Genomic DNA, 72089 nt, shown 5'->3' with positions numbered 1-72089 from the left:
CTGTACAATGTCATGAACCTCTGTCCATAGTTCATCAGGCACTCTGTCTATCAGATCTAGTCCCTTAAATCTATTTCTCACTTCCACTCTATAATCATAAGGGATTTGATTTAGGTCATACCTGAATGGTCTAGTGGTTTTCCCCACTTTCTTCCATTTAAGTCTGAATTTGGCAATAAGGAGTTCATGATCTGAGCCACAGTCAGCTCCTGGTCTTGTTTTTGCTGACTGTATAGAGCTTCTCCATCTTTGGCTGCAAAGAATATAATCAATCTGATTTCGGTGTTGACCATCTGGTGATGTCCATGTGTAGAGTCTTCTCTTGTGTTGTTGGAAGAGGATGTTTGCTATGACCAGTGTGTTCTCTTGGCAAAACTCTATTAGCCTTTGCCCTGCTTCATTCCGTACTCCAAGGCCAAATTTGCCTGTTACTCCAGGTGTTTCTTGACTTCCTACTTTGGCATTCCAGTCCCATATAATGAAAAGGACATCTTTTATTGGTGTTAGTTCTTGAAGGTCTTGTAGGTCTTCGTAGAACCGTTCAACTTCAGCTTCTTCAGTGTTACTGTTTGGGGCATAGGCTTGGATTACTGTGATATTGAATAGTTTGCCTTGGAAACAGAGATCATCCTGTCGTTTTTGAGACTGCATCCAAGTAGTGCATTTCAGACTCTTTTGTTGACCATGATGGCTACTCCATTTCTTCTAAGGGATTCCTGCCCACAGTAGTAGACATAATGGTCATCTGAGTTAAATTCACCCATTCCAGTCCATTTTAGTTCACTGATTCCTAGAATGTTGATGTTCACTCTTGCCATCTCCTGTTTGACCACTTCCAATTTGCCTTGATTCATGGACCTGACATTCCAGGTTCCTATGCAATATTGCTCTTTACAGCATAGGACCTTGATTCCATCACCAGTCACATCCACAACCGGGTATTGTTTTTGCTTTGGCTCCATCCCTTCATTCTTTCTGGAGTTATTTCTCCACTGATTTCCAGTAGCATATTGGGAACCTACCGAATTGGGGAGTTCCTCTTTCAGTCCATGGTAGCTGAGTCTAAATCATTATCAAAAGCATCCTCTGAGATGCCTGTCACCTAAAACTGGAAGACTCAAACAGCTTAGGCAAAGAACAGATCAGACATCTCTGTGCCTATGTGGTCTTTCCAGCATGGTGGCTTCAGGTCAGCCATGCTTCTTACATGGTTGCTGAGGGTTCCAAAGGTATGAGCCCAGAGAAAACATGCCAGGTTGAAACGGTACTTCCTTTCTGGTTTTTCCAACCTAGCCTCGATAGTCTTGTAGTATTACTGTGTTCATTATTTGTAGTACTACTTGTGTAGTATAGCTTGTAGTATTACTGTTTCTACTGCCACCATATCATATTATCACAAATTTAGTGACTTAAAGAAGACAAAGTTATTATTTCACAGTTTTCTAGGTCAGATGTCCAGGTATGCATGGCTGGTTCCTCTGTTCCTGGTTCCACCAGCAATGCATGAGAGTTCCAGTTTCTCCAAATCCTCACCAGCACATGTATTTTCTGTTATTTATTATTATTATTTTATTGATGTATAGTTGATTTATAATACTGTTAGTTTCAAGTATACAGCAAAGTGTTTTATATATGTGTGTGTGTGTGTGTGTGTGTGTGTATATATATATATTCTTTTTCAGACTCTCTTCCATTATTATTACTATTATTATCTATCATTATTATTGCTCTCCTAATGTGTGTGAGTTGGCATCCCATTGTAGTCTTGATTTTCAGTTCCATTCATGGGGTGGCAAGGAGTTGGACATGACTGAGCAACCGAACTGAACTGAACTGAACTGAATGATCAATTAGGCTTCCCTGATGACTCAGACAGTAAAGAATCTGCCTGCAATGTGGGAGACCTGGGTTCAATCTCTGGGTTGGGAAGATCCCCTGGAGAAGGTAAAGACTACTCCCTCCAGTATTCTTACCTGGAGAATTCCATGGACAGAGGAGTCTAGAAGGCTACAGTCCGTGGGGTTGCATAGAGTCAGACATGACTGAGCAACTATCACTTCACACTTCAATGATTTGATTTGCCATCTGTGTATCTTCTTTAGAAAAATGTGTATTCAAGTCCTCTGCCATTTTTAATTGGGTTATCTTTTTTATTTTCAGTTATAAGAGTTCTTTTTGTATTCTGGGTTCTAAACACTTAACAGATAAATAACTTGCAAATATTTCTCTCACTGTATGGGTTGTCTTTTCACTTTATTTTTCTAAGTTAATTGAAATCTATTTGACAGAGAACATTATGTGAGTTTATAGTATAAAATGTGATGATTTGACATCCATATATACTGTGAAATTAATAACACAAAAAGGTTAGTTAACATACCTATCACTTCACATAATTAGTTGCCATTTCTCTGTGTGTGGTAAGAATTTTAAGATATACTCTTAACAACCTTCAAGTATACCATACAGTAGTGTTAATTAACATCATTCGGTAGATTAGATCCCCAGAACTCATTCATTTTATAACTGGAAGTTTGGGCTATTGGACCACCTTCACCATTTCCTTTACCTATTCGCCTGTTGATGGACATTCAGGTTATTTTCGTGTCTTGGCTAGTAAATAAGACTGCAGTGAACATACTGACATAGGAACATGGTGATTCTGTTTCCTTCTGATGTACACCTAGAAGTTAAATTGCTGTATAATATGGGAGTTCTATTTTTAATTCTTTGAAGAATCTCCATACTATCTTCCATAGTGGCATACCTATTTACACTCACACCAGCAGTGCACAAGTTCTCTTTTCTCACATACCTGTCAGCATTTGTTATCGTTGGTCTTTTTGATAGGTACCATTATAACAGGTGTGAGGTGATAGCTCGTTGTAGTTTTGATTTGTATTCTCCTGATCGTGATGTTGAGCACTTCTTTGTGGAGCTGTTGGCCATTTAATCATTTATTTGGAAAAACACCTATCCAGGTCCTTGGCATATTTTAATTAGATTATTTGTATTTCTCCTACTGAACTGTATGAGTTATATATTTAGATATTAACTCCTTATCAGGAAGATGGTTTACAAGTCGTTTTCTCCCACTTTGTAGGTTGCCTTTTCATCCTATTGGAGGTTTCTTTTAATGTGCAGAAGCTTTTTAGTTTGATGTAGTAGTCTCACTTGTTTTTCCTTTTGTTGCCTGTGCTTTAGGTGTCATATCCAGAAGATTGTTGTCAAGATCCATGTGAAGGAAGTTTTCTCCTGTGTTTTCTTCTAGGAGGTGTATGGTTTCAGGCCTTATACTTAAGCCTTTAATCCACTTCTAGCTAATTTTTGTGCGTGGTGTAATACAGGGCATCCAGTTTCATTCTTTTGCGTGTGGGTATACAGTTTTCCTGGTGCCATTTATTGAAGAGACTATCTTTTTGCCATTGAGTATTCTTGGTTCCCTTGTCAGATATTAGTTGGCCATATACACGTGGGTTTATTTATGGGCTCTCAATGCTGTTTCATTGGTCTTTGTGTCTGGTTTATACCAGTACCATACTGTTGTGATTACTATAGATTTGTAGTATGATTTGAAATCAGGAAATAGGATGATGCCTCCAGCTTTGTTCTTCTTTCTAAGGATCACTTTGGTCATTCATGGTCTTTTGTGGTTCCACATAAAATTTAGGGGTTTTTTTTTTCAGTTGTACTTTTTCTATTTCTATAAAATATGCCACTGTAATTTTGATAGAGATTGAATTGAATCTATAGATGGTTTAGGTAATATGGAAATTTTAGTACTAACTTTATGATCCATTAACACAGGATATCTTAACATTTATTTGTGTCTTCAATTTATTTAATCAATGTCTTATAGTTTTCAGTGTACATATCTTTTGCCTCCTTGATTCAGTTTATTCCCAAGTATTGTATTATTTTTGATGCTATTGGTCTCTTCATTTTTGATGCTTTCCTTTAAAACAGGAAAGTTTTTAATTTTATTAAAATCCAATTTGTCTATTTTTCCTTTGGTTCCTTGGGTTTTGATGTCATATATAAGAAATGGCTGCCTAATCCAAGGTTATAAAGATTGTTTTCTTCCAAAATGTTTCATGGTTTAGCACTTACATTTAAGTCTTTGATCTATTTGAGTTCATTTTTATACGTGATATGAAGTACAGAATCCAAACTCATTCTTTTGTCTGTGGATATTCAGTTATTCTATAAAAGATATTGATATTCTATACTGATTATATTTTATTAATGAAAAGACTATTCTTTTCCCCATAGAATGGTCTTGGTGCCCTTGGCAAAAATCAATTGACCATAGATGTGTGGGTTTATTTCTGGATTTTACTGATCTATGTCTGTCTTTATGCCAGAACTACCATTGTCTTTTTTTTAATGAGAAAAAGAAGTTTATTAACACAAGAACTTCAAAAACATGAGCTTATATGGCATCTTTACAAAAGAACAAAACATTTTTAGAGAAGGGACAAGAGAAAAGAGAAGCACTTTGAGCTTCTAGAGTGGCAAACCGTAGGAAGGTGAATATATGGGGAAACTAGTGGACATAAGGGCTAGTTTGGAAAGTTTGTTATGTAGTGCCTTCTGGTCCCATCTCCAGGGTGACAAGGGTCTTGAGCTGTCTCCTGTGATTAACTTCTGTCCTTCCTCATAGAGGGGATGGGGGACACCTTACAAATTTATGTCTGGCTTTTAGGCAAAGGGTGGATGACAGAAAGCTTTTCCTCATATACACCTCTTCTCAATGATATTCAGGACAAAATTAATCTTATGCCAGAGTGGCATATTTTCTGGTAGCATTCTGCTACTCTTATTAGTGCTGCTGCTGCTGCTAAGTCACTTCAGTCGTGTCCAACTCTGTGCAACCCCATAGATGGCAGCCCACCAGGCTCCTCTGCCCATGGGATTTTCCAGGCAAGAGTACTGGAGTGGGTTGCCATTGCTTTCTCCCTTATTAGCTCTAATTCAAGGGTAATAGGCTAGTTTTAGTAACTGTACTGTGATGATGATCTCCTTGGTTTTAGGAAACAAACATTGATCTCTTTTAGTGTGACTTACATGACTTACGCTCAAAATTCTCCAAGCCAGGCTTCAACAGTACATGAACCATGAACTTCCAGATGTTCAAGCTGGATTTAGAAAAGGCGGAGGAACCAGAGATAAATTGCCAACATCCATTGGATCATCAAAAAAGCAAGAGAGTTCTAGAAAAGCATCTACTTCTGCTTTATTGACTACGCCAAAGCCTTTGACTGTGTGGATCACAACAAACTGTAGAAAATTCTTAAAGAGATGGGAATACTAGACCACCTGACCTTCCTCCTGAGATATCTGTATGCAGGTCAAGAAGCAACAGTTAGAACTGGACATGGAACAACAGACTGGTTCCAAATCAGGAAAGGAGTACGTCAAGGTGGTATAGAGTCACCCTGCTTATTTAACTTACATGCAGAGTACATCATGAGAAATGCTGGACTGGATGAATCACAAGCTGGAATCAAGATTGCCAGGAGAAATATCAATAACCTCAAATATGCAGATGATACCACCCTTATGGCAGAAAGTGAAGAGGAACTAAAAAGCCTCTTGATGAAAGTGAAAGAGGAGAGTGAAAAAGTTGGCTTAAAACTCATCATTCAGAAAACTAAGATCATGGCATCTGGTCCCATCACTTCATGGGAAATAGATGGGGAAATAGTGACAGACTTTATTTTGGGGGGCTCCAAAATCACTGCAGATAGTCACTGCAGCCATGAAATTAAAAGATGCTTGCTCCTTGGAAGAAAAGCTATGACCAACCTAGACATCATATTAAAAAGCAGAGATATTACTTTCCCAACAAAGGTCCATCTAGTCAAAGCTATGGTTTTTCCAGTAGTCATGTATGGATGTGAGAGTTGGACTGCAAAGAAAGCTGAGCACCAAAGAATTGATGCTTTTGAACTGTGGTGTTGAAGAAGACTCTTGAGAGTCCCTTGGACAGCAAGGAGATCCAACCAGTCCATCCTAAAGGAAATCAATCCTGAATATTCATTGGAAGGACTGATGCTGAAGCTGAAACTCCAATACTTTGGCCACCTGATGCGAAGAACTGACTCATTTGAAAAGACCCTGATGCTAGGGAAGATTGAGGGCAGGAGGAGAAGGGGATGATAGAGGATGAGATGGTTGGATGGCATCACTGACTCAATGGACATGAGTTTGAGTAAACTCTGGGAGTTAGTGATGGACAGGGAGGCCTGGAATGCTGCAGTCCATGGGGTCGCAAAGAGTCAGACATGACTGAGTGACTGAACTGAACTGAATTGAACATGACTTATTTTCAAACAGTACAGAAAATAATTATAGATTGGGATCTGGATGGAGGTTATGGGAATTATTTTAAAATTGATCACAGTGTTATTGATATAATTGTGATAAAACACTGAGTTTAAAGTGTATAACATATTGATTTTATATATTTCTGTATAACAAATTGACTACCACCATAACATTATATGACAACTCCATCATATCACATGATTACTGTTTAATTTTTTGTGTGGTGAGAGCATTATTTATACTCTTCAGCAAGTTCAATAATGTGATACTGTATTATTAGCTATAATCACCACACTATATGTTAGGTCTCCCAATGTGTTAATCTTCTAACTGGAAGTTTGTATCCTTGGACCATGATCTCCCATTTCTCCCACTCCCCAGTAATCACAACTCTACTGTTTCTCTGTGGTCAGCTTTTTTAGTTTCCACATATAAGTGATGTCATAGACTATTTCTCTCTCTGACTTATTTCACTTAGTATAGTGCCCTCAAAGTCAACCTAAGTTGTTGCAAACAGGAGGCCTTCTTTATCATTTTTGAATGATAATCTATCATGTGTGTGTGCATGCCATATCTTATTTAATACCCATTTATTCATTGATTGACACGAAGATCTTTTTCCATATCTTAGGTATATCTGAATAATGCTTTGGTGAGCATGGATGTATGTGCAGATATCTTTTTAAGATCCTGATTTCAATCCCTTTGCATATATATCCAAAGATACGATTGCTAGATCATGTGGTAGTTCTATTTTTAATCAACGGAGAAACTGTCATACTATTTTCTATAGTGTCTGTGCCAATTTACATTCACACCTACAGTCACTATCCAGACTTTTGCCAACAATTTGTTGTTTCTCATTTGTTGTTGTTGTTGAGTCACTCAGTCTTATCTGACTCTTCTTGACCCCATGGACTGCAGCACACAAGGCTTCCCTGTCCTTCACTATCTCTCAGAGTTTGCTGAAACTCATGTCCATGGAGTCGATGATGCCATCCAACCATCTCATTCTCTGTTGCCTCTTTCTCCTCCTGCCTACAATCTTTCCCAGCATCAGGGTCTTTTCTAAGGAGTCAGCTCTGTGCATCAGGTGGCCAAAGTATTGGAGCTTCAGCATCAGTCCTTCTAGTGAATATTCAGGATTGATTTCCTTTAGGATTGACTGGTTTGATCTCTTTGCTGTCCTAGGGACTCTCAAGAGTCTTCTCCACCATCACAGTTCGAAAGCATCAATTCTTTGTTGCTAGGCCTTCTTGACAGTCCAACTCTCACATCTGTACATGACTACTGGACAAACCATAGCTTTGACTAATTGGACCTCTGTCAGCAAAGTGACATCTCTTCTTTTTAATATGCTGTCTAGATTTGTTATAGCTTTTCTTCCAAGGAGCAAGCGTCTTTTAATTTCATGGTTGCACTCACCATCCAAAGTGATTTTTGAGCCAAAGAAAATAAGTCTGTCACAGTTTTTCCCCATCTATTTGTCATGAAGATATGGGAGTTATGCCATGATTTTAGTTTTTTGAATGTTGAGTTTTAAGCCAGCGTTTTTACTCTCCTCTTTAACCCTCATCAAGAGGCTCTTTAGTTCCTCTTCACTTTCTGCCATTAGTGTGCTATCATCTGCATGTCTGTGGTTATTTATATTTCTCCTGGCAACCTAGATTCCAGTTTGTGAGTAATCCAGCCTGGTATTTTGCATGATGTACTCTCCATAGAAGTTAAATAAGTAGGTTGATAATATACAGCCTTGATGTACTCCTTTTGCAGTTTTGAACTAGTCTGTTGTTCCATCTCCAATTCTAACTGTTGCTTCTTGACCTGCATACAGATTTCTCAGGAGGCAGGTAAGATGGTCTGGTATTCCCATCTCTTTAAGAATTTTCCACAGTTCCTTGTGATCAACACAAAGGCTTTAACACAAAGTCAGTGAAGCAGAAGTAGATGTCTTCCTGGAATTCTCTTGTTTTTTCTATGATCCAACGGATGTTGGCAATTTGATCTCTGGTTCCTCTGCCTTTTCTAAAACCAGCTTGAACATCTGGAAGTTCATGGTTCACATACTGTTGAAGCCTGGCTTGGAGAATTTTAAGCATTACTTTACTAGCATGTGAGATGAGTGCAATTGTGTGGTAGTTTGAGCATTCTTTGGCATTGCCCTTCTTTAGGATTGGAATGCAAACTGACCTTTTCCAGTCCTGCGGCCACTGTAGATTTTTCCAAATTTCCTGGCATATTGAGTGCAGCACTTTCACAGCATCATCTTTTAGGATTTGAAATAGCTCAGCTGGAATTCTATCACCTCCACTAGCTTTGTTTCTGGTAATGCTTCCCAAGGCCCACTTGACTTTGCACTCCAAGCTATCTGGCTCCAGGTGAGTGACACAATATTGGGGTTATCTGAGTCATGAAGATCTTTTTAGTATAGTTCTTCTGTGTATTCTTGCCACCTCTTCTTAATAATCTTATTTCTGTTAGGTCCATACTCTTTCTGTCCTTTATTGTGCCCATCTTTGCATGAAATGTTCCCTTGATATCTCCAATTTTCTTGGAGCGATCTCTAGCCTTTCCCATTCTATTGTCCTCCTGAATTTTTTTTTTTCCATTTTTCACTTAAGAAGGCTTTCTTATCTTTCCCTGCTATTCTCTGGAACTCTGCATTCAGTTGGGTATATCTTTCCTTTTCTCCTTTGCCTTTCACTTCTCTTCTTTTGTCAGGTATTTGTAAGGCCTCCTCAGACAACCACTTTGCCTTCTTGCATTTCTTCTTGTTGCAGATAGTTTTGGTCACCGCCTCCTGTACAATGTTATGAACCTCTGTCCATAGTTCTTCAGGCACTGTGTCTAACAGAACTAATCCCCTGAATCTATTTTTCACTTCTACTGTATAATCAGAAAGGATTTGATTTAGGTCATATCTGAATGAGCTAGTGGTTTTCCCTACTTTCTTCAATTTAAGTCTGAATTTTGCAATAAGAAGCTGATGTCTGAGCCACAGTCGGTGCCAAGTCTTGTTTTTGCTGACTGCTTAGAGTTTCTCCATCTTTGGCTGCAAAGAACATAATCAATCTGATTTTGGTATTGACTATGTGATGATGTCCATGTGTAGAGTCTTCTCTTGTGTTGTTGGAAGAGGGTGTTTGCTATGACCAGTGTGTTCTCATGGCAAAACTCTGTTAGCCTTTGTCCTGCTTCATTTTGTACTCCAAGGCCAAACTTGCCTGTTACTCCAGGTATCTCTTTGACCTCCTACTTTTGTATTCCAATCCCCTATTATGAAAAGGATATGTTTTTTGGTGTTAGTTCTCCAAGGTCTTGTAGGTCTTCATAGAACTGTTTGACTTCATCTTCTTCAGCATCAGTGGTTGGGACACAGACTTGGATTACTGTGATGTTGAATGGTTTGCTTTGGAAACAAACCAAGATCATTCTTTTGTTAATGAAATTGCACCCTGGTGGCTCAGAGGTTAAAGTGTCTGCCTAGAATGCAGGAGACCCGGGTTTGATCCCTGGGTTGGGAAGATCCCCTGGAGAAGGAAAATGGCAACCCACTCCAGTACTCTTGCCTGGAGAATCCCATGGAGGGAGGAGCCTGGTAGGCTGCAGTCCATGGGGTCGCAAAAAGTCGGACATGCCTGAGCAACTTCACTTTCTTTATTGTGTTTTTAACTCTTTTGTGGATTAAGAGAGCTACTGCATTTCTTCTAAGGGATTCTTGCCCACAGTAGTAGATATAATGGTCATCTGAATTAAATTCACCCATTCCCATCCATTTTAGTTCACTGATTCCTAGAATGTCGACGTTCACTCTTGCCATCTCCTGTTTGACCACTTTCAATTTACCTTGACTCATGGACCTAACATGCCAGGCTCCTATGCAATATCGTTCTTTATAACATTGGATTTTACTTTCACACCAGACACATCCATCACTGGGTGTTGTTTCTGCTTTGACTCAGCCTCTTCATTGTTTCTGGAGCTATTTCTGGGCTCTTCCCTAGTAGCATATTGGACACCTACCAACCTGGGGGGTCTCATCTTCTGGTGTCATGTCTTTTTGCCTTTTCATACTGTTCATGGGCTTTTCAAGGCAAGAATACTGAAGTTGTTTGTCACTCCCTTCTTCAGTGGACCACATTTTATTGGAACTATCCACTGTGATCCATCTGTTTTGGGTGACCCTGAATCCTGCATGGCTCATAACTTCATTGAGTTACACAAGGTCAAGTAGAAGGACGTGCACTCATCTTCTCCTGTGAATGTTTGGGAGTCACTGGCAGAGCTGTGGGTCAACAGTGGCCTGCTACAGTGCCAGGGGCACTGGCAGCAGCAGTCCTGGGAGGAACGGTGTGTTGGCATAAGTCTTCTTGGAGAAGGTCACCCTTGACATAGAGACTGCAGACTCCAGGACTGGGCCACCCTAGGCCAAATCTCTGAAGTGCTGGGCCCTGGGTGGTGCAGTCCAGGACCAAGGCTCTGGGTCGGGCATTGGGTCAGGCTGTCCTTGAAGCTCAAGGGGGTACACCGGGGCCCTCAGAAACCAAGGTGATGTCCTTGCATCCCACCACTCACCCCTGTGTCCCTCCTCAGAGAGCTCAATATGGAAGCGGTCCTGGACATCATAGTGACTGGGATTGGGAGCCACTTGGCAAATCACAATGTCAGTGCAGGACTAAGGTTTCACGTATCCTTCCATGTCAAACACTGTATTTTGGCAGGTGCTGTGTGTAGCCCTCAGAAGTGAAGCACTGCCCCCATAGGGTTATAGAGGGTCAACAGCTACCAGGGTCCACTCCATTGGCCCACCCTGAATACTAGATGAGGAGGAATAAGTATTTTTAATGATAGCCATTTTAACAGATGTGAGGTGATATCTCACTATAGGTTAATTTGCATTTTCCTAATTAGTGATGTTGAGCACCATTCTATAGAAACCTCTCTATTCAGTTCCTGTGCCCAATTTTGAATTTTTTATTTTTAGCTATTGGGTGAGTTCTTTATATATTTTGGATATTAAGCCTAATCAGATATATGAAAATACAGGTATTTTCTCCCATTCTTTAGGTTACTATTTCATTTTGAGGATAGTTTCTTTTACTGTGCAGAAGCTTTTTAGATTGATACAATCCCACTGAGTATTTCTGCTCCTGTTGCCTATTTTGTGTGTGTGTGTGTGTGTGTGTGTGTGTGTGTGTGTGTGTGTCATATCCAGGAAATTGCTGCGAAGATCAGTGTCAAGGAGCTTTTCTCTTATGTTTTCTCCTAGGAGTTTTTCATGGCTTCCATTTAAATCTTTATCCAAAAAACAGACTCACAATAAAGGTCCAGTTTCATTCTTCTATATTTACTTAGTTTTGTCAACATCATTTATTGTAGAGACCATCATTTCCTTACCAAATATTCTTGGCTCCTTTGTCAAGTATTAGTTGACCACATACGCAAGGGTTTATTTGTGACCTATCATTCTGTTCCATTGGTCTATGTGTGCATTTTAATGCCAGTACCATACTGTTTCCATTACTAGAGCTCTGTATAGTAGTATAGTTTGAAATCAGGAAGTGGGATGCCTGTAGCTTTCTTCTTCCTCAGTATTATTTTGGCTATTAATGGTCTTGTGGAAATTGCTATTGAAATTTTGATAAGGGTTTGATAAGAATTCAATGCAGAATTCTATAGATGGCTTTGGGTAATATAGACAGTTAAATAATATTCTTCCAATCTATAAACAGGGGACCTTTTTCCTTTTGTGTCTTCAGTTTATTTCATCAGTCTTATAATTTTCATTTTGCAGGTCTTTCACCTCCTTTGTTAGATTTATTCATACAAAGTATATATATGGGCTTCCCAGTACCTCTGCTGGTAAAGAATCTGCCTGTAATGCAGGAGACCCCAGTTTGATTCCTGGGTTGAGAAGTTCCCCTGGAGAAGGAATAAGCTACCCACTCCGGGATTCTTGGGCTTCCCTAGTGGCTCAGATGGTAAATAATCCACCTGCAGTGTGGGAGACCTGGGCTCGATCCCTGGGTTGGGAAGATCCCCTGGAGAAGGGCATGGCAACTAACTCTAGTATTCATGCCTGGAGAATTCCATGGACAGAGGAGCAAGCTACAGTCTACAGAGTTGCAAAAAGTTGGACATGACTGAGCGAAACATATATATATTTTATAAATATAAATATATTTTACAAATGTAATAGAAAATATTTTATAAATATAATATATATATTTTTTAATTCCCTGTGCCCCATGAATTGTATTTTAATGCTACTATAAATGAGCTGTTTATTTCTCCTTCATATGTTTTCTTGTTAGTGTATAGAAACAAAACTCCTTTCCGTATATTGATTGTGTATCCTGCAACTTTCCTGAATTCATTGATTAGTTCTAGTAGAGTCTTTTGTTGTTGTCGTTGTTCAATTGCCATATAGTGTCTGACTCTGTGACCCCATGGATTGCGCACGCCAGGCTTCCCTGTCCTTCACCATCTCCCAGAGTTTGCTCAAACTCATGTCCATTGGGTTAGTGATGCCATCCAACCAGCTCATCCTCTGTCACCCCCTTTTCTTCCTGCCCTCAATCATGTTATCTAGAAACAAAGATAGCTTTATTTATTTCTTTCTTGTTTTAATGATTTTTATTTCTTCTTTCTGACAGATTTTTCTGGCTAGTAATTCCAGTACCATGTTGAAAAGTGGCAAGAGTGAACATCCCTGTCTTGTTCCTGGTCTTAGAAGAAAAGTTTGAAACTTTCATCATTGAGTATGATGTTGGTGTGGATTTGCCACATATGGCCTTTATTTTGTAGAGGTATGTTGCTTCTAAACCCAATTTGTTAAGTGTTTTAATAATGAGTCAATACTGAATATCAATAATGAGTCAATACTGAATATCATCTAATACTTCTTCTGCATCTACTCATAATGATCATGTAATTTTTAAACTTTCATTCTCTTAATACATGTCTCTTGGTTTGTATATGTTGAACTCTTTTTGTATCCCAGGGATAAATCCTAGTTAATCATGGTATAGAATCAATTTAATGTGCTGTTCACTTTGGTTTGTTAATATTTGGTGAGAAATTTTGAGATATAGAGAATATATCTCTTATATTCATCAGGCATATTGGCCTGTAATTTTATTTTCTTGTGTCTTTGTCTGGCTTTGGTATAAGGGTAATGCTGACCTTATAAAATGAGTTGGAGAATGTTCCCTGCTCTTCATTTTTTTTTTTTTTTTTTGAAGGGTTAGGGAAGGATTGGTATTAATTCTTTCAATGTTTGGTAGAGCTCACAAGAGAAGCAATCTGATCCTAGCTTTTGTTTTTTGGGAAGTTGTTGACTGCTGATTCAATCTCCTTACTTGTCATTGATATGTTTGGATTTTCTGTTTTGCTTCAGTCTTGGTAGGTTGTATGGTTTTAGGAATTTATACATTTCTTAAAGACACTGGCCTGTTCTTATGTCATATTGAAAAACTGAACGATAAGAAAGGTGTATGTTGCTAAAAATTATGAAATGTATTCACAAATTTGCCAATCTAAAGAAGCCTGTTGTAACAGTCGGAATTGTTTACTTCTTAGTTCTCACAAGAAGTTAAGATCTCTAAGAATTCTAATTTGTAATGAAAACTTCTAGAAATAATAGGGGAAACAGTTTTCTATACAAGGAAAATAGAGTTGTTTTGGGCTAACAAAAAGTACAAGGTATGAAAATGTATTTTTGTTAAGGGAAATGAAAGTAAATTTGTTTTCAAGTAAAGCTGGTTGTTTCAGAATGGGAAAGAGGAGAATAAAGGAGCAACTAAATGGATGTGGGCACTCGTGAGGAAAGAATTTTACCTTGTGTAATCAAGATGGATAAAATTGAATTGTAAGGCTTTCTAAAATAAGTTTTAATATCGATAGTATACTTACATAAAACTAAAACTTAATTTTCTTTCATCTACTAAATGGAAAAAGTTTTCTTAGACTTTTGGTCTGCTCTTGGTAAAGAGATTATGAGGATCTGCTCTGCTTAGAAAGCAAAGATTTTGTGTCTTACCAAAATTATTTCCTGTGCTTCATGTTGTTTTAATTAGGTCTTTGATAATATAAGAAAACTGAAACTTCTTAATATTAAATGAGCTAAGTTTTGCCTACAACTATGTAACCTATATTTGCCTTTAAAATATTTTGTCACTTTATTTTTGCATAATGATCTGTGATCCTGTTAGTCAAGTGTCCAGAACTTTTGGAACATTTGACAGACTTTCAAAAGTAAAATCTAAATTAAATCTTTTTGAGCTGGAAGTAACCTTGGGACTCTCCAGAGGGCCTTTGGAATATCTCAAAAGATTTGTTCTCTCTTGTTATGAAAGAGAGATAATAAACTAATTAGTCTTAACTGAGGTGTTAAATTACATGGGATGCATTGTCAAATAATAAGTGATACTAAGCCTTCTTTATGTTTGTATAGGTACACATTATAAGTGGTCCAGAATTTGTATGATAGTCTTGAAGTCTGAGTAAATAACTAGAATTACAAGAAATATGTATTGCTTAATTACAATTAAAATGTCATGGAAGTAACCAGATTTCCTTGTCAATGACAATCTCTCATTATATCTTTAAATTAACCATGGCCATTTAAAAATCTTTTGTCATTTACAGAAAGCTATTGTTTTACTCTGATGCTTTTGCAAAAGTGTTTCATCTTCAAGAGATCCATGGAAATGACTGACAAGTCAAGAATTAATTACATGGAACTGAATGAACTGATGAGGAAGATATATAATTTAATGTCTTTTTCTTTAGAACATTGTTTATATTCTCTTGAAGGTAAATGTTGGTTTTTATTTGTGGGGACTATTTTGCATGGTACAGGTATGACTATGTTTAAGTAAAACATTTTTATTTTTAATGTTTTTTTTTTTTCCCCAGATTAAAGGAAGTCTTTTCTCTTAAGCCATCTATGACTTACAGCAATTTGGTAAAGTATACTTTTGTGAACAAAGATGAAACCATTGCATTTTCTCCCTACCTGATCCCTTCAGAATTTAGAAATTGTTAATGAATATTTTTATTTTCATGGCAATACTGTTATTTGCATAAGTTCAACATGGTTATATTACCAAAGCTTTGACTGACATATAATAATTGAGAATGATGTACATAAAGTCAGATGTGACCCTGCAGCTTTAAGGAGCAACAAGGTACACTTTATGGAGTCCATAAGTTCAGTTCAGTTGCTCAGTCGTGTCCAACTCTTTGCGACCCTATGGACTGCAGCACGCCAGGCCTCCCTGTCCATTACCAACTCCCAGAGCTTACTCAAATTCATGTCCATTGAGTTGGTAATGCCATCCAATCATCTCATCCTCCGTCATCCCCTTCTCCTCCTGCCTTCAATCTTTCCCAGCATCAGGGTCTTTTCAAATGAGTCAGTTCTTCGCATCAGGTGGCAAAAGTATTGGAGTTTCAGCTTCAGCATCAGTCCTTCCAATAAATATTCAGGATTGATTTCCTTTAGGATGGACTGGTTGGATCTCCTTGCTGTCCAAGGGACTCTCAAGAGTCCTCTCCAACACCACAGTTCAAAAGCATCAATTCTTCGGCACTCAGCTTTCTTTATAGTCCACTCTCACATCCATACCTGACTACTGGAAAAACCATAGCTTTGACCAGATGGACCTTTTTTGGCAAAGTAATGTCTTTGCTTTTTAATGAGCTGTCTAGGTTGGTAATAACTTTTCTTCCAAGGAGCAAGTGTCTTTTAATTTCATGGATGCAATCACCATCTGCAGTGAATTTGGAGCCCCAAAAAATAAAGTCTGACACTGTTTCCCCATCTATTTGCCATGAAGTGATGGCATGATCTTAGTTTTCTGAATGTTGAGCTTTAACCCAACTGTTTTCATTCTCCTCTTTTGCTTTCATCAAGAGGCTTTTTAGTTCCTCTTCACTTTCTGCCATAAGGGTGGTGTCATCGGCATATCTGAGGTTACTGATATTTCTCCCAGCAATCTTGATTCCAGCTTGTGCTTCTTCCAGCCCAGCGATTCTCATGATGTCCTCTGCATATAAGTTAAATAAGCAGGGTGACAGTATACAGCCTTGACGTACTCCTTTTCCTATTTGGAACCAGTCCGTTGTTCCATGTCCAGTTCTAACTGTTGCTTCCTGACCTGCGTATAGGTTTCTCAAGAGGCAGGTCAGGTGGTTTGGTATTCCCATCTCTTTCAGAATTTTCCACAGTTTATTGTGATCTACCCAGTCAAAGGCTTTGGCATAGTCAATAAAGCAAAATAGATGTTTTTCTGGAACTCTCTTGCTTTTTCGATGATCCAGTGGATGTTGGCCATTTGATCTCTGGTTCCTCTGCCTCTTCTAAAATGGAGGATTCAGCCCTTACCATATCCTTCACAAATGCTGCAAGGTCTTCACTACACATCCATTAAAGCAATCTAGAAACATTTATTGCATACCCACTAAGAGCTAAACCTGTTTTACCAAACTTTGTACCCTAAATCCTTGTATTTTCTACCTTTCCAGGTGTGGGTTATTTGTATCAGTACTATAGTGGCAGATAATGCAGATTCTCTATTTTAAGAAATGAGTTCCAGTCCCAAATGCACAAATAACATACTATTATAATAATAGCACATTCATGAAAAGCAAATTACTTATCTCAGCATTTAACATCCTTGTAACAGTTCCTGTACTTTTAATGTCAACAGGAAAAAAGCAACATCTAAGTCTGATTCAGTAAATTAATGTTAATAACAGTTTTGACACTAATAGCGAGTTTTAAAAAGAAAAACCTCCAGGATCTTAGCTGGGTTTTATTTCTTAAAAATCACCTCATTCACTGTCACCAAGTTCCCCTAGAACAATTCCAGCTACTATTCCACCTACACTGGGAGCACAGAACGACTCGTGTGTGTCAACTTGCTATGACATGATACCCTTTCCCTGCCTTTGCTCACTCCCAGTGGGAAAAAACAGCCTCCCACTTGAGGTATATACACCGCCCACACTTCTCAGCAGAGACATTTCTGAACCCCTGTAAACAAATTAATGCCTACCTGGTTTTTCATTTTAAAAAAACCACTAGTTCTTTCCTCAGAGCCTGAAAATTAGTTGTGAAAAATGTTAACTATTAAAGTACACACTAGATTAATGAGAAATTTCAAACTTGTTACAGAGACCATGGAATCCCAGAGAATGTGATCCGAGCTGTGAAACCCAGGGTAAATGAAAAGGAACCCGACCCTTGGCTCCTCTGCTCTTGCAAACTCTCTCTAGAAGTCATCGAAGGCTTAAGTTGACCCTTGCAAGCCCTCCAACCCCTCTCAGCTTCAGCCAATAAGACACAGTTGGCCTATGACTGGCACCTCTATAATCACTTAGAGGCTGCTAGGCTTTTAGCAAAGCATCTCTTCTAACTTCTCAAGTGTTGTTCTTTTACTTGTTTTACTTTTAGACAATCTTATGAACCAGCTCCAGTGAGCAGAGAGGCAGGAGGGACAACCCATCAATAAAATAATTCAGCCAAAGTCAATTTTGTTAGAGACTTCTCATGTTGTACTAGGAAATCTAGGCTACTAAAAATCAGGGAAATCAAATGGAATCATTTCTTTTGGTTCTAAAAGGAAAGCTATCTTTAAAACTATCTCTTTCAGATATCCCATGCTCTTGGATTGAAAGAATTAGTATTGTTAAAATGACCAAACTACCCAAAGCAATCTACAGATTTAATGTAATCCCTATCAAATTACCCATGACATTTTTCATAGAATACTCTTAAAATTTATGTGGAACCACAAAAGCCTCAGATTTCCCAAAGCAGCCCTACAGAAAAAGAACAAAGCAGCATGCAGCACCCTCCCAGACTTCAGACAATACTATAAAGCTACAGTAATCAAAACAGAGTGATATTGGTACAAAAACAGACATATGGATCAACAGCACAGAATATAGAAAGCCCAGAAATAAATCCACATATATATAATCAATAGTGTATTCTTGCCTCCTTTGTTGAAAATCAGTGGGGAAAAGACAGTCTCGTCAGCAAGTGGTGCTGGGAATGTTGGAAAACCACATGCAAATCAATGAATTTGGAACAATCACCCCCTCTCACCATACACAAGTATAAACTCAAAATGGGTTATAGACTTAAACATAAGGCACTACACCTTAGAACTCCTAGAAGAGGTCATGGGCCAAATATTCTGACAGAAATCATACCAGTGTTTTCCTAGGTCAGTTTCCTAAGGCAATCAAAATAAACAAATGAGACCTATTCAAATTTATAAGCTTCTGCACAACAAAGGAAAGCATAAAATGAAAAGACAACCTACAGAGTAGGAGAAAATATTTTCAAATGATGAGACCAACAAGGGCTTACTTTCCAAAATATGCCAATAGCTAATACAACCTCAGTAACAACAAAAAAATCCAAAAATGGGAAGAAGACTTAAATAGACATTTCTCCATAAAGGATATACAGATGGTCAAGAGGCAATCACTAATTATTAGAGAAATGCAAATCAAAACTACAATAAGGTAGCACTTCCCACCAGTCAGAATGGCCATCACTAAAAAGTCTACAAATAACAAACACTGAAGGAGGTGTGAAGAAAAAGAAACCCTCTTACACTGTTCCTGGGAATTTAAGTTGGTGCAGCCACTGTGGAAAACAGTTTGGCATTTCCTCAGAAAACTAACACTTACCATACATGGTCCAGCCCATGGTCCTGGGCATATATCCAGACAAAATTATAATTCAAAAAGATAGATGCACCCCCGTGTTCCTAGCAGCACTATTCACAATCGCTAAGTCATGACAACAACCTAAATGTCCATCAAAATAAGAGTGGATAAAGAAGGCATGGTATGTGTGTGTGTGTGTGTATATATACAATAAAATACTACTCAGCCATAAACAAAAATGAAATAACACCATTTTCATCAACATGGATGGACTTAGCACTTATACTAAGTGAAGTCAGAAAGACAAATACCATATGATATACGTGGAATCTAAAATATGACACAAATGAAGCTATCCATGAAACAGAATCACAGAGAGAATAGATTGGTGATTTCCAAGGGAGGAGGGGGTTGGGGGAGGGATAGAGTGGGAGGTTGGGGTTAGCTGATGTAAGCTTTTAGGCATAAAATGGATAAACATGTTCTACTGTATATAGCACAGAGAACAATACTCCATATCCTAAGATAACCATAATGGAAAAGAGTATTAAAAAATGTGTTTATGTCTATATTATACATATATATATATATATATATATATATATTTTGCTATACTACAGAAATTAACACAACATTGTAAATTAACTACACATCAATTTTTTTAAATAAAGTCTTCCATAGAACCCTCTTGATTAATTCTGCTGATAATACTGGTTATTTACTCTGGAAGTACACACACAATAGAAATACCAGTGGAGTACAAGGTGGTTTCCAGAATTTTATTTTCTCTGTCTGTAATTTTCACTCAGAATTCTATATAGAATTTAGGCAAGCAATCCTGTCTGCATTTTCTGTCTCAGTTTTAAGATTCAGATCATGGCCCCAGTCCCCTAAGACTTTTATGCCTTATCCCAGCACATATATATCATGGAAAAAACAGGGGCAAATCAGGGCATGATGAGTACAAAGTCTCACCTCTTCTCTCTCTGTTCCAACCAATGAAACAGGAGTTCCTTACAATAAAAAGTGATCCAGGCAGCTACACTTCTTCTGCATCCTCCTCCTCTAGTCCATCCAAGAGGCACTAGCCTTGTTTCAGAACGCAAGGTCCATGATGCCAATCACCCACTTCACCCTTACCCCCAAGCTGTGCATCCTCCAACTGGGAGATTGGGCTATGAAACCAACCTTTTCAGTAATAGACATTCAGTGACTACCAAATGGCTTCAAACAAGAAATAGAAATAGAGAACAGAGTTGGTTTTGAGCACTCCTGGGTGCCATATAGAAAGGAAAAGCAGAAACTAAATAAGTGCATAGACTTGAAGTCATTTGGGCTAATGCCCAAAGTGGAGGTCACATATTGGACTGATAAAGGACACCCTTGAGTAGTTCCTTGGAAAGGAGGATAAACTGAAAACACCCACTATTGTAAGAAGAAGTGAAATAATTACATACCCATGCTCCATCAGGTGCAAACAGTTCTAGAAGTTACCAATGAATTCCCTCAATTTCTCTTCCCACTTCTGAATTAGATCATGACTCTCTTCTTCCACTGTGCTAAGAAATTCCTTTGATCTTTCTTCCATGTTTTTGACCTTTTCCTTCATCTTGTCTACCTGGTTTTGGAAGTGGTACTTCTTCTCCTGGTCAAAAATTAAAGGAGAAAGAAAGAGTATACCAATACAGTATACTAACGCATATATATGGAATTTAGAAAGATGGCAACAATAACCCTGTGTACGAGACAGCAAAAGAGACACTGATGTATAGATCAGTCTTATGGACTCTGTGGGAGAGGGAGAGGGTGGGGAGATTTGGGAGAATGGCACTGAAACATGTATAATATCATGTATGAAATGAGTCGCCAGTCCAGGTTCGATGCACAATACTGGATGCTTGGGGCTGGTGCACTGGGACGACCCAGAGGGAGGGTATGGGGAGGGAGGAGGGAGGAGGGTTCAGGATGGGGAACACAGGTATACCTGTGGTGGATTCATTTCGATATTTGGCAAAATTAATACAATAATGTAAAGTTTAAAAATAAAATAAAATTTAAAAAAAAAAGAAAGAGATTTACCCAAAAGTGCTTGGGAGAGATTAGTCATTCACAGAATGGTCAGATTTTATTTCAACTTGTGCATGTTCTTAACCTGAAGAGTCAGGATGCTAGTTTCCAAGGGCTGGATTGATGGGAAGGCCCATCTCTTGTAAGAAAAGTCACTTCTGATTAGTCTATTTGAATGGGTATAGTGAAGTACAAGTGGTTGTAATGTTCTCTTCCTTATAAATAAAGTTGAATTCACTTATACAAGAGAAGAACCAAAAGTATCCATTTGCTGTTTATTTTGGATAGATACTAGGTGAATGCATCCCCTCAGTTCTCCTGACACTTAGACAAAAATATGAACTATACACAGAATGGCCAGTCAGAAGCAGCCCGAGTTCTCTATTTTACTGAGACATTGTTAAAACCAATATTGGTTGAAATAAGTGAGCCACTGGCTGGGCCTTAGCACCCATGTATTACACTGAAATTGTCACTGTCATGATATTTCCCATTAAGCTAATGGAACCACATCAGTTTCCTTGGTAATGAAGAAAATTTTTGTTCTGATAGATTCTCTGGACTGGGACTTTGTTCATAGCCTTGATGCAGCACTGCTATACCTCTGTGCCTAGAAGGCATCAGATGCTGGGCAGCTCACCTGCCATCTCTAAACCTCAGTTTTCTCATCTGTAAAATAGGGATAGTTACTGTCCCTACCCTAAAGGGTTGCTGTAACAGTTAGATCAGATAATGCATGTAAAGTACTTGGCACAATGCCTGGCATTTAGTAGACGCTCAGTGTGTGTTGGCTGTTTGATTACTTGTAAGCAACAGAAGCATTTAATCACGTTATCTGGTGAAAGTGGAATCAAAACCATGAAGACAACATGAAACAAAGGCTCTTTTCCTCCATGAAACCATAATACATTTCCTCCTGAAGGGGTAATAAGATTTCTCACCTTTCTTCAGTATATGGAATTGAAGTCCATTTCATATTTCAGAATCTTTGGAGCCACATACAGTATTACAAACCTGGGTCCGGAGTCCCTGATCTAGACTTCACAAACATCCCTGCAGCCTCAGGGCGAGGAGTGAGCCATCCGTGCTGCCAGCCAGCTGTATATAATACACGGCGACTCTCCACTGCTCTCAGGAGCTGCTCGGAGCACCAGACTGGGCTCTGGACCAGGGGGCACAAGGCGGGGAGGCTGCTACTGCTTCTGCCTCTACTTTGCTTGAGGCACTTGAGCCAGGTCCCTCCGAACTCAACTTTCCTCATTTTTCTATTGACAAATTCAGGGACTCAGGCTGGTGACTGACCCTCGTCAGGTTCCTGCCACTCAAGGTTCCGTGATTCATCTACACACTCACCCAGTACGTGATGCACTCTCTGTGCCACAGCGCAGTTTGTGGTCCCAGAAAGGCAACGGGCACATCCACACGGACTACACGGTTCCCTGAGCTAAGTGGCTTATCACAGGCCGTTGAAAGAGTGCGAGCAATAACTTTCAGAAATGGCTCGGCATGCCTGGATGGGTGACTGAATTCAATTTAAAAGAACAGGCAGTTTAATTTATTGAAATAACCAGGGCTTTATGCTCTGTAAGATACCAACTAATCACTTTGACTGAATTCTTCTCAGCCACTTGTTCTGTTTGCCACTTGAACCTGACATTTTCCATTTTGTTGCCCAGTCTGTACGAAGCCACAGAGCCCAGACTCCCAACACTCCCTGCCTCCTGAGGACAACTGATCATAGCTGACTTACGATTACTGAAAGAGCCCTACCTCATTTGGAAGCCAATGACCAATTTGTATAAACTTCTGAATAACTGTGGCTTCATATAATTAAAAACATCTAGTTTTGTAGAAAAATCACCATATCTATTTGAGGGGTGGTTTAGTCTCTAAGTCATGTCCAACTCTTGCGACCCCATGGACTGTAGCCTGCCAGGCTCCTCTGTCCATGGGATTCTCCAGACAAGAATACTGGAGTGGGTTGCCATTTCCTTCTCCAGAGGACCTTCCCACCCCAGGGATTAAACCCTGGTCTCCTACATTGCAGGCAGATTCTTTACTCACTTAGCTACGAGGGAAGCCCGGGTGGTGGAAATTCTGTATGTGTGGAGAGCTCTTATTTTGCTCACCTCAATCAGCTCCTTGGAGTTCAGGCAAACATAGTCATCCAGACTCACCAACATCACCTCTAGCAACTGGGCTGCCCTCTTTGCTTTTTAACAACTTGTTTTTAAAGATTGTTTTAATGGGTGCTCTATTATTAAACTAACAGCAGCTCTGTGAGAATACAGCAGAAATACAAGAGGAAGCCAAAGACTTTGGGCTTTTTTTAAGTGGCTGTAATTTCTCGGGACAAAAAAAAAAAGCAGCTGTTAAAGTTTCTAATGAGCATCTGTAAGGCCTTAATAAAATGAAAATTGTAAACCGTTAAAATAAGAACACACTTTCTCTGAGTTTAGCTTTGTAGAGCCTCTGTGCTCCTTTCTTCCCTTGGAGCAGAAGACAACTCTTGCCTTTTATGAGGGCAGATCTCTCAGAAACCCTTCACCCAAGTCTGAGAACTCTAAATGGGGAGGTTGGGGTGTGGAAAGGGAGGTGAGGCAGCTCCCTTAAAAAATGTGATGTTCACTCACTACCTGTATGTCTTGGTCAAATTACATTACCCATTTGGACGTTGGTTTCTCCATCTATAAAATGGGGATAATAATACATCGTTGGGCTGTTGTGTGGACTGAATGAGACAATAAATGTCAAACATCAAGAATATCGAGTGGTGTAAAGTAAGTGATTTGTAAACAGTGCCAGCAGTAGCGTGACACGCTGGTCCTCAGAGGTGTGGGGTGGCACACTTACATTGATAAAGCTGACATTCAGTTCCTTGGCTGTGTACCCTCTCTGGAGGTTGCATCTGGCATAAACATCATAGTCACAGACAATCCTGGTGATGATGTCTGATGTTGAGATGCCTTCTGTTCTCTGTGTTGGAACAAACATCCCTGTTCGAATAGAAAAGACAGGATGAAGAAAAAACAACTAAGATGATCTCAGGTGACCCATTTTCTTGAATGACTCTCCTGTCCAGGACAAAGTGGCAGCTCCTAGGTCAAGGTGGCTTTCACATCTGGCCCCAGCCGACTCTACCAGGCTCAATTCCAGGCACTCCCTACCTGCCACAGACACTGCATGTTTGTCATACTGGACCTGTTCCCTGGATGCACCAGGCACTCACCTGGCTCTCAGCATTTGCTCATTTCAAGCCCTTCTTTCCTGCCCCGGAAACCCCTTCCCTGCCCACAGCAGCTGCAGAGTACCTCCTCATTGTACAGGGTCCAGTCTTAAGGCTATGCCTCTGGGAAGTCTTTCCTGATGTCACCAGGCAGAATCCACAGCCATTAAAATATAAATTTGACTGCCATTAACAAAAGAATTTTCAGTATCCATTTCCTTGTGGAAAGGGAGCACTCTGAAAGCACAGGCTGTGTCTTGATCATCTTTATGTGTCCAGCACCCAGTTCAGTGCCCCAGTGTCTAGCACATGGAAAGTTCTCAATACATGCAAATTAAATGAGTAAGTGAATGGAGCATAGCAGTCAAGTCAAAGAATTTGTGAGATCACAGCAACTCCCCTTCTTCCCCAGGGAGTTCTGCATCATGTTATAGCAAAGGAAAAGAAGAAGGATGCAGTATTTTTATTGTCTCTGATCTAAAGACATGCCGAGGGGGTGCTCGATGAGAGCACCTTCTAAGAGCAATCTACTCTCAATGGTGGTTTCACCACACAAAGGCCTTTTCATCTGTACTCTACTGGGACTGAGAAGAAACAAACAAGCACAGAGGGTGCCAAGTTCTCATGGAACTTCCTTAAAGTCCTCAAAGATATATTTGAGTGTACCAATACAAGGCCATAAAGAAGTCACAAGTGTTATCAAAGACAAGAATCTGGTGAAATCGAAGATGACATAAACAGATGAAAGATATACCTGTTTTTTAATAGAAAGAACCAATACTGTCAAAATGCTTATACTACCCAATGCCCTCTACAGATTCAATAAAATCCCTATCAAAGTACAAATGGCATTTTTACTAGAACTACAACAGAAATTTTAAATTTGGATGGAGACACAAAAGACTCCAAATTCTCAAAGCAATCTTGAAAAAGAAAAATGGAGCTGGAGGAATCAAGCTTCCTGACTTCAGACTATACTAGAAAGCTACAGTCATCAAAACAGGGTAGTACTGTCACAAAAGCAGATATATAGATCAATGGAACAGGATAGAAAACTCAGAAATAAACCCACACACCTGTGGTCAATTACTCTATCACAAAGGGGGCAGACTGTACAATGGAGAAAAGACATTCTTGTCAATAAATGGTGCTGGGAAAACTGGACACCTATATGTAAAAAAAAAATGAAATTCAAACATTCTTTAACACCATGCAAAAATATAAACTCGAAATGGATTAAAATTCCATGTCCTGCAGAGTAACTAAGCCCTCCAGGAAGAAAAAAAGTTCCTCCTGGGATTGAGGGAAATGCTGAGAGGGATCAGGAGGTAAGGAGCAGGAGCAAGAGACTATGGGCAGGGCCTGTGTCTCGCCCTGATGTAGGTTCAACCCCCGGGGACAGAGGCAAGGAAGAGACCACCGTAGAAAGCCCAGAGTAGAGGGGCTAGTGCCTTGTTCACCTCGAGGGACTCTGGGAGGAAATGGCCCTACAGAGACCTCATGCCAACATGCAGGGCCTGGGGAGAGCGTTCCTTAGGGCCTAATGCGGCTCCCCCCAAGGCCCTCCAGTAGACAGCAGAGGGCAATTCTGATGTGGCCAGAGACCCTCTCAAGGAACACTGAAGGGAGCCAGGACCTGAGACCAGCCTGACTGCAGTATGGGGAAGTGAATCCCATGGCTGAGGCTGTGGCAAGGACAAGCCAAAGTGGGAGGTGGCTGCAAACAGATAGAGCGGGAGGCTGAGTGTCAGAGGGCAGTGCTGAGGATCTGCTAGCCAGGGATGATGGGGCTAAGCAGGTCTCAAAATACCATGACCAAAGGTCAGCAGAGCCAGACCCTCACCCCACTCAAGTCAACACTCAAATCACAGCAGGAGGAGAAGGCCAAAAGTTGAGTCCACATAGTCTGAGTGCAAATCTTGAGGTGTCTGAATTACTTAAGAGTCAAGAGTGGCTTTTCTGTCATCTGTGGAGATAGGAGATCCTAAGTTTGGTTACCAACAAAGGTTCGTATAGTCAAAGCTATGGTTTTTCCAGTAGTCATGTATGGATGTGAGAGTTGGACCATAAAGAAAGCTAAGCTCTGAAGAATTGATGCTTTTGAACTGTGGTGTTGGAGAAGACTCTTGAGAGTCCCTTGGACTGCAAGGAGATCAAGCGAGTCAATCCTAAAGGAAATGAACCCTGAATATTCACTGGAAGGACTGATGCTGAAGCTCCAATACTGTGGCCACCTGATGCAAAAAGTTGACTCATTTGCAAAAGACCCTGATGCTGGGAAACATTTAAGGCAGGAGAAGGGGATGGCAAAGGACAAGGTGGTTGGATGGCATCACTGACTCAATGGACATGAGTTTGAGCAAACACTGGGAGTTGGTGAAGGACAGGGAAGCCTGGTGTGCTGCAGTCCATGGGGTCACAAAGAGTCAGACACAACTGAGCGACTGAACAAAAACAAAGTTTGGTTACAGAAATTACTCTCCCCCTCCCTAGCTGGTCCTTTGCCACATCTGCTCCTGGCACTCCCTGCCTCAGAGGGGCGTCTGGCTCCACGTGACACACAGAGTTAAGCCTAAGCCACCAGTCCCACCACCTGCCAGTCTCTCTCTGCTGTCACCTCCACACACCCTTCACCACATGAACATCGTTGATTTTCTCCAAATACCCTACACTTCTTCATATACTCCCACCTTTGGACACGCCTCACCCACAGACTTCTAATACTTTGGTGTAATTATTTACATCTGGCTGTGTTCTCTTTTGAAGGTGAGGGCCCTGTATTATTCATATTCATATCCCATTTCCCCACCAACAGTTCCAGCCTTGTGGATCCACTCAGCAGTTCATGCGTTAACCCACAAGAATCAAAAGCTTCCACAGATGGAATGGGCTGCCTCAGGAGAGAGGGCACTCCCCCTCATGGGAGCTGTGCAAGCATCAGTTCTACCCAGGGCTGACAGTGATGCCAGAGAGGGGGCAGAAGACTGGGCAACTGACCCTCAAGAGCCTGTGCTACGCTCAGAGTCTGAAGGTCCCTGAGTACTGGGAAAAGGCAGCAGCGGCCGCAGGCTGAGGGGGAGGATGCTGGACCAACATGGGTGGAGTTCCGGCGGCCCCCAGGGAGCGGGGAAGAGGGCTCTGGTGGCAGACGCCAGCAACAGGGGCAGCTCAAACATAGTGGAGCGTGTATTCGGCTTCCTGAAGTCCCTATGGAAAGCATGGTAACTCACTCTACTACAGTTGAGGCTTTAATGCATGGAGGGAGGCATGCATGGGTGTAGTGAAATCCCTATAGATGAGATGTATGGTAGACAGTGTGTGTTGTGTTAGTCTGTGTGTTAGTCACTCAGTCATGTCTGACTCTGCGACCCCATGGACTATAGCCTGCCAGGCTCCTCTGTCCATGGGATTCTTCAGGCAAGAATACTGGAGTGGGTTGCCATTTCCTTCCCCAATGGTAGACAGTAAAATAGCAGGAAATAAACTATGCCATTAAAAAATCTATTGGGTTGGTCAAAAAGTTCGTTGGAGTTTCTCTGTTGCATTGTACGGAAAAACCCGAACAAACTTTTTGGCCTACTTCTGCACCTACCTTTAGCTACAATACCAGTTCCAGCCCATGCCTTCCTCAAACACTTCTTCACTCCAAGGTTCTCAGGCAGCAATAGGCTTACGGAAGTTTATGGAAGGTGGTCAGATGGAGGGAGATGGGTGGAGAAGCTAAGGAATCAAGGTAATGTACTGTACCACCCCCTCCACCATGGACAGCTCCACATTTAGCATCAGGAAAACCACCTGACCCTCTAAGAGGATAGAAGTAATTACCTTTGCCCCAGCTGTCTTTTTATGTAATCCAAGTGGATATAATCTGGGCGGGCTGAGTATTTTAAAAACCCCAGCAATGACTATTTTGATTTCTGGTTTGATTTGAAATCCTGTGACACTGATGGAAAACCTCAGCTCGGGAAAATGACCAGCACTGTGGATAGCCATGAATACTTTCCATTATACATTTGCCAAAAGAGCAGTTAGAACTTTTAAGTTCTTGCCTGTTATAAAGTACTGCAAGAAAAATGCAAATTTTAGATATAATTTCAAAGATCTTTCATTCAGATCATAGTCATTTGGGTTTTTGTTTTTGTTTTTTGGCCGTGCCCCATGGCATGTGGAATCTTAGTTCGCCCACCAGGGATTGAACCCATGTCCCCCGTGGTGGAAGCACAGAGTCCCAACCCCTGGATCACCAGGGAAGTCCTTGGATCTTAGTCATTTTTGAAACAAGTCAAAGAGTGATTCCTTCCATCCTTCACTGAGATTTTGTTGGGCTGTAAGGCAAAGATGGTTTGGAGTAATTTAGCATATCATGAGCATCTCCTTGGAGAAGGCAATGGCACCCCACTCCAGTACTCTTTCCTGGAAAATACCATGGATGGAGGAGCCTAGTAGGCTGCAGTCCATGGGGTCGCTCAGCGTCGGACACGACTGAGCGACTTCACTTTCACTTTTCACTTTCATGCATTGGAGAAGGAAATGGCAACCCACTCCAGTGTTCTTGCCTGGAGAATCCCAGGGACGGGGCAGCCTGGTGGGCTGCCGTCTATGGGGTTGCACAGAGTCAGACACGACTGAAGCGACTTAGCAGCAGCAGCAGCAAGCATCTCCTTCAATAAAGAGGTGTGTGAGGGACTCAGAGGTCAAAATACCAACAGAAAGCCAACAAACTGGATACGAAGGACAGTATCATTCAGGCCAAAATATCACCCTTACATCTAAATGATAAGAACAATTAATTCCACAAGACAGAAGTGTGTTGTGCAATTATCTAGGTAATGCTATCTAGGTAAATGGCTCCTTTCCCCATGTGTTGGGAAGAGCCCCTGCAGACAAAGGCTTCCATCGTAGGCTCCCTCCCCATCATACTCTATAAAAGCATTCTCTTGTTCCGCCAGCACTCAAGGAGCACCACAGATGTACCAGGGACTGTGCTGGGGGTGCAAAGATGGATGAGACATGGCCATGGCCTGCAGCACTTCACTCTAGCTAGGGACACACCCACAATCAGGCTGCCAAGAGAAGGGAGTTGAAAAGGAGGTCCCTATGCAATGAGTATCTGCATCTGAGGAGGGCGCAGGGTGTGTTGAATCATGCCCCAGGGAGAGAGGGCATGTCCAGGCTGGCTCCTCAGGGGGCCCTGACCAAGAAGCTCAGAGGAAGGGCATTCCAAGCTCAGAGGACAACTGGAGCAAAGGGACAAAGCGGACTCCATGTACAAAGTACAAAGGACAGACTCCGTGTGCCTGGAGTGTAGGGTGTGTGGAAGGCAGAGCACAGAGCAAGGCTGGTGAGATAGGGAGAGAAACCCAGCAACAAAACCCGGTAGTGGTCAGAGAGCAACGGGAAATTGGAAGGTCCCAGAAGTGTCCCGGAAATGGAAGTGAAGACAAGAGTGTCTAGGAAAAGAACATGGTCAGCAGGGTCATTATGCCTGGAGGGACTGAGCTGAGACCACTGGACTGGGTGGCCCAAGGGCCATCTGAGAACTGAGCCAGGATGGGACAAAAGTCAGTGCCCGTGGCTGAGGAACAACAGTTGCCCCTGAGAGGAAAACTGAGCAAGGATGTGAGTGGAGGGAGAGGCAGGAGGAGGGCGGGAGGAAGGTCTGGGGTTAATCTCTACAGACTTCAGTGTGTTCGTAAGCTGATGAGAAACCACCGGAGAGTGAGCGCCCTGGATCACAAAGGGAGGAAGAATGAAGGAAAACATGCTCCAGAGAAGGGAGGGTAAAGAGGCCAGCCTGGGACAGAAAACACAGCCCTTTCCTCAGGACGCGGGGGAAGAGGCAAGGGCACAAGGAGGTATGGGCAAATCAGGGCAGGAGGGGACAAAGAGGAGGCAGATGGTACCAGGGAGCACTGAGGCCCTGCCGAGGGTCTAAACCACAGGTCTGCTCTGATGCCCCAGCAGCCATTTCCCTAGAGTCTGAGCAGCACGGGCACATGGCGAGCACTGGACAAAGGAAGTAATCCTAGGGAGCCCACAGGGAAGGAAAGTCCCCTCTTCCCAGCCCCCCAGTAAGCCCCTGGGACCAACCAGAGTCTCTGCCCCGAAGAGAAAGGCCTAGTGACAAACGGCACAACTGCCAAAGCTCAGCACCTGGTCTGCCTTCCAGGACACGAGTCAACTGCTTCAGGAGGAAAGCCGTTTCCCTGATTCCACAGATAAACATATCCATTTTTTTACCTCTGTATGTGGTGCCTGGGGATATTATCATGTGACAGGATGACATATGGTAGGACTGGACTAGGGAGACACGGAGTCCACATCATTAATTAGCCAGTTATCTGTCCTCTTCTGGAAGGAACTTTCTGGGGAGCATAGAGTAATTTCATTGTTAATGAGGAAAATGATTGCCTTTCAAACAACAGGGTTGGGGGAGGGGATAAATTAGGAGATTGGGATTAATAGATTCACAGTGTGTGCGTGCTCAGCTGCTCAGTCGTGTCTGACTCTTTGTGACCCCATGGACTTTAGCCCACCAGGCTCCTCTCTCTGTTCATGGGATTCTCCAGGCAAGAATACTGGAGTAGGTTGCCATGTCCTTCTCCAGGGGATCTTCCCAACCCAGGGATTAAACCCATGTCTCTTATGTCTCCTGCATTGGCAGGCGGTTTCTTTAACACTTGTACCACCTGGGAAGCCCTAGCAGATACACACTACTATATAAAATAGATAGACAGCAAGGTCCTACTGTAGAGCACAGGAACTATATTCAATATCTTGTAATAATCTATCATGGAAAAGAATACAAAAAAGAATACATATATATGTATAGCTGAATCACTTTGCTGTACACCAGAAGCTAACACAACATTGTAAATCAAGTATTCTTCAATAAAGAAAAATAAGAGTCCTGTGATTTTATGTCCTCTAAAATTGAGCCTCAAACTGGAAGTCTTTAATTTCTACATAAACATCTAACTGGTGTCTGAACCACAGCTGAGCCTTAGCACATGTCAACAGAGGCTTGCAGAGGCTCTCTGGGAAACATCTGAAAGTCCATGCCTTGTAAGCATGTGCTGCAGTTCCAGGGCTGACGTCTCTTACTAAACCTCAGTGTCATGCCGTAGGGGACAGGTGAACACAGGAGGACCCCTCACCTGCTTCCTTTATATGCTTGTAAACATCATCAGAGCCAGCAGAAGAGTATGGAATGTCACCGTGGGCCACAAAGTCAATCTGTTGGAGAGAGAGAAGAGTGACATCACCACTGGGATGGGGGTACATGTCCACAATTTGAAAATACATATTTTTTAAACAAAACAGCCATAGTAAAGCAGTTGAAATAAGCAGTTTATAAGGTAGACTTGAATCCTGGAGTGAAAGGTCTTTCCACTGTCTTTGTTTGCATGAACTAATGGGAACTCGATTGGTTTCTCTCCTTTGCTGGTCCCTCTTTCTTCTCTTACCTCTGACAGTAGGTTTTAGGTTTGTTGGCCTTTTGTTCTTCTGCCTCTAAAATCTCTCCTTCAGAGTTTTCGTTCATCCATCAGATTTTACTCACCTCTACTATGAGGACCCAAAATCCTCATTTCCTGTCCCACTGATGGCAATAGGCCCTCCCTCACACTTAAGTTGTATTTTATTTATTTTTTGCCTCCAAAATTGTATTTTTGCTTTCAGCAAGCAGCAGGAAACCCTTGAATCACCTGACCAAAGGTGGGCACTTAGTAAAGCCATGAAATGTTAACAGCAGAGAAGAAAACTAAGACAATGACTGTGAAATAACTCAGAAGTAAGTGCTTCCACTAGCAGCTGTTTCTCAAGATTTTAAGACTAGAATCTCAGACCCATTTATCATCCATTTCACAAGTCCTATCAGCCTTTACCACATAAAGAAGCCCAGGCCTACAAAGAACAATGCTTCCCTCATCTCCCCTCTAAAAGCCTACATTTGCTGTGAATGTGATGACTGTCTGCCAGTTTCCTGCTAGGGAACTATCAGCTACAAGTAAGAAACTCCTTTAAAAATAGAGTGCTCAAGCACTTGGTTTGGTGACCTCTTTTGAAAATCTGTCATAATTCAAGGACTATGGAGTTTAAGAGCCCATTTAAGGAGACAGCCATAAAAGTTGAAAATCGTGCACTTCTTGGGATGTCATGGCATCTAGTAATGAATGCACAAAATGGTTGTGTGTGTTTGGGTCCTTGGTCAGAATCTCTCAAAGTTGGGAGATTAGGGTAGGGACAGGATGTGTAGATCTGTCTCCCAACCTGGGGTCCTTGTGGGAGTGGGCTAAGGGCTGGGCTAGGTCAGAGCCGGAAGTCTTAGTAGTTTTTTATGTAAATCCTGGAAATTCCAGAAGTCCTGCCTGCTAGTAGGTACACGATGCATCACACAGAATCATAAATCCTTGCTGAGTTGCAGGGTGCATGTCCTCTAAAAATTCCAGGCAAATCACTGCCTGATCCTTTTCCAAGTGATTCTCCATGGTCACTCCATCCCAATGTATTTCCTGAGGTGTTGGGTTATAGTAAGATTTTGCATCTTTTCATCAGCAGAGCAGCCTCCCCCAAAGTAGGAAGAACCTCAGATAGCAGTTATCATGCCTCTGTAAGTTCTATGACCTAAACAATTCCATATAAACTATGTATCTTGTAATTGTCTGGCAAACTCTCCAGCAGTGACATCTTTTCTTGTATACCTACACACACACACACACACACACACACCTGTAGTATAAATTCATCTACTGGATTTTTGTGATCTCAATACTGCAAAATATGTAATAGGGGGCTTCTCCTCCCCAAATTTACCTCTCTTTGATATACATCCTCTCTAAACAAAATTTAAAGCAATAAACACACGACCTGGAAGTCATGCCTCATCCTTCCCTTAACACTGAGGCTTTAATCCAAGACTATCTCATCCAGCCTGTCTCCCAACCTTATGTCCACCCACCATGAAGTCATGTCACTCTAGGAACGTTCCTTTTGCAGGCTTTTGGTTTTCACTGGAAGTCCCACCCCCAAGGCTGTTGGCTTCTCATTTGTCTCTCCAATGCCTTCTTCACTAATGTGAATATTGAGGTTAGACAGACAAATGACTCTTTGTGACCCCATCATCTGTAGCCTACCAGGCTCCTCTGTCCATGGAATTCTCCAGGCAAGAACACTGGAGTGGGTTGCCATTTCCTTCTCCAGGGGATCTTCCTGACCCAGGGATTGAAGCCAAGTCTCCCACATCACAGGCAGACTCTTTTCTGATGAGAGCCTGCTATAAAGAGATTTAATTGATAAGGCCCATGTCAATGAGGCCAAGTGGAGCCAGATAGCGAAATTTAATTTGTATACATCTACATAGCTGGGCTACCTGACAAGGATATGAAATATCAATTCTGACACTTACAGGTCAGCAAGACTGCTCTGGGCAAACTGTACCAACTAAATTCTTATCATTCCTCTGTTAAAAGTTTTCCAGGTCCAGAAAGATGTAGTACATGCAGTTCAAGACACTGAATAGGACTGCTTTGCTTTTCTCCTCCTTATCATTTATCATAAATAAGCACAAAGAACTCTACTCAATACTTTGTAATGCCCTACAGTGGGAAAAGAATCTTATAGTATATATGCGTATATGTATAACAGATTCATTTTGCTGTCTACCTGAAAGTAACACCACATTGTAAATCTACTCTGCCGGGGTCCAGCCCCGGTGGATCCAGGGAATTCGAAGTGCGGATGGTGTCAGCGAGGATCAGGAAACAATTGCTTAATTAAATGATAATTAAGGATATAAAGAGTGGTTAAATAAGGATAGCTCAGTGAGAAAATTCAGCGGAGAAAAGAGGCTGAATAACTTGGTTTACATTGAAAGCTAATAAAATTCCAAAATAAGGAATTTGCATCACCTATGTAGGCCGCAGGCATCCTCCCGTTCTCCCGAAGGAGAGGAGACACTAAGGCCTCCCCAGTCAGATCTTAAAAGCCCAGGCAAAATTAGTAGGCTTGACAAGCCTCCATGCCCCAGATGGAAATTCAGCCAGAAGGTGAGAGAAAGAACGACATGGGGAGACCAAGTTTCAGTGAACAAAGCCCGCACTTTATTTTCCAAAGTAGTTTTTATACCTTAAGTTGTGCATAGGGGATAATGGGGGAAGGGGCAGAGTCAGCAGTAAGCCAGGCTTTCTTCCTGCAAACTTACCATATGCAAAAGTTTAGGTGATTTACATCATCTTCTGGCCCGGAGGCCTGTTAACATTTTAAGACCCTTTCTTCAGAAAACTTATTTTTCTCTAAAGGTGATTAGTCAGGCGCTACCCTCGCATTAGACAAAGTTGCATTCCTATAGGGCAAAGGTGTGGTGGGCTATAACAAGAAAAAGAATTAACTCAAAGGTCCAAGGTTACAAACATTAAAGCTACTACTTACATTCCTATACACCAATTATATTAATCAATACACTGCCAGGGACACAGTAGGTAAGGGATATGGAAACTTAGCAGCAAACATTGTCCCAACAAGTTAAAAACCCTTCACCAATACAATTTCTAATCAATCTTTTAACTGCTCAAAGGAATCTGTATTTAGACAGTTTAGAACATCTCATGCCTCTCACAGTTGGGAGGCTGTGAACAATCACGTGTGGCTGGAAGAACCTATTCAGGCAGGCTAGAGGACTTCCAAAGGAGTTTGTAGGTTGAAACACTCTTGTCACGCCCAGGAACTTTATTAACTGAAGCTGTAAGTTAACTATTTTTCAGAGAGAGGTGGTGCGGGACAGCCCCCCATAAAGTCAGAAGTGTAGGTGAGAGCACAAAGCAGTAAAGTAGGCAGACTCTGGTTTGGGGAGTAGATGCTCGAGAATTTCCAGGGGGACTCCTGAGGCTCGATCCTGCCTTTGCGTATGCCGAGCCTCCTTCCTCATGACCTTTGCCACGGGCAGAGTTCCTCACGCTGGCTCCCGGCACTACTCCAAAATACTAATGTTTAAAAAAGAAAGGACAAATAAATAAGATTCACATAAAACCTCTCTTTACACTGACTCACCTAGTACTGAGTGAAGTCGCTCAGTCGTGTCCGACTCTTTGCAACCCCATGGACTGTAGCCTACAAGGCTCCTCTGTCCATGGAATTTTCCAGGCAAGAGTACTGGAGTGGGCTGCCATTTCCTTCTCCAGGAGATCTTCCCGACCCAGGGATCAAACCCAAGTCTCCCGCATTGCAGGCAGACACTTTACCATCTGAGCCACCAGGGAAGTCAGACTTACCTAGAGAAGTACTCAACTCTGCCTTTCTTTCTTACCCAGTCTCCAAGCTCAGCCACAGCCCAGGTCTTCAGTAGCTGTGCTGAGAAATTTCATCAAGGCCTTTTCAAAAACCTAGGGGTCAAGGGCTTGGTTGTATGACTTGGGTAAACCACTTAACCTCTGAAGCTCAATTTTCCAATCTGTTAGGGAGAAACCTTTAGTAAATTATCATCCAGGTTCCTTTGAGTTCTGAAAAGACTTCAAGGATACTAGAATAAAGGTGGGGGGAGAGAATAAGAATGAGAAAGGTAATGAGCCCATCTGCCTCTGAAGCTATAAGCCGCCCCCATTTTCCAGTCTCCCTAAACTTGACTCTGTCATCAAAAGCCCAGAGCCTTCCTATTTCTCTAGCAAAACACACTATCAAGAAAGAATTTACTCTCAGTTATTGGCCTACATCATAAAGTCTGAGATCAGAGATGATCTTTGTACTCTCAATGTCTAGACCCTAGCTCTACTCCTCCCAGTTATTCTTAAAAGTGCTGAATGTGATGCCTCTCCCAGGTATCTTTTAAATTAAAACCTTATCTCTAAATAGAATGGAAGATTTCATCTCCTAATAAAGAAAAATAGGGAATAGAGGTTCTTTTGTGCACAGCATCCTTTCAGTATCCCTGAAAATTAGTTCACTATTTTTTGGTCTAACCATGAAGCAGGTTAGATAGCTAAAAGTAGATCTAGGGAGAGAAATCCATGGGAGAATGCAAGGCCTATCCCAACTTGTCCCAGTCAGGTTCCTGGCAGGAAAGAGAAAGGTACACTCAAATGGTGGTGAGTTGCACAAAAGTCTATTTCATGAAATCCAACAATGGATAATCCAGTACTCCAGGGATGGCACTAGGCATCAGACAGAAGCTGTTGCTTTCAGCAATGGAAGCCAACCCACCATGAATGGGCAGAGTGGGAGCTGGGCAAATCAAAACCCAGGTTTGTATTCTCCTGCCCACTTAGCTCTTACTGGCACCTCACATTGGCCAAAACCAACTTGAAGCCAAAGGGCAAGAGAGCCTATAAAGGCAATCCACAAACATCAGCCTGCTGGGACAGAGCAGGTTGGAAAAAGGCCAGAAAGTAGACCTGCAATGGTGAATAGAAAAGATCCAAACCATAACTAAAACAGCTCCTTGACAAGAATACCACCTTCCACTCAAGCTACGGCAGGAGCATCCCAGTTCTGACCAGTTTCACAAATCCTCGTGTTCAGCTCTGGTCGCTACATATCTGCCTCCATGAGAATAAGAGCAAGAGCTCCCATGCCCAGGACAAAATCAGAGTTTAACATTCCTTGTGAAGTCACAAAAAAAAGGACCTCTACCACATCTGAGCTTGGCCAGACATGGAAGATATTGTACTTTAAAGCCTTGATATAAACTGGGAGAGTAGCACTGACATATATGCACTATCATATGTAAAACAGATAGCTAATGTGAAGCTGCTGTATAGCACTGAGCTCAGCTCAGTGCCCTGTGATGACCTGGAAGGGGGAGAGGAAGGCTCAAGAGGGAGAGAATCAGACTTACAGCTGATTCATATTGTAGTATAGCAGAAATCAACACAACATTGTAAAGCAACTATCCTCCAATTTAAAACATAAAAGTAAAGCCTTGGTATACGTCTAGCACTAAGGAAGTCTCTCTACTCCAAAACTGCCCCGAGTGGGTGTCTCATTCAGCTATCTTGCCCATAGCCCAATCATACCTCAGTCTACCTGAAAGTTCCCAAACTCCTTACCAAAACCAAATCTGCAGGAGTTGAGGGTCTACAGGCTTCCTTCGATGAAGACAAAAGAACGTGGGTGTCTTCTCAGTCTGGATTTGTCTTTGGAAGAGGAAGCATTCTGGTAGAAAACAAAAGCTTCCAGCAAACACCTCTTACTTGAAAGAAATAGCATTTAGCCCCAGAGGGCTTTACAAGGGAACACAAACTAGAAAGATCTGTTGGAGCCACAAAAGCAGATTCTCACTCCCTCTTTCAAACAAAAATGCCTTATTTTACTTTGGCCATAAAACATGAATCAGACTGTAGAAATTAAAGTCCCATCTTGCCTTTAATGAAGCCCAATTTTAGTGCTGATGAAATACTTGACAGCAATGTGGGCTTGTTTACTCATCACTGAAATGAATGCTCCACCAGAATTCGAGGCAAAATAACCCTTTCCAAGAAGCTAATGGAAGAAAAATTTAATTTCTTTGAAAAAAAACGCCAGAATAAGCCCAGATTTTATATTAGAGAAAGTAAAATAGTATCCTTTCCTATATAAACATAGTCCTTTTGCTTGGGAGCAAACTGTCAAAAGACTGCAGGTTTCAAAAGAAGGATGGGTTTTAGACAAGCCAGAATGGTGTCAACTTTCGTGTAGTCCCGATGGTTCTGTCAGACTTGTCCTCAGCTGCTTGGTTTGTGGTGATTTTTTTTTTTTCCTGAGAGCTAAATAGACGTGGGTGATGGAAACATAGTGAGCAAGCCCAGGAATTCACCTGAACTGCTGCTGTAGTAAATATATTTTATAAATGTGTGCCTACCCTGTGCTTCATTTCTTTAAGAATTACCTCCCACCCCACCACCCTGCCCAGAGCTGAGGTGCTAAAGCCATGTCAGTGCTATGCTCTAACCACCCATCGACCCCAGCTGACTGGATCAAAAGTGGGTATGAGATTCAGAGAAACCAATTCAGGGTGTATACTGGCATGGAAAAATGGCTTTCACCATTTGGTATTGGGACAAAGAAAGGTCAGGACGACTAACTGTCGGCAGTCATTGTGCAAGCTGATGTAAACTCAACCTGAAGGCCACCATTTAGAGGCAGCTAAGATGTGCCATATATAAAGAGAGCAGAAGAATCAGCCTGAAGAGTCAGAAAAACATGAAGCCAGTAACAGAGACTAGCAAATACTGTGATCCCAAAGAGTGAAATGAGTACTGATAGGAGGGGTCTGCCTTCACTTACATGTTGACTTTCCAGGTTCTCTTTCCAGTCCCGAGTGAGGTGTGAATGCCTGCCTTGCCCTTAGCATCTCAGAAACATTCTGGATTCCTCCAGGGAAAGTCCCTTTTAGTTTAACCCACTTTGGATTTTCCCATCAAAACTATCTGTGGACATAATTAACTCCGGACAGTTTGAATCAGGCACCTCAGAGCTGTAGCCTTCAGAAGCAATACCATGCAGGCACAGAGATTCATTCCTACACCACTGTTGAGCCTGATTCTTGAATACCAAATGGGATACATCAAAGACGCTCTTTCTGCACAATCAGAGGAGATAAGAGAATTGGCAAGTGTCCAGCAGAAGATGGAGTTACATAAGGCAGCTATTAAAGCCCTAGTACCAGAGGTGGAGGCTTGGGCTCGGTACCTATCAGGGGCAGGGCTTCTTGCTAGGACTTGCTTCATTACTCTGTGCTTTACACTTAGCAGAACTCTAAGAGTTAGGTTTACATTTTGCACTACCTGCTTTATGTATCAGCTGGCTCTTTTTAACCAACCTTGATGCAAAAACCCTATCAAATCATGCTTGTTTTATTCAGCAAGGATAAAAATATTAGTTAATTTTTAAAGCAGTGCCTTATAAAATATGCAACGTGTTCTACAAAATGACACAATATACTTCCATTTTCCAAGCCCATGCTTGTTGACTCTTCACGTAATATTGATATCTCCAGGTAATGACTAAGTTTGGGGTTATATGCTATAAAAGCTCTCACAAATATTTAACTTTAGTCAACCTTACAGTGGACCACAGCCATGTCTAACTCAGTGAAACTAGGCCATGCCATGTGGGGCCACCCAGGACGGACCGGTCATGGTGGAGAGGTCTGACAGAATGTGGTCCACTGGAGAAGGGAATGGCAAACCACTTCAGTATTCTTGCCTTGAGAACCCCATGAACAGTATGAAAAGGCAAAATGATAGGATACTGAAAGAGGAACTCCCCAGGTCGGTAGGTGCCCAATATGCTACAGGAGATCAGTGGAGAAATAACTCCAGAAATAATGAAGGGATGGAGCCAAAGCAAAAACAATACCCAGTTGTGGATGTGACTGGTGATACAACCAAGGTCCGGTGCTGTAAAGAGCAATATAGCATAGGAACCTGGAATGTCAGGTCCATGAATCAAGGCAAATTGGAAGTGGTCAAACAAGGGATGGCAAGAGTGAACGTCGACATTCTAGGAATCAGCAAACTAAAATGGACTGGAATGGGTGAATTTAATTCAGATGACCATTATATCTACTACTGTGGGCAGGAATCTCTTAGAAGAAATGGAGTAGCCATCATGGTCAACAAAAGAGTCCGAAATGCAGTACTTGGATGCAATCTCAAAAATGACAGAATCAACTCTGTTCCTTTCCAAGGCAAACCATTCAATATCACAGTGATCCAAGCCTATGCCCCAACCAGTAATGCTGATGAAGCTGAAGTTGAACAGTTCTATGAAACCTACAAGACCTTTTAGAACTAACACCCCAAAAAGATATCCTTTTCATTATAGGGGACTGGAATGCAAAAGGAGGAAGTCAAGAAACACCTGAAGTAACAGGCAAATTTGGCCTTGGAGTATGGAATGAAGCACGACAAAGGCTAATAGAGTTTTGCCAAGAGAATGCACTGGTCATAGCAAACACCCTTTTCCAACAACACAAGAGAAGACTCTATACATGGACATCACCAGATGGTCAACACCGAAATCAGACTGATTATATTCTTTGAAGCCAAAGATGGAGAAGCTCTATATAGTCAGCAAAAACAAGACCAGGAGCTGACTGTGGCTCAGATCATGAACTCCTTATTGCCAAATTCAGACTTAAACTGAAGAAAGTAGGGAAAACCACTAGACCACTCAGGTATGACCTAAATCAAGTCCCTTATGATTATACAGTGGAAGACAGAAATAGATGTAAGGGTCTAGATCTGATAGACAGACTGCCTGATGAACTATGGATGGAGGTGCGTGACATTGTACAGGAGACAGGGATCAAGACCATCCCCACGGAAAAGAAAGATGGTAACAATAACCCTGTATACGAGACAGCAAAAGAGACACTGATGTATAGAACAGTCTTTTGGACTCTGTGGGAGAGGGAGAGGATGGGATGATTTGGGAGAATGTCATTGAAACATGTATAATATCACATATGAAATGAGTCGCCAGTCCAGGTTTGATGCACGATACTGGATGCTTGGGGCTGGTGCACTGGCATGACCCAGAGGGATGGTATGGGGAGGGAGGAGAGAGGAGGGTTCAGGATGGGGAACACGTGTATACCTGTGGCGGATTCATGTTGATATATGGCAAAACCAATACAATACTGTAAAGTTAAAAAAAAAAAAATAACTGTACTGTCCTGTATGGATGCCACCATCCACTGGACATTTAAGTGGGGCTAGTCTGAATTGAGAAGTCCTGGCTGTAGGTATGGCATGCATACCAGATTTCAATAACTTAGTACAAATGTCTCACAAATAATGTTTATTTTAATTATATGGAGAAATAACAATAATTTGGATGGATTAGGTTAAATAAAATATACATATTATTAAAAAAAAAAGAAATGCAAAAAACCAAATTGGCTGTCTGAGGAGGTCTTACAAATAGCTGTGAAAAGAAAAGCAAAAAGGAAAGATATACCCATTTGAATACAGAGTTCCAAAGAATAGCAAGGAGAGAGAAGAAAGCCTTCCTCTGTGGTCAGTGCAAAGAAATAGAGGAAAACAACAGAAAGGAAAGACTAGAGATCTCTTCAAGAAAATTAGAGATACCAAGGGAACATTTCATACAAAGATGGGCTCGAAAAAGGACAGAAATGGTATGGACCTAACAAAAGCAGAAGATATTAAGAAGAGGTGGCAAGAATATACAGAAGAACTGTACAAAAAAAGATCTTCATGACCCAGATAATCACGATGATGTGATCACTCACTTAGAGCCAGACATCCTGGAATGTGAAGTCAAGTGGGCCTTAGGAAGCATCACTATGAACAAAGCTAGTGGAGGTGATGGAATTCCAGTTGAGCTATTTCAAATCCTGAAAGATGATGCTGTGAAAGTGCTACACTCAATATGCCAGCAAATTTAGAAAATTCAGCAGTGGCCACAGGACGGGAAAAGGTCAGTTTTCATTCCAATCCCAAAGAAAGACAATGCCAAAGAATGCTCAAACTACCACACATTTGCACTCATCTCACACACTAGTAAAGTAATGATCAAAATTCTCCAAGCCAGGCTTCAGCAATACGTGAACCGTGAACCATGAACTTCCAGATGTTCAAGCTGGTTTTAGAAAAAGCAGAGGAACCAGTAATCAAATTGCCAACATTTGCTGGACCATCAAAAAAGCAAGAGAGTTCCAGAAAAACATCTATTTCTGCTTTATTGACTATGCCAAAGCCTTTGACTGTGTGGATCACAATAAACTGTGGAAAATTTTTCAAGAGATGGGAATACCAGATCACCTGACCTGCCTCTTGAGAAGCCTGTATGCAGGTCAGGAAGCAACAGTTAGAACTGGACATGGAACAACAGACTGGTTCCAAATAGGAAAAGGAGTACGTCAAGGCTGTATATTGTCACCCTGCTTATTTAACTTATATACAGAGTACATCATGAGAAATGCTGGGCTGGAAGAAGCACAAGCTGGAATCAAGATTGCCAGGAGATATATCAATAACCTCAGATATGCAGATGACACCACCCTATGGCAGAAAGTGAAGAGAAACTAAAAAGCCTCTTGATGAAAGTGAAAGAGGAGACTGAAAAAGTTGGCTTAAAGCTCAACATTCAGAAAACTAAACTCATGGCATCTGGTCCCATCACTTCATGGGAAATAATGGGGAAACAGTGGAAACAGTGCCAGACTTCATTTTTGGGGGCTCCAAAATCACTGCAGATGGTGATTGCAGCCATGAAATTAAAAGACGCTTACTCCTTGGAAGGAAAGTTATGACCAACCTAGATAGCATATTCAAAAGCAGAGATATTACTTTGCCAACAAAGGTCCATCTAGTCAAAGCTATGGTTTTTTCAGTGGTCATGTATGGATGTGAGAGTTGGATTGTGAAGAAAGCTGAGCACCGAAGAATTGATGCTTTTGAACTCTGGTGCTGGAGGAGACTCTTGCGGGTCCCTTGAACTGCAAGGAGATCCAACCAGTCCATCCTAAAGGAGATCAGTCCTGGGTGTTCATTGGAAGCTGCTGCTGCTGCTGCTAAGTCGCTTCAGTCGTGTCCGACTCTGTGCGACCCCATGGACGGCAGCCCACCAGGCTCCCCCATCCCTGGGATTCTCCAGGCAAGAATACTGGAGTGGGTTGCCATTTCCTTCTCCAATGCATAAAAGTGAAAAGTGAAAGTGAAGTCACTCAGTTGCGTCCAACTCTTCGCAACCCCATGGACTACAGCCCTCCAGGCCCCTCGGTCCATGGGATTCTCCAGGCAAGAGCACTGGAGTGGGATGCCACTGCCTTCATTGGAAGGACTGATGAAAAAGCTGAAACTCCAATACTTTGGCCACCTCGTGCGAAGAGTTGACTCATTGGAAAAGACCCTGATGCTAGGACAGATTGCGGGCAGGAGGAGAAGGGGACGACAGAGGATGAGATGGCTGGATGGCATCACAGACTCGATGCACATGAGTTTGGGTGAACTCCGGGAGTTGGTGATGAATGGGGAGGCCTGGCGTGCTGTGATTCATGGGGTCGCAAAGAGTCGGACACAACTGAGCAAGTGAACTGAACTGAACTGACATGTGGAATTTAGAAACCCAGTACAGATGAACTTATTTGCAAAGCAGAAATAGAGACAGATGCAGAGAACAAATATATGGATATCAAGGTCAGGGGTGGGGGAAGAGGGCAGGGATGAATTGGGAGTTTGGCACTGACATATACACTACTATATATAAAGTAGACGACCACTGAGATCGTACTGTATAGCACAGGGAACTCTACTCAATACTCTGTGCTGATCTAAATGAGAAGGAAATTGAAAAACGAGGGGATATATGTATCCATATAATTGATTCACTTTGCTGTACAGCAGAAACTAACACAACACTGTGAAGCAACTATACTCCCATAAAAATTAATAATTAAAAATAAGAAAGGAAGGAAACCAAGAAAGGACAGGGCATTTAACTCCCAAGGAGGGAAACTGGCTCAGTCCCACAAGAAGCTCTGGAGACAGTCTAACTTCAGACTTGTCCCTAGTAGGCGGCATGATGACTGGAACATTTATTCCTTCTCGCCTATTAATTTTTGGCTAAGGGATGCCCACAAGGGGCTATAAATTCCCAGGCCCTCTTGGTTCTTCAGGCAAAGTGGGTTCTGGCAGCTTGGGGGCAACCTTTCAACAAACAGGCACAGATGCTGACTTCTGGGAGTAAAAACACACCGGGAGTCACTATAAAGGGGTCCATGGGAACACAGACAGCATACTGACAGCATCTGGCACAGTGCTTAATAAGTATTTCTTGAATGAAAGAAAGAAAAGATGGAAGGAAGGAAGGGCAGAATACTATGTTCCACGTGCTTACTAATATTATCTAAGCCAAATATCCTGGCAGCATTTGCAGAGAAGTACGCTTTTCTCCATTTTACCGAAGGAAACTAAAATTCAGAATGGTTCAGTAGTTTGCCTGAGGTTATACAATTTCTAATAGTAGAGCCCAAATTCAGGCCCTCTAGCTTTATGGCCTCTGCACTCTCCACGGCTCCATCCATCTCATTGAGCTGTCATTCCCATGCCGCCTGGCCTCCCTTCTCAACTCTCAGAGTGAGCTGAGCTCCCATAGGTCACAATTTGGATCAGTCTGCAGCATTCACCTTCCTGAGCCCCATGCAGATCTCTTATGTCCTTAGATCTTATCCATTTGAAACACAATCAGTAAAAAAGAGGTGGACATACAGACAGTCTGATAAAGTGTTAACCCATTCCCTGTGCAAAAATAATGCAAGTTGCCAAGGTTTCATGAAGAGTTTGGTCTCCTGAAATCTCCTGGCATTTTCAGCAGACTGCAGTTTTCTGAGAATGTCTGTGTTTTCCAGAGCATGTCTGCTCAGAATGTATGAGCCAAAACCTCCTAGGGATTTTCCATCACTTGTTTATATTGTGCCTGGATCTACTCGAATGGGTTTATTATAAATAAGACAGAGTGATGGGGGCTTTTTTCATGAATTGAGACTGAAAATTGGTCTTAAATATTGTTTTCTGCTTTAAACTAACTATAAATGGTATTTAGACTGATTGCACTATTAGTAGGTAAAGAGTGCTGAGTTTTTAAGGGATTACAACCTGATTTAATATAATTATGAAACCAAATTACAATCAGAAGGATTTGGTAGGAGGTTATAAGAAGCAGCCATTTCCTTTTTTTTTTTTCTGTATAATACTCAAGCCTATCCCATTAAACATTCAATTCCCTTTCAAAAGAAAAGAAAAGAAAATAGAATTGCAAATGTTCCCAGAGCTTACTGCTCTCATTTTGGCATCAACTAGCCTCTGCTTTTCCTCCAGGATCCTTCTATCTAGGAGGTTTTCTCTACCAGTCTCCATCACATTCATCTAGTCTGTCTCAGGAGATGTCCTAACCACCTTCTTAATTGTACATCTAGAACAGGACTGATCTCTGTGGACCCATCCTATTAAAGATCTGCCCTAGGGCAAAACTATGGAAGCAGATCGCATTTCATTTTTACCTTCCCTTCTTGTGGCCCCTTAATTTTCAGGGTTTTCCTCTTTCCCCACCATGTTTCCTGGACTGTTCACTCCCTACAGCACTGAAGTTTTGAAACTCTCTCAAAGGCACTGCCTTTGGCAGGAGACCAAATAGTAGGAGCAACAACAAAATAGGCCAAAACCCCCCACAATGCTTAACCTGAAAGGAAATCAGACAGCGTGGCAACCTCATGAGGTCATTTGTCAGGATGAAGCTTCTCAAAGTAATGCACACAGGCTGGGATGCAGTTCAGTGGTGGAGGTATGGAAACAAAAACAATGACTGCTCTCATATCAATTTTTCATAAGAAATTTAACTACACTCGCACATTGTCATATTTATGTAATGTGAAATTTGCTCCTTTCTCCAAATGAGAAAGATACAGCCCCAGCACATCCATCTCTTTTAATTGCCCATGTAGACATCAAAATAACCTCAACTTTTCCCTAGCTGGCACACAGCTGACCACAAAGAAGCATAAGTCCCACAGAGCCCAGAGCTCAGTTCAGAAAAATCATCCAGCCAACCTGTACATTCATGAGCAGTAACAAACAGATGTTGTTTTAAGCCACTAAGTTTGGAGTACTTTGTTATGCAGCAATAGCTAACTGATAGTGGATTTGTTCTTCATCATAAATAAGCTAACATTATGCAAAGCTAATGCAAAAAAAAAAAAAAAAGTTCCCTGGAAGAAAGATACAAAGGCACAGTCTCATACTATAAATTAAGTGAACTACATACATACACACACACACACACACACACACACACAATCTGGTACAGTGTGTTCGTTCCTTTATTACTTGATTTATCAAACATGAAAAGCATAAGTTTGGACATGCCTGTGATTTATGAAAGTTTGCTTTTAAATTAATATTTTCTGTTTTATGGATATTGCAAAACAACTTACTTCAGCTCCCACCATCTTTCCACTTTACCATTATTAAAACATTCTCTCATCTGTGATATCCTTCAGTCTTGTCCAACTCTTGTGATCCCATGGACCATAGCCCACCAGGCTCCTCTGTCCATGGGAGTCTCTAGGCAACAGTACTGGACTGGGTTGCCATGCCATCCTCTAGGAGACTTTCCAGACCCAGGGATTGAAACCACATCTCTTACGTCTCCTGCAGTGGCAGGCGGGTTCTTCACCACTAGCACCCGCTGGGAAGCCACTTGACTCACATGACCCAGGGACATTTTTCTGTTCCATTTTGTGTGTTTGTGTTTGTTTTTTGTTTTTACTAATCATCAATTATTCTGAATGATGAAAAGAAAATAAAAGTGACAGATCTTAGTTTACCCTGAAAATGTACATTCTATGAGTTAGGCCCAAAGCAAAGGCCTTCTCCTAAAGCTGATTGCCTAAAATTATTCACAAAGTGTGCCTTTAGTACAGATGTCCATTCCTGATTGCTAGGCAAATTTCCTAGAAATTAAGTGAGTATGGCTTAGATGCCTATCTATATGTTATAGAAAATTGGTAATTACCCCTATCAGCTGTACAGGAGACTATGAATTTCCCAAACAAATAACATCAAAGCCTAGGGATTTTTCTAGAAGTAGCTTATGCATCCTATTTGTTCAATGGATCAGGCCGTGTCTCTTATCCATGTGAGCCACAACTGTTGAAAATACTTCCTGGAATAGCATCTCAAAATTTACAGAGTGCTTCCACATCTTATCTCAGCTTCATAATAATCACAAAGAGAGGGGAATCTAAGAATGAGAAATGTAATCAGCTTGTTCAGGGTCACACTTCAGTTCAGTTTAGTTCAGTTCAGTAGCTCAGTCGTGTCTGAATCTTTGCAAACCCAAATACTGCAGCACGTGGGGCCTCCCTGTCCATCACCAACTCCTGGAGGTTACTCAAACTAATGTCCGTTGAGCTGGTGATGCCATCCAACCATCTCATCCTCTGTCATCTCCTTCTCCTCCCCGCTTCAATCTTTCCCAGAATCAGAGTCTTTTCAAATGAGTCAGTTCTTCACATCAGGTGGCCAAAGTATTGGAGTTTCAGCTTCAGCATCAGTCCTTCCAATGAATATTCAGGACTGATTTCCTTTAGGATGAACTGGTTGGATCTCCTTGAAGTCCAAGGGACTCTCAAGAGTCTGCTCCAACACCACAGTTCAAACGCATCAATTATTTGGAGCTCAGCTTTTTGGTCCAACTCTCACATCCATACATGACTAATGGAAAAACCAAAACTTTCACTAAACTGATCTTTGTTGGCAAAATAACGTCTCTGCTTTCTAATATGCTATCTAGGTTAGTCGTAACTTTTCTTCCAAGGAGCAAGCCTCTTTTAATTTCATGGCTGCAATCACCATCTACAGTGATTTTGGAGCCCAAGAAAATAAAGTCTTGATGAAAGTGAAAGTAGAGAGTGAAAAAGTTGGCTTAAAGCTCAACATTCAGAAAACGAAAACCATGGCATCAGAGCCCATCACTTCATGGGAAATAGATGGGGAAACAGTGTCAGACTTTATTTTTCTGGGCTCCAAAATCACTGCAGATGGTGACTGCAGCCATGAAATTAAAAGACGCTTACTCCTTGGAAGGAGTGACAGTATATAGCCTTGACGTACTCCTTTCCTGATTTGGAACCAGTCTGTTGTTTCATGTCCAGTTCTAACTGTTGCTTCTTGGCCTGCATACAGATTTCTCAGGAGGCAGGTCAGGTGGTCTGGAATTCCCATCTCTTTAAGAATTTCCCAGTTTGCTGTGATCTACACAATCAAAGGCTTTGGCATAGTCAATACAGCAGAAGTAGATGTTTTTCTACAAGTCTCTTGCTTTTTCAATGATCCAACAAATGTTGGCAATTTGATCTCTGGTTTCTCTGCCTTTTCTAAATCCATCTTGAACATCTGGAAGTTCATGGTTCATGTACTGTTGAAGCCTGGTTTGGAAAATTTTAAGCACTACTTTGCTAGCATGTGAGATGAGTGCAATTGTGCAGTTGTTTGAGCATTCTTTGGCATTGCCTTTCTTTGGGACTGATTGGAATGAATAGTGACCTTTTTCAGTCCTGTGGCCACTGCTGAGTTTTCCAAATTTGCTGGTATATTGACTGCAGCAGTTTCACAGCATCATCTTTCAGGATTTGAAATAGCTCCACTGGAATTCCATCACCTCCACTAGCTTTGTTCATAGTGATGCTTCTTAAGGCCCACTTGACTTCACATTCCAGGATGTCTGGCTCTAGGTGAGTGATCACACCATCTGGACCATGAAGATCTTTTCTGTACAGTTCTTCTGTGTATTCTTGCCACCTCTTCTTAACATCTTCTGCTCTTGTTTGGTCCATACCATTTCTGTCCTTTATTGTGCTCATCTTTGCATGAAATGTTCCCTTGGTATCTCTAATTTTCTTGAAGAGGTCTCTAGTCTTTCCCGTTCTATTGTTTTCTTCTAATTCTTTGCATTGATCACTGAAGAAGCCTTTCTTATTTCTCCTTGCTATTCTTTGGAACTCTGCATTCAAATGAGTATGTCTTTCCTTTTCTCCTTTGCTTTTCACTTCTCTTCTTTTCATAGCTATTTGTAAGGCCTCCTCAGACAACCATTTACTTTTTTGCATTTCTTTTTCTTGGGGATGGTCTTTATCCCTTTCTTTTATACAATGTCACAAACCTCCATCCATAGTTCTTCAGGCACTCTATCAGATTTAATCCCTTGAATCTATTTGTCACTTCCACTGTATAATCATAAGGGATTTGTTTTAAGTCATACCTGAATGGTCTAGTTGTTTTCCGTACTTTCTTCAATTCATGTCTGAATTTGGCAATAAGGAGTTCATGATCTGAGCCACAGTCAGCTCGCGGTCTTGTTTTTGCTGACTATATAGAGCTTTTCCATCTTTGGCTTCAAAGAATATAATCAGTCTGATTTCAGTATTGACTATCTGGTGATGTCCATGTGTAGAGTCTTCTCTTATGCTGTTGGAAAAGGGTGTTTGCTATGACCAGTGTGTTCTCTTGGCAAAACTCTATTAGCCTTTGCCCTGCTTCACTCTGTACTCCAAGGCCAAATTTGCCTATTACTCCAGGTATTTCTTGACTTCCGACTTTTGCATTCCAGTCCCCTATTATGATAGGTCCCATGCATGCATTGCCACACTCAGTGCCCCCAACCCTGCAGCAGGCCACCCCCGACCCATGCCACTGCCAGAGACTCCTAGACACTAACAGGCAAGTCTGGGCCAGTCTCTCTTGTGGGGTCCCTGCTCTTTTCTCCTGGGTCCTGGTGCCACAAGGTTTTGTTTGTGCCCTCCAAGAGTTTGTTTCCCCAGTTCTGGCGGCTCTATGGTGGGTCACACTAGACAGTTATATGCCAAGACTCAGTTCAGTTCAGTTGCTCAGTCATGTCCTACTCTTTGTGACCCCATGAATCGCAGCACGCCAGGCCTCCCTGTCCATCACCAATTCCCGGAGTTCACTCAAACTCAGGTCCATTGAGTCAGTGATGCCATCCAGCCATCTCATCCTCTGTCGTCCCCTTCTCCTCCTACCCCCAATCCCTCCCAGCATCAGGGTCTTTTCCAATGAGTCAACTCTTCACATGAGGTGGCCAAAGTATTGGAGTTTCAGCTTTAGCATCATTCCTTCCAAAGAACACCCAGGGCTGATCTCCTTCAGAATGGACTGGTTGGATCTCCTTGCAGTCCAAGGGACTCTCAAGAGTCTTCTCCAACACCACAGTTCAAAAGCATCAATTCTTCAGCGCTCAGCCTTCTTGACAGTCCAACTCTCACATCCATACATGACCACTGGAAAAAACCATAGCCTTGACTAGACGGACCTTTGTTGGCAAAGTAATTTCTCTGCTTTTTAATATGCTATCTAGGTTGGTCATAACTTTCCTTCCACGGAGTAAGCATCTTTTAATTTCTTGGCTGCAGTCACCATCTGCAGTGATTTTGGAGCCCAAAAACATAAAGTCTGACACTGTTTCCACTGTTTCCCCATCTATTTCCCATGAAGTGATTCATTTCACTGCAAATTCCCATTTATTTTTCAAGGCCAAATTTAAATGTCACCCCCATGTGGAAGCCTTCCAGACTCCACAGGCAGAGACAGAGGCTCCATTCTCAGTGATGCTATAGCTCTTTACGATATTACTGTGTGTTTTCATTATTGGTAATGATGCCCTAGCTAGAAGGTGGTTTTCCACACCTCAGGAAAGCCATGTCTTGTTCGTCTTATTCTCAGTGCTTAGCAAAGAGCTCTATACATGTTTAGTAGATGTTTTAATGAATTTACAGATGATTACTTTTTTAATACAAGCTATGTAAGTATCCTCTAGCAGCAGTATATAGAAACAGAAAAACAAGGTGCCTAGAAGGTAAACAGAACTCGGGTTGAATCCCACTGATTGCACTTATTAACTGAGTCCCCTCCAATGGGCGACCTCACCTCACTGAGCTTCTGTACCTGCCAAGGATTTCATCTACAGCCACATGGGTAAGACTAGTAGAATATAAAAAATATGAATGGAAAAAAGAAGAGAGGCCAACAAAAATGGTGGTGGAAAGAGACCACTTTCTCGAGTATCATTATGTGACAAGAGCTACAATAATTCAGAGACCCTCTAACTACATTTCTAACTTTAATCATCCAGGGTCTAACTTCCAAACTCCTACAATGTACAAAATGCTAGAATCCTGGCATGTAGTTGAATGAAAATACCATCACTCTGGTCTGCACAGAACACATCATTTATTTGAGGGAAAGAGGGAAGATACTCTTGAACAGCCCGTGGTTTGTTACCATTAGAAATTCAATGGAGAAAACAGCTTTTTTTTTCCAGTACCAATACCTGCTCAAACCCAATTCATATTTTTCAACTTTGGTGGTAGTGGTGATTTTGAAAAATATACATTTTCCATATCTGAGATACTTATATACCACCTAGGTCCCCATCCACCTAGCCTTCTACCACGTGCATATAGCTCACTTGGTAACCACAGATCTAGACAGATTAATTTGGGCCCCAACCCAAGACAACTCAGACGATCTTTCCCTTTCTTGTGTTCAGAAAAGATAGATGCTCTCCACGACCTAGGTAGAATGGGAACCTGTGCAAATAACCCACTCCTGTACAGCAAGCAAGATACTGAAAAGTTTCAATATGACTGTCATTTCCCCTACTGGCAGGGAGCGATAAATGAAACATACGTTCCTATTATCTGCCCACCCTTCAGAGTGATGGATTACCTGAATAGAAAGGGATATTGCTCCTGGGCCCTAGAGAATTATAGGTATCTCTTCATGAATGTTAATACCAGATGGTGGAGCAAAATTGCCACAGCAGAAGCAAGATCTAACCAGTAATTCACCCTTCCTTTATTTTGTGTTAAAATAAAATAAGCAATGTCTTTTGCCTTCTTCCATTTCCCGTATTTTTTTTTTCCTTTAGAAAGTAAGTAATAACATCATCATTCCTGCACTAATGGCAGTAGTGGCTGTAATTTGAGGCTTAAAAACAGAGCGATGTGTTTTGAATAGAGCTTCTCCGAGTCTAAAGAGCAACACTCTGCTACAAAGGAATATTGGTCATGTTTTGCCAACCAGAAGGTTGACCTCATCTGTCATGGTAGAAGACTTTAACACATAGGATAGTGCAAATAAAGCATATGGTTCCTAACACTAATAACAAGACTTTGATTAAAATGCTCTGGGAGTGAAGTGTTTGCAGAGAACAAGAGTTTACCTGAAAAGCCACTTTATTTTCACGTAGTTCAAGCTTTTCAAACTGGTTCTCTTCCCTTTTCACCTTAATAAGTCTGAGTGACTCTTTAGCAACTGAAGGCTGCAGCATGTCCTGAAGCCCTCATAACAAAGGTGACTATGCTTCAGATGGGGATGGAGATGTGAAAAAGCATGTGAACAATCAAGCTTAATGGATCTGACCCAGGACCATTCCCTGAAAGTTGTTTTATTAACTAAATCCTCATGTCAATTGGTTTGTTGGCCATTGACCTCTTCATCTTCTAAGTCTAGGCCAAAGCAATTCCCAGAATTAGGTTCACTAAGTCAAGAGTTTATGGGAGAAGGCAGCAGTAACAGTGCTTCATGACAGAGATTAGCAGCGTTACTTTAGAGCTCAACCTTTTAAAAAAAAATCTAAAAGAGACTTTTGAAGGGAGATATAGAGTGATTTTTAAGATAGGGACACGTACTACATCTCAATGCCTGCCACCCACCTCGCCCCACCCCAATCGTCTTTAAAGGACAGACAAATAGCTGTGAATTTTCAGTCATCCAAGCACTAAACACTGGCTGCTTTTCCACTGGGCAAAATACTGCTGTAAATGTCAGACTCCGCAGGGATCATTAAGACTACAGAGCACAAGTCCACAAAAACATATCTTCTCAAAAAAGAATCCTAAACCATTTTGCTCCAACGTGATTTATAAGAGAAATGAACATATTCTAAAAAGTGAATATGGGGATGTTTTTCTGGCATGTGTTTGCTATGAATGGAAATTCCCAAGGTTTGTTGCACACAATTCAGCCTCAGAACAATCTGTGTGGCGTCATTTAAAATCCCTGCTCAGGGAGTGTCAGGGATGCACACATCAGCTGAGCTGGAAGAATGCTCAGGAAGGAGAAAATAAAAACAACAGGAGTGCATTCCCAACTGTATTATCAACTTTAGACTCCATGTGAAAGATCAAATCGTGCCTTTGTAAATGTTTCGCTTTTCAGGTTTCACCTCTGAGACTACGAGAGAGAATATACTTTTGTTATTTGAAACAGTCAATGAGTTTTCCCACGTTCCAGATACAAAGGGCCAAACCAATGTGACACCATGGATATCTTATGGGTACCCCCGTGAGAAGCCAGAGATGGAAAATAGAAAGTTCTTCGGGTGTCAACTGTGTTAGCAGTGGAGCGATAAAAAGAAAAACACACACATGCAGACATACACGTACACGTGTACACACACACACACACACACACACACACACCCTGAATGCAATGTATTCTGAGAGATGAACCACTGTTTAAATAATCATTCACTGGCTTTCTTCAAGAATTGGAAGCTACTGTTTCCGTGATGAAAGATCTAATTCATTATAATGGTTCACCACATTAAAAATGAAAAAAATACCAGTCTACTGCATCAACCTAAATTAAGCTTTAGTAAATGTTCAGACTTAGATAAATCACCTCTCTTGGAACTGAGGAAAAAGTCTTTAATATCTGGTCAAGAGCAGATTTGAGTGGCTTACCTTACTGCATGCACAAAGTAAGCTAGCATTCACTTCCTAAACAAGTTGTGGTCTTTGGACACAATATATTAGAACTTAAAAATGCACGTTCTGCAGTGGTTATTAATGGTTATATGATACCATGCTTCTGTGCAGAGTCAGAATGTCTCAGCACCATTGCCACCTGGGTCCACCACTGCTCGCTCTGCCTCAGCCACTTCTGTGGCCCATCAATTCCTCTCGGGCCTGTGTGGTTCTGTTTTCTTGGGTCCCTCAGTTTACTTGCCTCGGGGATGGTGGATGCCTCGCCTTAGCCTCTGCCACACAGCCCCGTGTCCAGCCATCTGCCTAGTGTTTCTGGCTCCTCCCACACTGGATTAGGATGGAATGCCACGCCACAGGGCATGGGATAGAGCATCCTCTCAGATGGCAATGGGTCAGGATAACCTAGAAGTGTGGGCAAGTTCATTTCTTTTGGGACAAACTCTAACCAGCATGAAACAGGAGATGGAGGGAGTCTAGCACACAGATTCTCTACCCTCCCTTCCATGAATGGTTTGAAGGTACAATTTATGCACACAGCTTGTGGAGAAACATGCACAGACATTCTGACTAAATGGACACGTCTGTCAAATGTTCTCTTTGTGGCTCACTGCAAAACACTGGCACACCTCACCTTGCACTGCTTCCCTTCCTCCCTGCCTTACCTCCTTCATGCTCACTCTCACTGCCTTGGCTTTGTACCTCACCAGTTAAGAATTGGCACTTAGGGCTTCCCTGGTGGCTCAGGGGTAAAGAATCCACCTCCAATGCAGGAGACATGAGTTTGATCCCTGATCAGGGAAGATCCCACATGCCATGGAGCAACTAAGCCCCTGTGCCACAACTGCTGAGACGGTGCTCTAGAGCCCAGGAGCCACAACAACGGAAATCCACGTGATCTAGAGCCCATGCTCCGCAAGAAGGGAAGCCACCACAATGAGATGCCTGCACACCCCAAGTAGAGTGTAGCTCTTGCTTGCCACAACGAAGACCCAACACAGCCGAAAAAAAAAGAATTGGCACTTAATCTTGGCTACAGGCTCTAGGAAATTTGGGCTAAGACAGCTGGTTAGAAATTATCCCTACATTTTCAAAGGCACGTATTTCTCAGCCAAATAATGGGGCACACTACATTTCATATCACTTTATGGTATTTTGAGTCCCTAAAGCAGTAACCATCAAGTTATTGACATGTAGTTGAAATTTTTGTATTTCCATGAAATGAGAAAATAATGTCATTCCATTTAAACTGTAAACTATCAATGTAGAAATAGATACTAAATTGTTGTGCTATGTTCAGAGGGAACAGCATGATAAGGTTTTATTTTGTCGTATCACTGCAAATGCCATGACCACAGGAAAATTTATACAAAATGCGGGGTCACAAGCAATGTGGATGGTACCTCAGCTTTGCAACCTACTTAGTTGTGAGATCTTAAGCAAATTACTAAACCCTCAGTTTTTGTTCCTCCCTCTACCATGTGGCACTAATACCTGTCCTCTGTAATGTTGTAAAACAACCTGCCTGTGGGTAGAACTTTGAGAGTGCCCAGTAATTGGTAGCTATGTACATGGTCACTGCAGCTTCCCTAGTAATCAAGAAAGAGAAAGGTTTTTTATTGAACTTTTGGATGAGCTGTGACGTATTTGAATTACAAAGAGGTATTTTGCTTACAAGCCGTAGAACTGCAACTCAAATAAGCTTAAACAACAAAGGGAAATTGTTGACTCAGATAATAGGGAGAAAGAAGAATGGATCTAGCCTCAGGCGTCAGAGCGCAAGTGCTTTGGTCCCTGCCCTGCTACTCTAGGTCTATCAGCCCCTTCACTGTGCACATCAGCTCCATTCTGTCTGGTTCCAGACGCTCTTGCACGATGTCCAGCAGCATGAGCAGGTTTATGCCCTCTCAGCTGAGCAACCCCAGCGAAAAGAGAGCTTACCCCATACATCTACACATCAGTTCCCTGGGACACCGAAGGCCCCTGCTGGGTTCCCATGCGCACTCCTTGAACCAGCCATAGTCGTTATGGTGACGGCATGCTAGAACTGGCCAAGTCTGAACACTTGTCAAGGGAACTAAATCTCTTATCTGAGGGACTTCCCTGGTGGTCCAGTGACTAAGACTCTGCACTCCCAATGCAGGGGCCCTGGGTTTGATCCCTGGTCAGGGAACTAGATCCCACATGCTCCAACTAAGACTTCACTTTCCACAGCTAAACATTCCATAGGCCAAATATCGAAGATCCTGTGTGTCACACCTAAGACCTGGCACAGTCAAATAATAAGTAAATATAAAAAAAATTAAAGAACGGGGCTGGAGAAATTTTCCAAGACATAGACATGTGTATGTGTGTTTACACACACACACGCACATAGGCATGCACGCACACACGCACAAATCACTATGCAGGCTCAGCACATGTTTTCTGAAAGGAGCCAGATAGTTATGCTGTGCAGTCCTCATCAGGTCCCAGTTGCACATTCCTCTTTGGTGTTTGTTTTTACAAACGTTTAAAAACATACAGAGTGTTCACAACTTGCTGACGGTACACTAACAGGCCACAAGCCACAGTTAGCCTACCACTGCACTAGAGAGTATAACACAAGCAAAAAAGAATAAGAAGGACTTTTCATTATGGAATCAGTGATATGTTGGATATATTTGTACAGAGCTTGATGGTTAGACTTTCACTAGTGAAGAACTACATGACACAGTGGGTGAAGAAGGAAACAATTTCTATCCAGCAGTCAACAAACAAATATTTTTTTGACAATATACCACTGAAATTCCAAAATTCACAGCACACTCATAAACTGGGCCTTGTATTTTAAAGACACCAAGTTACCTATATTTTGTATGCTGCTGCTGCTAAGTCGCTTCAGTCGTGTCCGACTCTGTGCGACCCCATAGACGGCAGCCCACCAGGCTCCCCCATCTCTGGGATTCTCCAGGCAAGAACACTGGAGTGGGTTGCCATTTCCTTCTCCAATGCATGCATCCATGGGATTTTCCAGGCAAGAGTGGGGTGCCATTGCCTTCTCCGATATTTTGTGTATCAGTATGTATTAGAGGTAGAGAGGAACATAATAGATATTCTAGAACTTTAAAGGAGGCAATAGAAAAAAGAACAAAGGGAACACCTTTATACAACTGCCTATCCTTCTTCTCTATAAAGTATTCTGAATATCAAATAATGGGAGTAGAGGCAAATTTAAATTTTCTGCCCTAGTGAATTCAATGCAAAACCTGTTTTTATATTAGACATCTTTATGAATATTAATGTTCTTCAACTCAAGTAACGAGAAAAGAATATTCGGCATTCCTCTCCCCACCCCACCCACCTCCTGTGCCATTGCTCCTATTCCCTTTTAATGTTACTTTCCAACAGTGACTTTCTAATGTTACTTTCTTTCTTTCTTCTAACAGTGAGCTAGAACATTGACAAGCTATGGGTACTGCTCAAAACTAAACAAGGATGGCAAAATAAGTCACCGTTTACAAGAATCCACACCACTGTGTGCCATTTCTGAAGATTTACCTGTTAACATTAGATTGGTGATTTTTAAATTAGAGAATCTGGGAACTAGCCTGGAAAAAAGATATACTTTCACTCATCACTAACTGAAATGCAGCTTTAAGTTTTAAACATAATCAACAAACCACAATACTACTAGCTGTACTTTTGCCTTTATCGCAAAATCATAGATATTTTCATATTGCATTTTCGAATGACATCTTACATATTAAAGATGCTTCAGACCTCAAAACACCGTCTCTGCTCACCACTACCAAGAGATTACAATACTTATTAATTCACCACTAGATACATTTATAGAATACGTTAATAAAACATATTGCCATCAAATTTGCTTTTTGATATAACTGTTATTGTTCAGTCTGTAAGTCATGTCCAACTCTTTGTGACCCCATGGATTGCAGACTGCCAGGCTCCTCTGTCCATGAGATTTCCCAGGCAAGAATCCTGGAGTGATTCTTGAAGAAGCCACTTCCTTCTCCAGGGGATATTCCTGACCCAGGGATTGAACCTGCGTTTCCTGCATTGCCAGAAGGATTTTTAACCACTGAGTCACCTGGAAGCTGAATATAAAGTTCAGTTCAGTTATTCAGTCATGTCCGACTCTTTGCGACTCCATGGACTGCAGCAGTCCAGGCCTCCCTGTCCGTCACCAACTCCCGGAGTTTACTCAAACTTATGTCCATTGAGTCCATGATGCCATCAACCATCTCATTCTCTGTCAGTGCCTTCTCTGGCCTTCAATCTTTCCCAGCATCAAGGTCTTTTCAAATGGGTCAGTTCTTTGCATCAAGTGGCCAAAGTATTGGAGTTTCAGCTTCAGCATCAGTCCTTCCAAAGAATATTCAGGACTGATTTCCTATAGGATGTACTGGTTAGATCTCCTTGCAGTCCAAGGGACTCTCAAGAGTCTTCTCCAATACCACTGTTCAAAAGCAACATTCTTTAATACTCAGCTTTCTTTATTGTCCAACTTTCACATCCATACATGACTACTGGAAAAACCCTAGGTTTGGCTAGACAGACATTTGTTGGCAAAGGAATGTCTCTGGGTTTTAATATGTTGTCTAGGTTGGTCATAACTTTTCTTCCAAGGAGCAAGTCATCATGGCTGCAGTCATCATCTGCAGTGATTTTGGAGCTCCAAAAAATAAAGTCTGCCACTGTTTCCACTGTTTCCCCATCTATTTGGCATGAAGTGATGGGACCAGATGCCATGACCTTAGTTTTCTGAATGTTGAGTTTTAAGCCAACTTTTTCACTCTCCTCTTTCACTTTCATCAAGAGGCTCTTTGGTTCTTCTTTTCTTTCTGCCATAAGGGTGGTGTCATCTGCATATCTGAGGTTATTGATATTTCTCCCGGCAATCTTGATTCCAGCTTGTGCTTCATCCAGTCCAGCATTTCTCATGATGTACTCTGCATATAAGTTCAATAAGCAGGGTGACAATATACAGCCTTGACGTACTCCTTTCCTGATTTGGAACCAGTCTGTTGTTCCATGTCCAGTTCTAACTGTTGCTTCTTGACCTGCATACAGATTTCTCAGGAGGCAGGTCAGGTGGTCTGGAATTCCCATCTCTAAGAATTTCCCACAGTTTGCTGTGATCTACACAATCAAAGGCTTTGCTATAGTCAATAAAGCAGAAGTAGATGTTTTTCTGGAACTCTCTTGCTTTTTCGATGATCCAACAGATGTTGGCAATTTGACCTCTGGTTCTTCTGCCTTTTCTAAATCCAGCTTGAACATCTGGAAGTTCACGGTTCATGTACTACTGAAGCCTGGCTTGGAGAATTTTGAGCATTACTTTGCTAGCGTGTGAGATGAGTGCAATTGTGCAGTTGTTTGAGCATTCTTTGGCATTTTAATTCTTAGGGATTGGAATGAAAATGGACCTTTTTCAGTCCTGTGGCTACTGCTGAGTTTTCTAAATTTGCTGGCATATTGTATGTAGCACTTTCACAGCATCATCTTTCAGGATTTGAAATAGCTCCACTGGAATTCCATCACCTCCACTAGCTTTGTTCATAGTGATGCTTCTTAAGGCTCACTTGACTTCACATTCCAGGATGTCTGGCTCTAGGTGAGTGATCACACCATTGTGATTATATGGGCCATGAAGATATTTTCTGTAAGTTCTGTGTATTCTTGCCACCTCCTCTTAATATCTTCTGCTTCTGTTAGGTCCATAGCATTTCTGTCCTTTATTGTGCCCAGCTTTGAATGAAATGTTCCCTTGGTATCTCTAATTTTATTGAAGAGGTTTCTATTCTTTCCCATTCTGTTGTTTTCCTCTAATTCTTTGCACTGATCACTGAGGAAGGCTTTTATCTCTTCTTGCTTTTCTTTGAAACTCTGCATTCAAATGGGTATATCTTTCCTTTTCTCCTTTGCCTTTCACTTCTCTTCTTTTCAAAGCTATTTGTAAGGCCTCATCAGACAACCTCCTCAGACAAAAATGCCTTTTTGCATTTCTTTTTCTCGGAGATGGTCTTGATCCCTTTCTCTTAAGCAGTGTCCTGAACCTCAGTCCATAGTTTTTCTGGCACTCTATCCAATCTAATCCCTTGAATCTATTTCTCACTTCCACTGTATAATCGTAAGGGATTTGATTTAGGTCATACCTGAATGGTCTAGTGGTTTTCCCTACTTTCTTCAATTTAAGTCTGAATATGGCAATAAGGAGTTAATAATCTGAGCCACAGTCAGCCCCTGGTCTTGTTTTTGCTGACTGTATAGAGCTTCTCCATCTTTGGCTTCAAAGAATATAATCAATCTGATTTCGGTGTTGACCATCTGGTGATGTCCATGTGTAGAGTCTTCTCTTGTGTTGTTGGAAGAGGGTGTTTGCTATGACCAGTGCGTTCTCTTGGCAAAACTCTGTTAGCCTTTGACCTGCTTCATTTTGTACTCCAAGGTCAAATTTGCCTGTTACTCCAGGTGTTTCTTGACTTCCTACTTTTACATTCCAGTTTCCTATAACAACAAGGACATCATTTGAGGTTGTTAGTTCTAGAAGGTCTTGTAGGTCTTCATAGAACCGTTCAGCTTCTTCACCATTACTGGTCAGAGCGTAGACTTGGATTACTGTGATATTTAATTGTTTGCCTTGGAAATGAACAGAGATCATTCTGTCATTTTGAGATTGCATCCAAGTACTGCATTTCAGACTCTTTTGTTGACTATGATGGCTACTCCATTTCTTCTAAGCGATTCTTGCCCACAATAGTAGATATAATGGTCATCTGAGTTAAATTCACCCATTCCAGTCCTGTTCACTGATTTCTAAAATTTCAATGTTCACTCTTGCCATCTCCTGTTTGACCACTTCCAATTTGCCTTGATTCATAGACCTAACATTCCGGGTTCCTATGCAATATTGCTCTTTATGGCATCAGACTTTACTTCCATCACCAGTCACATGCACAACTCGGTGTTGGTTTTACTTTGGCTCCATCTCTTCACTCTTTTTGGAGTTATTTCTCCACTGGTCTTACTTCAACATAATTGGTTTTCTTGGAACACATGTGTACTCAGTTGTGCCTGACTCTGTGACCCCATGGACTGTAGCCCACCCGGCTCCTCTGCCTATGGAATTTTCGAGGCAAGAATACTGAGTGGGTGGCCATTTCCTTCTCCAGGGGATCTTCCTGACCCAGAGACTGAGTCTGTGTTTCCTGTGTGGGCAAGCAGATTCTTTACCACTGAGCCACCTGGGAATCCAGTTTTCTTGGTAATTCTATGCATTTAAAAATGTTTCTCTGATAGGTGTTCCACGGCCCTCACCATCCTACAAAATATATTATGGCCTAAAAATGTTTAAAACCTGATGGTTTAGACAAAATTCCCTCCAACTTGAAATATTTTCTTCCCGTGGTTTTCTCAGCTTCTCACTTTCCTGGTTGCCCATCTATCTCACTGGTGATCTCCTTTTCCAGTTTCTCCTCCTCTCAGTAATGTGTACAGTGGCGTGTTCTATGGCTCACTCCTGGGTCCCTTCGTCTCCTCTATCTGAGAGATCTTACTCCATCCCAGGCCTTAGAGAGCACTGATAAGCTGATGATCCCCGATCTCCATTCTCAGCCTGTTATATCCACTCCTGACATCTCCACTTGAAGATCTGATGGGGATGTCATGCTTAAGATGGCCCTAAGAAAACCTCTAATCCCCTTACTGATATCAAAACCTGTGCTTCCTGCAGTTTTCCCCATCTCAGTAAATGGAAGCCTTTTCTACACCAATGGCTCAAAGCAAAGCACATCTCTGATTCCTGTGTTTTCTCTCAAGCTCCACATTCAGTCCATCAGCAAGTTTTATCCACTCAAGCTTCTGAACACATCCTAAATCTGTCTAGGTCTCTCTCTCACACCTGCTACAACCCTCATTCTAGCTACCTCTGTCACCTGCACATGTACGATGGCCTCCTGCCTCATCACCCTACCTCCATCCTTTCCCTCAAATAGTTGTGTACACAGCAGTAAGAATTCTCTTAAAATATGATCTATTTCAGAAGCACAAACAGAAAAATATATATTTATATCTACCATATAGGAACCTTTTCTATAATAATAAATCAGACCATTGTCATTTGTCTTCCTGACAATCTACTTGCTACCCACTGTGTTAATATTTAGAATTAATTAACAACCATGGCTTACAAGGTCCTATGACCTAGTCCTTGCTCATGTCTGTAATCCTGTCCACTTACCCTCAGCCCCTCCCCCAGTACAGTGAATCACAGTGACCTCACTGCTGTTTCTCAACCCACCAAGCTCACTTTCACCTCAGAAGCTTTGCATTAACCATTCCCTCTGCCTACAGTTCTCTTCCACCCAATCTTTCTGGTTCTTTCTGGTCCCAGTTTGTAAACTCATGAAAAGACCTTTACTGTTCATCCAGCCTAAGGAATTCACCCACTAATCCCAATCATATCACTCTATTTTCATCATAATATGTAAAATGGTTATTTTTTATTCTTTACTTGCCTATGTATTTTGGTAAACACACATACACTCTCTCTCTGAGAATGTAGGAAGTTATCAGACTTGTATAACCTTTTAACTCTGGCACCTATCAGATGCTTAATAAATATTTGGAAAAGAAAGGAGGGAGGAAGAGACGGAGGAGGAAAAAGGAGAAGAAGGAGGAATTTAACATTTTTAAGTACTCTGTCTAAAAATCTGTCATAAAATGATTTCACACAGCATCTCAATAGATATTTCCTGAGGATGAACTTATTTACAGCACCTAGTAACTTAAAAACAAAGTGTCATGTCTAGATCTTAAGGAAAAGAGACAATCAAAAGAGATGATGAAGGCTGAACAATCACTTACAGCTCAAGAGCCCTAATTGCCAAGCATGCTCCCCACTCATCTTTCCACCACTCGTGTGAAAATCAAGGAATATCCCACGTGCCACAGGGCCACAAAGCCTGCACGCCACAACCACTGAGCCTGTGCTCTAGAGCCTGGGAGCCACAACTCCTGAAGCCCACACACACCCTACAGCCTGTGCGCCACAACAAGAGAAGCTGCCACAACGAGAAGCAGGCAAGCACCGCCACAAAGATCCAGCACAGTCACAAATAAACAACTAAAAATATTTTTTAGAAAAAAAAGACTGTCCACCACAGTTGGGGATAAGACAAGTAAAGAGGCATTTCCAACAGAGTAAGAGAAATGCTATGCTCATCAATTCCAGAATGTTGTGCATATAACTTTTACTAGGTGAGTGGTGGTGGTGGTGGTTAAAGACTTCCTGGAGGAAGAACCATAAGCTGAGACAAAGAGAACGTGTACACATCTGTCATGCGTGCACTGAAGTGTGGTGATTGTTCTAGGCATTCTAGACAGAGAGCCTGATAGAATGAAACATGCTACATAAGTAAATAATTATGCAGACAGCCAACCATGTTTCATGTTGTTCTGTATTCTATGAACCGCTAACATCTTGGGCTTCCCTGGTGGCTCAGACGGTAAAGCGTCTGCCTACAATGCGGGAGTTCAGGGTTCAATCCCTACCAGGGGAAAATTCATCATCACGGCACAAGGTCACATTCAACAAGTTTAAATACTCTCTTAAATGAATACCTAAAGGGGAAATCTTTTAAGATACACTCCTCACCTCTGAGAGGAAAATGTTTACTAGGTGTCTCAAAGAGAAAAGATTTCCAAGAGTTCCCATCACTATTTCAAATAGAGATCCCTAAGATTTTAGTACACCCTTGGTCTTGAATGAACCCAGCTCAGATCCCAGGTCTTCACCGATCTGAAATAATTATCTTCTGAAAAGAAAGGCCCCATGAGTGGGAGAACAGCAGCTGTTGGATGCTTAAACTACATGCCAAGTGAATGGCCAATTGCCAACATAAAATAGGTATCTCTGCCAGGTAGCCCTGTTTATTCTAATTTGCTTATTCAAATTGGAAAGCAGCCAGTTAGTTTTGTAAACTGTGCTTGCAAAATAATCAGCTGTGATTGACTGCTGGACAGTATCTTCCACTATGTTTATACCAAACCACCACTTCAAGAAGACCCCTGAACTTTGACCTCTCCTAAATTTCTAATGGTGCTCAGATTTCTTAGGCATATTTAACATCAACTGCTACTACTGCTGCTAAGTCACGTCAGTCGTGTCCGACTCTGTGCGACCCCATAGACGGCAGCCCACCAAGCTCCCCCGTCCCTGAGATTCTCCAGGCAAGAACACTGGAGTGGGGTGCCATTTCTTTCTCCAATCAATGGCACCCCACTCCAGTACTCTTGCCTGGGGAATCCCATGGATGGAGGAGCCTGGTAGGCTGCAGTCCATGGGGTCACTGAGCGTCGGACACGACTGAGTGACTTCATTTTCACTTTTCACTTTCATCAACTGCAGAAAAGTCCATAAAAATGGTGCTTGAGGGCAGAGCTTGTTATTGTGATACAGTTAAAGAAACAATTTTATTATTTTCAAAGAATAAGTTCCAGTAGTCACAGTTTTCTCATGCCTAAGTATGTCTGTGAGAAAGCCTTCTGGTATGAGAAACAGAAGTCCTCATAAAGATAGGCTAAAACATTAAAGAGCGTTTAGAGGCTAAAGTAACTGAAAAGTACATAGACAGTGGTGGTTTCAGGTACAGGTTTGATCATGCCTCTGGCTCTACTTTCCTCTTAAATTATGGGTGATTTTTTCAGCTCTGCCTATGCTCTTTCAAAGGCTGACTTCAGGACTTCTCTGGTGGTCAAATGGTTAAGAATCCGCCTGCAAATTCAGAGGACATGGGTTTGATCCCTGGTTCAGGAAGATCCCCCAGGCCGTCGGGCAATTTAGCCACCACTACTGAGCCTGTGCTCTGAAGCCCATGAGCCACAACTACTGAAGCCCGTGTGCAGTAAAGCCCATACTACAACAAGAGAAGCCACCACGATGAGAAGCACATGCACTGCAACCAGAGAGCCGCCTCTGCTCGTTGCAACTAGAGAAAGCCCATGCGCAGCAATGAAGACCCAGTGAAGCCAAAGATAAATAACCTAGAGGTAAATGACCTAGAGCCTATTATCTAGAGTGGAGTAAATCAGAAAGAGAAAGATAAAGATCATATACTAATGCATATATATGGAATCTAGAAAGATGGTACTGATTAAATTATTTGCAGGGCAGCAATGGAGACCCAGACATAGAGAACAGACTTATGGACACGGGGAGGTGGGGTGGGGAGGAAGGAGAGGGTGGGATGTATGGAGAGAGTAACATGGAAACTTAACATTACCATATGTAAAATGATAGCCAATGGGAATTTGCTGTGTGACTCAGGGAACTTAAACAGGGGCTCTGTATCAACCTAGAGGGATGGGATGGGGAGGAAGATGGAAGGGAGGTTCAAGAGGAAGGGGACATATTCATACCTATGATTAATTCATGTTGATGTTTGGCAGAAACCAACAAAATTCTGTAAAGCAAATATCCTTTAATTAGAAAAATAAATAAAATTTTTAAAAATAAATAAAAATTTTTAAAAGGTTGATTTCAAACAGTGACTTCAAGTTTCAATTTACATCCAAGAGGAGAGGCTTCTGTCAACCATTAGCCAAAGAAGCCACATTCAAACCAATCCCCATGCCAGGGGAGTATCCTTTGCTAACTGATTTTGTCCTATGATTTTGCAAGGGAACATGGTTGTAAACCTCTGTATCTGTGATGCTGGTGTCAGGAACCAAATTCCTTAGCCAGTGTATGGCTCTTACAGTCTACACAGATCTGCATCTTTTCTTTACTGTCTTTACATTTCTCTGCACTGTAAATGGATTTATGAATATGGGGGGCGGGCAGCTAGAGTGAACAGCTCTACTGAGGTGCACAGGCAGTATCTAGGGCCCACTCTTTGGACTTGATAATACATCATAAAGGAACAATTGAGGTTTTCCCAGGGTGGGGTTTAGTCACTAAATCACGTCCGACTCTTGCGACCCCATGGACTGTAGCTAGCCAGGCTCCTCAGCCCATGGGATTCTCCAGGCAAGAATACTGGAGTGGGTTGCCATTTCCTTCTCCAATTCCCAAGAGCCCCCAATCAAATCATCAAGACATCCAACACACCCAAGAATTCCAGGGTCTCCTACTCACAGTTCTGGCCCCAAAACATCCCTGAAAATCCATCTCCTGTAGCAATTCCAGGACAGGGGAAATGACCCCACCAGTACCAGCAGCCTATAAGACTACCTTAGACAATTATCTTGGAATTTGATTTAAACCTGGCATTTTGAGATTCTCTTTCAAAATATTCTTTTTGTTCCTCAAATTTTCTAGGCCTTCACATCTCTCAAGATATCAAACATAATACTTTTAGGAGCCAACCAAGTTATACATAATGCATTTTTATGTTCCTAAATTAACAAAGTGACTTTAGATCTGTGAATGGTGCTAAAAATTATATAAGCTATGTAAGTATTTTTATTTGTTCAAACATTTCCAGTTTCCTTCAGGACTTCAAAGTTGCTGAGAAATTTATATTTCTAAGTAGGCCCAGCTTGTTATGGATGGGGAAAAGGTACTCTGAAAACATGGCTGTTTTTTCCTGAGGGGCCTCACAGCTAGGATTTTTTTTCCCCTGCATCTTCTAAAAAGCCAAAGTCATTTGGGTTTATCTCTCTGGCTCAGATAGTAAAGAATCTGCCTGCAACTCAGGAGACCCAGGTTTGATCCCTCAGTTAAGATCCCTTGGAGAAGGAAATGGCTACCCACTCTGGTAGCCCTGCCTTGAGAATCCCATGGACAAAGGACCCTGGCAGGCTACAGACCATGTGGTCGGAAAGAGTCAGACACAACTGAGCTACTAACACTGTCATACTCACTTTGTCATCCCCAAAACATAGAGGAAATAGACTTTTTACTTCTTTCTAAGCATCATTCCTGAGGTCAAGCTGACCAAGAGACAAGGATTTGAGCAGAGTTCCAAAGAACAGCAAGTAGAGATAAGAAAGCCTTCTTAAGTGAACAATGCAAAGAAATAGAGGAAAACAATAGAATGGGAAAGACTAGAGATCTCTTCAAGAAAATTAGAGATACCAAGGGAACACTTCATGCAAAGATGGGCACAATAAAGGACAGAAATGGTATGAACCTAACAGAGCAGCAGAAACTAAGAAGAGGTGGCAAGAATACATAGAAGAACGATACAAAAAGATCTTAATGACCCAGATAACCATAATGCTGTGATTACTCACCTAGAGCCAGACATCTTGTTGTGTGAAGTCAAGTGGGTCTTAGGAAGCATCATTACTAACAAAGCTAGTGGAGGTGATGGAATTCCAGCTGAGAAATTTCAAATCCTAAAAGATGATGCTGTTAAAGTGCTGCACTCAATATGCCAGCAAATCTGGAAAACTCAGCAGTGGCCAAAGGATTGGAATAGGAAGGACAGTTTTCATTCCAATCACAAAGAAGGGAAATGCCAAAGAATGTTCAAACTACCACACAATTTCACTCATCTCCCAGGCTAGCAAAGTAATGCTCAAAATTCTCTAAGCTAGGCTTCAGCAGTACATGAACTGAGAACTTCCAGATGTTCAAGCTGAATCTTGAAAAGGTAGAGGAACCAGAGACCAAATTGCCAACACCTGTTGGATCATAGAAAAAACAAGAGAATTCCAGGAAGACATCTACTTCTGCTTTACTGACTATGCCAAAGTCTTTGACTGTGTGGATCACAATAAACTGTGGAAAATTCTTAAAGAGATGGGAATACCAGACCACGTTACCTGCCTCCTGAGAAATCTGTATGCAGGTCAAGAAGCAACAGTTAGAACTGGACATGGAACAATAGACTGGTTCCAAATTGGGAAAGGAATATGTCAAGGCTGTATATTGTCACCCTGCTTATTTAACTTCTATGCAGAGTACATCATGAGAAATGCTTGGCTGGATGCATCACAAGCTGGAATCAAAATTTCCAGGAAAAATTTCAATAACCTCAGATATATATACCACCCTTATGGAAGAAAGCAAAGAGGAACTAAAGAGTCTCGTGATGAAGGTAAAAGAGGAGAGTGAAAAAGCTGGCTTAACACTCAACATTCAAAAAATGAAGATCATGGCATCTGGTCCCATCACTTCATGGCAAACAGATGGGGAAACAATGGAGAAACAGTGACAGACTTTATTTCCTTGGGCTCCAAAATCACTGCAGATGGTAACTGCAGCCATGAAATTAAAAGAAGCTTGTTCCTCGGAAGGAAAGCTATGACAGACCTAAACAGCATATTAAAAAGCAGAGACATTACTTTGCTGACAAAGGTCCATCTAGTCAAGTTATAGTTTCTCCAGTAGTCATGTATGAATGTGAGAGTTTAGGTTTTTCTATACAATGTTATAAAAACCCGAATGAACTTATTGCTCAATGCAATAATTCATCTAACAGTGATTCCAGAAAATACCAGTAGAGAAGGGAAATGAGATGGGAAAAGCTAGCAACCAATTATGGAAGTGCTGTCAGTTAGCAAGTGCGTACCTTGTGCTTTTCAGGCTGAATCCTGCACGGGGCTCCTGAAAGAGTGAAGAATAAGCTTCAGTGGTAGCTCATCTGAAGGGCAAGGAGTTGGGGTATTTATTCTTCAACCCTTTCCATCATTGATAGGGAGGACTATTCCTGAGGGGGCATTCACTCTTGGATGTTTCTGGCCTTGTAAGCAGTGAGCCACAGATGCCTGAAGAAGGATGCTAACAGCATACAGTGGTCCAGGGAGTGGATAAAAGAAGGGCAGAGCACCAACATATTTGCAACAACACCTAAGGCCAAAGGATTAATATGTATTAACACTTCTTGATACTATTCACAACTATCACTGACTGTTACCATTAAAAAAAAAAGAAACAAATGGTACATTCAGGAAATTCCTCCAGGGACTTTCCTGGTGGTCCAGTGGTTATGAATCCACCTTCCAATGCAGGGGCTGCAGGTTCAATCCTTGGTTGGGGAACTAAAATCCCACATGCCATGGGGTAACTAAGCCCACGGACCGCAACTGGAGAAGCCCACACATTGCAACAAACAGCGTGTGTGCCACAACAAAGACCCAGTGCAGCCAAAAAAAAAAAAAGAAAGAAATTCTTATGTCTTGGGGTTTACTGATATCATTTCATTTACATAGCAAGGTGTCATAGCAGAGTAAAAAGAGCCCTGAACTGGGGCTGAGCAGAGCTAAGTTCTGGTTCTGACCCAGGCTCTGTGGGCGCATATGCAGTAATTCATGATTCTGGAGCTCTGTTTCTTCAGTGTAAATTGAGGTCTTAAGCTAATGATCACAGAAAACACACATCTGGCCTTATTACATGCCAGATACTGAGTGCTTTACAGATATTAACTCACATAACCCTCATGACACGTGATGAGATGAGGACTATTAGTATTATCTTCATTTTACAGAGCAGAAAACTGAGGCACAAGGTGGTTAAGTAACCTGAATAAGGTGACATCAGCAGTACGTTTTAGAATCAGGATTGGAACCCAACTTGTCTGGCTCCAAAATCAGGACCCTAAGCAACCATTTGACTTCCTCTTGATGTAATCATCTCTGAGCCACCCTCATTACTAGTCACCTGTACACTTTGACCTCTGATAAAATCAGGCAGCAGAATGGTATATTTATCTGCCATACGTTTTGATTTCTATTGTTTGACACAAGCCGACTTGTGTCATTCCTCTTGTGGCCTAATTTACAAGACATATTTATAGAAACAAGCAATAAGCAGAAAACATCACGTATCTAGTAGACCTTAATATATCCCCTCTGGAAGTGGTAATCCATGTCTGCCCCAGGAAGAGATGTGATCTAAATCCTTTTCTTAAAAAAATGAACTGTCATATCTTTCCAATACCCTTGCAAATATTTCACCAACCGTGGAAGCTTTAGACCATCAAAAACTGATCTTCTGCCAGTTTTTATTACTAGAATATATCCTTTCAAAATTTAACCTACATTTGTTCAACTAAGATGCCAATAAACGAGTCATCATCAGTATCCAGCTAGAATTTTTAGTTCCCACTGGAGAGGAGTAGTATCTATCAGTTCAAGGTCGGTTTCTATTATCTTTTAAAGTCTGATCCAAAAATCTCTTAGAATATTGCTTGCAGATGTCTAAAAGTTTCCTTTTGAAGTCATATTATCATGATGGAAGTTATTTAATTTATAAAGCATGTGCTACTTTCCTACTACATACAGATCATTATGCTAGGAATTGAGATCTTGAGGATAATGACCTTTATTGACATCCCTGCCCTTTATGATGCTTAAAATAAAGAAGGTGAGAGGGATACATGACAATAACGTGAATGTGGAATTGGCCATCCTCACGGATCTAAATTTTGTAATGGGATATAGTGGTTATGACTGAAGGTCTTCTTTCATTCATTCACCAAATAATTTTTGAGAACCTATTATGTGCCAGGAATTTTTCTATAAAGAAGAAAATTTTTGTAATGAAGAACACAAATGTGGATCCTGCCTTCATGGAGTTTCCAGTTTCCTTGGTTAATTGACAGATGAATTAGCACTGTTCTGCCTCTGGCATGTTCTTTACCATTATAACCTTCCAGGAGCCAACTCTTACTCCTCAAACATCTGTTCTAAGTGGTTTTCTTTACTTCATGCCCTTACAGATTTCCTCCATCAGGTCAAGGAGGGTTTAAATGATGTTTTTTTTTTTTTTTTTTTAATGATGTGTTTTTAAGAGCAAGAGAAAAGGTCATCTCTTTTATGATGAAATTATCCAGCTAGAGCCATGGGACTCCCAGGCATCAAAAAAGGAAACACATTAAGAGGGAACAAATTCAGGCAGACAGTAGAATAAGTATGGAATATTCTAGATACTTAAGGGATGGGGTTAAGGAAAGAGGTTTCATGAGCAATCCTGCCAGTAAACACCAGAAGAAATTATAAGAATCCACCTAACCTGGCTTCTCTAGGGTCACCCCCAGATGACATCCTCTTTTGAGCCTTAGGATGCAAATTTGCCATCAGACATGGTTTTTTTCTATCAAAACATGAGGAGGGAAGGAGGTAACAGAGAAAAGAAAGCATGGGACACTGCTATAAAATGCAAGTGACAGCTTTTATAAATAGCAAGAGAACCACGAAGTGAAATGTGCCTTTGACATTCTTGAAAGCTCCGGACACTCTGCCCATCCTTCTGACCAAGTGTTCTTTTGGTTCCTTGCTAACTTTACACTTAGATTTCTCACGATGAACAGCAACTAAGGATACAACTCTGGCTATGATAACAAGTGATTCAAGCACACCCCTTGACACATACTCTGGTCTCTTATCAGATGACCTGCCTGACTTTGACATCCTTCTCTGCTTCAGGACAATTTGCAGGATAGAGTTTAAGTGTAACCAGCCCTAATTCCCTTTATCCCCAAAGGTCCCAAGCCAGCAATCTTGGAATGATCCGTGCCTTACAATTCTCACATTTCTCTTATCTCTGAGACAACTTTTCATGTTCCCTTTGATGCTACTCAAAAAATATTCTCACTTTGACATCCAATAGAACTGAAATCCCCATATATATCTTGACGTCTTCTTGTGTCAACTCTTGCAGTGCTCCCTCCTAATACCTTTCTAAATCCCTCTTGAACATGAGAATTCTATTTATTGTAGTTGCTCCAAACTCTCATTCATCTCAATTTTACTTATTCCATTCATTTTGTTCAACTCCAGTTTTTTTTTTTTTTTTTAAAAAGCTAGTATGTGTTGCTTCTTATAGCTCAGTTCATAGCCAAGGACTTCACCCCACTTCTGTCAGCTAAAAAAGAACCAAACTTTTCCTCTCCTCTTCCCCATCCCCCTATAAAGTGCCACTTTACACTGGACTTTTGCTTGGAAGGCACTAGGTGAACTTGGACTGCAATCACAGCTCTATCACTTACTTGCTGTATAACTTTGCACTAGTTACTTAACTTCTAGAAATTGTTTTTCCAAATGGGCAGAAGACCTAAATAGAAACTTATCCACAACATACAGATGGTCAGGAAACACATGAAAAGATGCTCAACATCACTAATTATTAGAGAAAAGCAAATCTAAACCACAATGAGGTATCACCTCACACCAGTCAGCATGGCCATCATCAAAAAGTCTACAAACAAAAATTGCTGGAGAGAATGTAGAAAAAAGGGAACACTCTTGCACTATTGGTGGGAATGTAAATTGACACTGCCACTATGGAGAACAGTATGGAGATTTCTTGAAAAACAAAAATTGGGAATAAAACTACCATGCAAACCAGCAATCCCACTACTGGGCATATACCCTGAGAAAACCATATTAGAAAAAAAAAAAAAACATGTACTCCAGTGTTCATAGCAGCACTGTTTACAACAGCTAGGACATGGAAGCAACATAGATGCCCATCAACAGATGAATGGATAAAGAAGATGTGATACATATATACAATGGAATATTACTCAGCCATAAAAAGGAATG

At 41.5% G+C, this 72089-nt stretch overlaps 1 protein-coding gene across 1 annotated transcript; it reads right to left on the bottom strand.

The window, feature by feature from the left end:
• Window positions 1–19770: 19770 nt before the first annotated feature.
• Window positions 19771–54265, bottom strand: LOC113887576 (choline-phosphate cytidylyltransferase B-like). Its single transcript, XM_027534761.1, has 4 exons — window positions 54257–54265; window positions 31471–31549; window positions 23941–24083; window positions 19771–20665 (listed from the first exon to the last, which is right to left on the bottom strand). The coding sequence occupies exons 1-4, from the start codon at window positions 54263–54265 to the stop codon at window positions 20504–20506; spliced, it is 393 nt and encodes a 130-aa protein (XP_027390562.1). The 3' UTR covers window positions 19771–20503.
• Window positions 54266–72089: the final 17824 nt, after the last annotated feature.

This window comes from Bos indicus x Bos taurus, chromosome X, assembly GCF_003369695.1.
Source record: "Bos indicus x Bos taurus breed Angus x Brahman F1 hybrid chromosome X, Bos_hybrid_MaternalHap_v2.0, whole genome shotgun sequence".
NCBI classification, from domain to species: domain Eukaryota; kingdom Metazoa; phylum Chordata; class Mammalia; order Artiodactyla; family Bovidae; genus Bos; species Bos indicus x Bos taurus.
Note: the sequence above shows the minus strand (reverse complement) of the source record. Positions and strands in the feature narration are given on the sequence as shown.

Excerpts from the sequence above, each read along its gene's own strand:
- LOC113887576 (XM_027534761.1), bottom strand. Across the intron at positions 24,084-31,470 it reads CAAGCATATAAAGGAAGCAG|GGATGTTTGTTCCAACACAG; the intron begins GTGAGGGGTCCT and ends CTATTCGAACAG. Across the intron at positions 20,666-23,940 it reads TGAATGTCAGCTTTATCAAT|GAGAAGAAGTACCACTTCCA; the intron begins GTAAGTGTGCCA and ends ATTTTTGACCAG.